Source organism: Chenopodium quinoa, unplaced genomic scaffold, assembly GCF_001683475.1.
Source record: "Chenopodium quinoa cultivar QQ74 unplaced genomic scaffold, ASM168347v1, whole genome shotgun sequence".
NCBI lineage: Eukaryota > Viridiplantae > Streptophyta > Magnoliopsida > Caryophyllales > Amaranthaceae > Chenopodium > Chenopodium quinoa.
Window position 1 is genome coordinate 1,608,844 of NW_018744878.1, and position 72,089 is coordinate 1,680,932.

At 36.7% G+C, this 72,089-nt stretch overlaps 1 protein-coding gene and 1 long non-coding RNA gene across 2 annotated transcripts; both read left to right on the plus strand.

Moving 5' to 3' along the window:
- Positions 1 to 11,737: 11,737 nt before the first annotated feature.
- LOC110705441 lies at positions 11,738 to 30,627 on the plus strand. Its single transcript, XR_002508075.1, has 4 exons — positions 11,738 to 12,297; positions 26,101 to 26,144; positions 27,982 to 28,281; positions 29,293 to 30,627. It is a non-coding gene; the product is annotated as an uncharacterized LOC110705441 (long non-coding RNA).
- Positions 30,628 to 42,940: 12,313 nt separating this feature from the next.
- On the plus strand, positions 42,941 to 58,606 carry LOC110705442 (probable beta-1,3-galactosyltransferase 12). Its single transcript, XM_021883310.1, has 7 exons — positions 42,941 to 43,552; positions 45,059 to 45,211; positions 45,303 to 45,385; positions 45,781 to 45,880; positions 45,977 to 46,090; positions 55,288 to 55,430; positions 58,033 to 58,606. Exons 1-7 carry the CDS (start codon positions 43,131 to 43,133, stop codon positions 58,128 to 58,130), a joined length of 1,113 nt encoding a protein of 370 aa, XP_021739002.1. The 5' UTR covers positions 42,941 to 43,130; the 3' UTR covers positions 58,131 to 58,606.
- The last annotated feature ends 13,483 nt before the right edge of the window (positions 58,607 to 72,089 follow it).

A 72,089-nucleotide genomic window follows, 5' to 3' on the forward strand; every position in this document is an offset into this window, starting at 1 on the left:
AAAAGCAGCAACGTCGACCGTGTATGAGGGATTTGCCGGTGTTCATCAAGGAGGGGGTCGGGGGAGAAAGGGGTCAAGGTGCAGCGCCTGTGCGTGGCAACGTGGGCAAAGGAAAAAGCAGTGAAATGAGGGGGTTTAGCCAGCGTTAGGGAGGGGATTTGGCCGGCGTTTAGGGAAGGGGGAGATCGGGTCGACAGTAGGTAGGGAGGAAGGGACTGGTGGTAGGGGCCTAGTGGGGTTTGTCGGGAATGGTGAAACGAGAGGGTGGGTGCTACAAGTTGGGGGGTGGTTGGTGGGAGGGGAGAGAGAGAAAGTGGTCAACCATGGGGAGGCTGGCCGGCAAGGGGAGGTTGTTAGTCGGCCATGGCTGGTAGTGGGGGTTGCTAAGCTAGTCACTGACAAAGGGGATCTACGGTGGTCGACGCAAGGTGTCTGACTGGTGTAGTGAAGGGAGGGGGGCTGACTGGTGTTTTGGGGGAGGGGTATTTTAAAAATAATTTTTAATAATTAACTTTAATTAAAAATTAAAAAGGACCAATTATATTTTGACATGTGGCATATTAACCTAAACAACTGGTTGCCTAAAGATCCATCGGGTCATGACTTGTTTTGAGATAATACTATGTAAAATTCGACTTATTTTTAGTTAATTAAAAGGTTAACTTATTTTGAGCTAATCGGACAAAGATTGACTTATTTTTGACAAATTTTCCTTTTTAATTTTGATTAATTTTTTTTAGATTTTAACCAATCACGTGGTGACATGTGTAAATTCAATTTTGTTTTAAAAAAAATTACCTACTCAACCGATTACATGATGCCTACTCCATATGCTCTGTTTTATGTATTTACCGTCCATATACTCGAAAGTGGAATGTGAAAGCGTGCCTAATCAGATCGTTTAACATTCAAAATAATGTGAGACACAGTTAAAAGTTATGGAAAATGACTTTAATTGACACTGTAATAACCAATTTTTCTGCCTATTTTTTTGTCATTAGGGTGGCCAATGCGCACGATGTGCGCACCATAGCTAGCAGTTTTCGGGAAGCTTTTTCGATTTAGCCTTACATCACAACTTTTATTGTTAGTAGCATTAATGATATGGAAACAAATATTTTTAGGGGTATAAATGTCCGTACACTATTCTTAATAATTTCAAAATTGAGCTAATTAATATTAATGGGGCAATTAAGTAAATAAACACTATTCATAAAGAGTTACCTCATACTTTTCTAAAGGTAGAGAATTCGTAGTTTTATGTTAATAACAAAAATTATTAGCTCTTATAATCTTCTTTTTTTATTTCCCCTATTGTCAGGTAGAGCCGATTCAATGTGTCAACACGTGATTGGTCATTGGGACTGCTGGAGGCAAACTCCTAGCAAAGCTGAGATTATTAGATAATAATGCTTAGTTGGGTTTCTTCTAGGTCAATCGCTCATAGTTAAAATTATTAAAATGAATTTTCCCTAATTATAATGCATGCCATAACTAGGCTTGTTCATTGGACTGGGGGCCCATTAAAAGTCCTGGTCCGGCCCATTTATAAGCAGGTCAAGCCCGTCCAATAATTAAATGGGTCGGGCCCTTAAAGGGCCAACCAAATGTGGATTCTTAACGGGCTAGGGCGGGCCCTTATAGGCCTTTAATTTTTTTTAAAAAAAAATTACTAGAATTTCATGCATACTTTTTTTTTATTTGAAAGAAATTTCATGAATACTTTCCCTACGTACATATAATTAGTTTTTTTATCATATTTGTTTTGTAATATTTATTTTTGTATTATGCTATATATTATTTTCAGGGCTAACTTTTGTATACATGCGGTGTACAGTAATATACTGTACATCAAGGGTCAATTTTATCAAATTTAGGGTCACTTTTACAATTTTTTGGGTAAATTTTATGAATAAAGCATAAATACTTTATAACTTTTATTTATGTCAGGGTAACTTTTATTCATATTAGAGTAACTTTTGCTCATTTTAGGGTAACTTTATAACGAATTTACAATATTTTATTGTACATCCGATTTATTTAAAAGTTTGTCTATTTTCAGTTATTTACTAAATGGGTCGGGCTGGGCAAGACCTAAAAGCCCAAGGCCTAGTCCGGCCCGTTTTAGAATGACTTTGGCCCTGCCCCAGCCCGACCCATTTAAGTGGGCCCGGCTCGGCCCGTGTCCGGCCCATTAAACAGGTCTAGCCATAACTAATCAATTACATAATACTAAAAGTGAATCTGATATGACACTTGTCACGTTGGATTAAAAATTTTCCCGCCACTTTTTTTTCTTTCCTTTTTTTTTTCTTTTTGTACAAAATCTTCATTAATATTAATTTAAATATCATATAATATTTAACTTTCAATTTGGCAACTATATACGAAATTTATTCTATATGCATATCTTTCATATTATTTATAATAGGTATTTTTCTATAATAAACAAACATATTAGAATAACGTACTACTTCCGTACTTCGTATCATTCTACATCGTATTTTTTTATTTAAAAGTTTTTTTGCTCCAGCAAGGATTGACTCTACACTTTAGCTTTTACTATATAGTTATTGATTTATTTATAATAATAACACTACAATTCAATAACTAGAAATATAAATATAAAACAAAAATAAAAAAAAAAAACCTTGATTATTAATTGTCATGAAAAATAAGTCAATTAAATTTGTATAAAACATTGTGCCAGTTATAGTATGCTATAAAATATTGTGCCGGTCAAAATATGCCACACAAAATATAAAATTCATTGTGCCAGTTATAGGAACATATAGGGTATATAATTACATTGCATGGGTTATAATTAACATAAATTTCATTCTCATATAAAACCTTATGATCATTAAATTTGTGTTTGTTTTAAATGTTTAATAATCAATAACTTTTGATAACAATATAATATAAAATTCAAGTTAATTTTTTTTAAAAGAAATTCAAGTGTTTATTTCAATTAAAAATATTGAATTTTGTTTTATAGAAATTATTGTTAAATTAACATTGTAATTTATAATTCGGTTAAGTAAAAACCATTTTTAAATGTTTAATAATCAATAACTTTTGATAACAAAATAATATAAAATTCAAGTTAATTTTTGTTTTTTTGGAAAAGAAATTCAAGTATTTGTTTCAATTAAAAATATTGATTTTTTTATATAAAAATTATTGTTAAATTAATATTGTAATTCATAATTCGGTTAAGTAAAAACCATGCATTGCACGGGACTTAAACTAGTTAATAATAAAAAAAAATCAACTTAAATAAGAATAAAACATGAATTGAACAGACTGAAACCCGACCTGGATATTCAAAAAATCTTCAATACGAACAAAATATACACAAAAAATCATGCTAAGAGCTTCAATTGAAGAAAAAAAATGATTAATGAGCTTAAGAGTATAAATTTTAACTCGAAAACAAAAATTATACCAAGAATTGGTTGATTATTGCAATTTGCATCTGAAGAACGAATGCATCTTCTCCTTGTAAACGTTCAACCACCTCTGGTTCTCGCCATTGAAGAAGAAATTAAGCGATCTTCTAGTTGTAGCGAGCAAAAATCATTTAAATAGAGGAAAAGTGGAGCTTCGAAGAGAGAAAATGTCTGAGGTGCAAAAAGCTAGTGACAAAAAAAAATAGAAAGAAGGTAATAAATAGTAAATGGGAAGTAACATGTAATAATCTTTCATCATGTGCTCTTGGCAAGTGAGAGTTGGTCCACAGACTTGGCTTATTTAAGAACTTTTAACAATAAGTCTTGTATAAGGCGCGCTTACGTTATCAATAACTATATACTAAAAGACACACCAGCAATGACACGTGTCATCTTCTGGTGTATCCTTAGTTTTATTTTTTAATTTTTTTTTGCTGAATTAAATTCTATTAAAGAAACAAATCTTAACAAAAATAATTCACTAATCTTATATAATATAATTACTTCAAATAAAAAAGATTTGACATATCTTTAACACAAATTTTTATATAGCTAAAAATTCTTAACATAATTTTCATCATTTTATATCTAACATATCTTACGTAATCCTTTATTTTGATAAAAATATGTCAACTATATTTTTAGATTTTTTTTGTTTATAAAAAACTAATTAGAATGATAGTTTAATAATGGTTACTGTAAATTACCGTGCATGGCACGGAAACTAACCTAGTTTTTATTGTAAGATATTCAATTTGACAGTAACTTCAACAGTTTTATAGTAACTTTTTTTTTGAGAAATTTTGTCTAGTAATCACAAACTTATATTTTTTCTCATTGGTAAAGTTCGAAACATTTAATTATCAATAGTAATCAATAATTACTATTATTAAGCGAATGGTAACTTTAGTTAAACAATTTGTTAATTTCTTAAACATGGTTTAGCTATTGGACTAGAAAAAGACACAACTATCCCCCATTTAATTACCCCCAACCAATTAATCAATTATGTCTAACCAATAATGAAAACAAAAAAGAAAAACCCAACCCCTTCCCCACCCACCCATCCACCGCCATCCCCCTCCATGCCGGCGTTTAGCTCCCCCAACCCCGGCTAACGACGTCCCCACTCCATAAACGACCCCCCTTCCCTTGTTCAGGTCCCCAAATCATTCTCCCATTTCAATTATTGTTCAAATTTTGACAATTATATACACTTTGCTGGAAATTAAGAAGTTTCATTAATTATCACTTTAATGTTAGTTGAAGACAAGTTTCCTTCAATGGAGAATGAAGATGCAGCAGCAAAGTGTTAATTGTTGGTGGTAATTAGTGTCGTATGAGCCTAATCGGTTGAATATATGGCGATCCGCAATGACGAACTTGCTAGTGGGAATCAGTACGGTTGAAGGTGTGGTGAGAATCGGCGCTCTTGCGACGTTGGTTGTCCTTGCGCGCACTAGCAATGGCGGCGATCTGATATCCAACCTCGACTGAGTCGACTCAGTAAGATGTAGACGGCGAAATATCCTTTATTTTATTTAGGGTTCAGGAACAGGGAGAGGGGGTGCTCGTTTTGGGATTGGGGTGTAGGTGGTGGGGTCTCTGGCGGGGAAAGGGGTTAAGACGCCGTCAGCCGGGCCGAATTGAGCACCAGCGAGGGGAGGGGGGCTAACGGTTGGGTGGTGGCTGGGTGGGTTATTGAGAGGGTTTTGGATTTTTTTTTTTTTAAATAATTTGAAGGGTACTAACGTAAACTCATTTTTACTTAACTAAGATTAACCCTAGTTTAATGTTTTATTATTGTTATTAATGTTACCATTTGCAATAATATTAATTATTGATTACTATTTATAATCAAAGGTTTCAGACATTACCACTAAGAATAAATAAAAGTTCGTGGTTACCAGGGATAATTTGCCCTTTTTTTTTAGAACAAGTTTTTATAGTAACTTTAATCCCTTTAAGGGTAACTTTTACTGTGTAATGAGTTTTATTGTATTTTAATGTGTACGTTCTAATGGATACATATTATGAAGGCTGGTATGATTAATCTATTCACGTAAGTGTTTTTCAAGGGGTAACATTTATGTTAGGCAAATGGAAACTTTAGTAGTATATAAGTTTAATTTAAAACTTTAAAGGTAACTTTCACCAGGTCTTAAATAACCTAATGAAAGTCCGCCTTAATCAAAAATTTGTGAACTTTTAATCTCTTAAAAAAAATAAGTTTAGATCAGAAAAAATAAGTTCAAATGAGAAACAATAAATTCATATCAGATTAGATCAGAAAAAAATAAGTTCAAATCAGAAAATATACGTTCAGATCAGAAAAAAATAAGTTCAGATCAGAAAATATACGTTCATATCACAAAAAAAAAGGTTTAGATCAAATCATCGTTTTATGAATAGTATTTTATCGCTATATATCTTTAATTCTGTAATGAAATAAATTATGAAAATTACATATTAATAAAATACACATTATTACGAATCTAACAAGGCCCTTTTAAAATTTAAGTTTGGTCAAATCAAATAATTAGAATATATCAGATCATATCATTCCAAATCAAATTAGATCAGATTAGATCAGATCAGTTGAGCAATAATGAGGTGAATTAAACAAGCCCTTAGTCACTTATCTATATCTATAATTATAACATAATAACCTTTAAAAGTCTGCATATTAGAAAATTTTCTACCAATTTTATCCCGAAATGTTTTATGTAGTAGTTTTGCCCTCAGTTTTTAACAATTTAATCCTGCTGAGACTGTGAGACGTGCCCTGACTCCCTCCCCAGTTTTCCTCCTGCCATCATGCATGCATCTTGTCTTCCTCTCTAACCTAAAAATTCAGCCCTCTTGCTTTCTCTTTTCTTTCCCTTTCCATTTTCGTGCTCATTCGCTTTCTTTAATGAATTCTCCATTGAAGAGGACTTGATCTTCCTCTTCCAATCCATCAAGGCAGAATCTGAAATATGCTTTTTTGTTATTTATTACGAAGTATATAATCGAAAATCAATTTCGCAATCCAGGGTTTATCGTGAAGAAGATGGTGTGAGAAGACCGTGCAACACCACACGGTGCACCTCTACACCGCGCTGCCAGTCTTCGCTACACATCCATTCTTCCTCAGACCCCTTGAACGAACGGACGGCGATTTGGGTCGAAGTTGCTTCAAAGGTAAGCTTTTTTTCAATTATTGATTATCAAATTCACAGTCTAAGGTTCTTAGTTTATTTTTCAGTTAGTCAATTTAGGGTTCTTCTAAGATGGATTATTAAACTATAGTCATAATAAATCACGTTATATAATAGGGTTTTAAAGAGGAATTTATGGATTTAATTTTAGGATCTAGTAGGTAATTTGCTTGATTAAATAACAGAATTTTAGGGATCGGAAGAGGTCACTACGACTCCCGCAATGTCACACAACCAAGACAATCAGCCGAAATTCAAACCAATTAAACCTAATTCTCACACAATCAAGATTACACAACCAAGACAACAATTAAGCAGTAGCAAAATGACAATAACACCAAGAATACTAGGAAGAAACGATAATCATCAACACACAAAGATTATACGTGGAAAACCCCTTCGATGTGAAGGATAAAAACCACGGGACTGTTTAAGGAGTCCACCCTAGCTTCTCTTATTGATAATTGAAGGTAAAATAAACCCAAATCAGTCTACACAAGGTTTACACACCCACCATTCCACCACCAACAACAAACAATAAGAGATTGAAATTAGAGAGTGAAAAGAGTAGAATTCACCCAAAAGACAACAGTTCTATCCAGAGACTTTTCTGACCAAAACAGAGCTCAAACTGACGATCCAAATTTCCAAAATGAAGCCCTTGATGTCAGGAATAAGCTGTCAAAATTTGAGCACGATCCAACGGTGAAAACTCGAGCAACAACCAGTTTTGTAAAGGTTGCCTAGAAAAATCCAAAGTTGGGAGCTCTTATAAAGAACCCTAACTCTCTCCCTATTTTGTGCGTGTGAATGCTCAGCTCTTAGCTGCTCTTTTACACCACATAACTGTCCTTATTATGAGGAAATACAAGTCGATCAGCCAGATTTACAACTTCAGCAAATCAGCGGGCAATTTCGTCCTTTTAATGTTATTATTGGGGGCAATTTTGTCAGCACAACCAAATTTAAGAAAGACAAAGCAATGACTTGGCAAACGTCTGGTTTAGTCAAACTAACGACAAAACAGTAAATGTCGTTTGCCTCCGTTACAGTCGAAAAACAAATTCGTACGACGAATTGAAGGGGATTCCCCCAATTTGAAATCCTAAATTGAAACCGCAAAGAATTGGAGCTGTTCCAGGAATCACATTCAAAGGGCTTTAGCAATTTATACTACAAAACCTTTTTCGATTGCAACGGAATGCGATTCGATTGAGATTTGGGCCAGTCGAAGCGACGGATTGAGAGGAATTGAAAAGCACGGCAAGAATGATGGAGTGAAGGCGTTTTCTTCCAATTTGCTTATTGGTACCTACTACTTGTTTAAGATTGGAAATTATTGATAAGATTAACATTGTGTTGTAGTGTTTTGATATTGAAGAATTATTATGCCAGACTAAATGGTTCATGAAAGCAAGTTTCTGTTTCCAGCAATGTTTAAGGAGAGAATTTGAAATTACCTGGGCAAATTGCAAAGCAATGGCGTCAGGAGTTTAAAGTAACGCGATCTAGATACTCTCGCTAAAGGTCTTCTCCGGTGCACGTTCTTTCATCTCCTCCAATGGGCACAATGAATACACAGTATGCAGATGAAGATCTAGAACTGATTTCTCCATTTTTTATTTTCTTAATAAATTTGTATACGACGTTAGTAACGCCTGTCCTAACGTCCATAAAACGACCGTTAACCTTTGCCAGATCATCAAACGTTAAGTAGAATATAAAATTGATTTGTTTGACAAGGGGGCCCACTAAAGCGACTGATTGACATTATTTCGTCAATCAGGTTGATTGCCTGGGGCGCCCTCCCCTAATTATTACCAAGGGTTACTACCATAAGCTTGCTCCACATTACAACTTAAATCTAAAAATTGGACTTACTTCAACTAGTAAAATGCAATAAAATGGACAGTAAATGGACCAAACGAAAATCATTTTACTATCAATTGGGCTGGATCCATAACAAGAATGTGTTAGCATTTTTTTGGATTTTGTGAATTGCTTATTTTTATCTGAGAATTCTGTTTTTTCGCAAATTCTTCTATGGACGCTAGTCCATCTAGAATAGCTGCACCACGCCTATACTTTTGAACATTTAGTAAAAAGATCTGAACAATTGCAAATTTTAAACATTTAGTAAAAAAAATCCGGACATCGCAAATTTTGAACATTTAGTAAAAATATCTGAACAATCGCAATGTACCACGCCTATATTTTTGAACATTTAATAAAAAAAATCTGAACAGTTGCAAATTTTGAACATTTAATAAAAAAATTTGAATATCACAAATTTTGAACATTTAGTAAAAATATCTGAACAATCACAATGTACCACGCTTATAATTTTGAACGTTTAGTAAAAAAAATCTGAACAATTGCAAATTTTGAACATTTAGTAAAAAATCTGAATACTGCACCACGACTATACTTTTGAACATTTAGTAAAAAAATCTGAACAATCGCGTGTGGTCCAACTATTCTAGCTGGAGCAAGGTGCACAATAGACTTATTGCTGTTTTTTACAATTATTTTAATTGATGAATTGGATTTTTCGTTGCTTGGAACTCTCATTCTCAGGGAAGTAAAATTGGGGCATCGTTTTCAGATTTTTTTGGAAAGCATAATTCTCAATTTCTGGATTGCTATGGCTCAAATTTAATCAAGGATGAAAGCTGAACGTAACATTGATTTAGTCAACAAATAATCACAGGATTGATCTGGGTGATAAGCTTTTGATTTTCCCTTTTTTTTGTTGTTTAATTATGTGAAATCGATGGAATTAGGGTTTCTCTATTGTAATTGGTTTTTTTTCTTTTAATCTCATTTTAAATGAATTTTATTCCTATTAATTTCTGCAATTAATTGATTTTCTCCTTTTTCATTGAGGAAATATAAGTTTATCAGGCTGATAAACTTTGTATGCAAATCAGGGGGTATTAATGCATTTCAGTTATTTAATTGGGGGTATTTTTGTATTTTCATCTCTTTCTTCCTCCACTCTCCATTCCCACCCACCTTCTTCCTCCAAACCAGTAAACCTGCACACCAACGATACCTCCGCCTGTGGCGGTTCAAAATGCCGCTGCGATGGTGATATGTTTAGTTTATATAGTGTTTTATCCCCGTCCCGTGGTCGTTATTAGTCGTGTTTTTGGCTCTTTCGGGCCACTTTTATTACTAATTTGTGTGTTCTAGTGTTTTCGTAGTTTTAGTTGTATTTTACAGGAACTTGCACTCTTGGAGCATTTTCTCGGGCCTTATTGGATCGACTACGGAAGCTAGAAGGACACGACCACTTTTGGAGCCCAAGATCGGTGAGAGCCAGTGATTAAGGGCTCGGTAATTGGGATCACGAGGCATTTGGACCATGTATTCGAGACCCGAGAGGAAATATGGATTGGGCCGAGAAATCTAGCCCAATCGAAGTCCAAGCCTCGAAGAAGAAGACCGGGCCCGATCGGGCAAGCATACGCCCGATCGGGCAGATGCGCGCAAGGGCACTCTCAAGGGAAAGGCGCGCCCGATCGGGTGAGCGTAGGCTCGATCGGGCGCGACACATCAGTATAAGCGTTGTGAAAAAGGCGGGCCCGATCGGGCGGCCCTTCGCCCGATTGGGCGCGTGTTTTCCTAGAGCCTGATTAGTTTATCTTTTTTTTAAAAAAAATTCAATATTAAATGTGACCAATGTTTTTTTTATTATTATAGTGTAGTTATATTTTTTTTTTAAATTCAATATTAAATGTGACCAATGCTTTTATTTTATTATAGTGTAGTTATTTTTTTTTTTTTTTTAAATATCAATATTAAATTTTTTTATTTGTCACTTTGAGTAGACATTAAAGGGAGTAAACTAAAAAATATATATGGTGGAAATATTTGATCCCATCACCAGTGACAAAATTTCAATAGTGAACTAAAGTTGAAATTAAAATGAATTTAGGTTTGCTTATTAATTGAATTATAAATAATAAAACAGTAATATTAGTTACCTCTTTAGTTTAGTTTAGTTTTAATTCGTGTTTTAGGAAAGGTTTAAATACGATTTGTACGGAATTATTAGTTACCTCTTTTCTTAGACTTTCTCTCTCTACTTAGTATTTCTCTCTCTCTTAAACTCTCTCAAAACCTTTGTTCTTAATTAATTCTACTTTTAATTCCAGATTTATTTTGGTAACGATTCATCTTCTCTTAATCTTAGTTATTTATTCTATTCCTTTAAACATGTCTTATTTTATTGCTTTGATTTGTTTAGTTTTTAATATGTGTGAGTAGTTTAATTTCTAGGGTTTATGGGGATCTAATAAATAATATGAAGGGGTAAATTATTGTTGTTGATTATCAATGCTAGATTAATTTCCTATTGATTGGTTTAATGCTCTGTGACTAGATTAGGCCTATCTTTTATGCATGAGTTTGACAATATTAATTCAAGAATCGAGAGATGAGAATTAATGTTTAGGTCTAGTTTCAATAGGCAAGTTAATTTATAAATGGTTAAGTCAAGATTCGAGAGATGAGATTTAATACCGGTAAATTAATTGTGTGATTGTAATACGTAGCGAGAGCCCTTTACAATCTGGTTAATTGATGCATTGATGATTGACTATTATTGATTATTGGTATTACATGATAATTTCTTATTGGATTGTTTTAATGTTTTACAATTGTGGCTTGTAAAAGTATAGCAATATTAAATTGATGAATCGAGCAGATGTTAATTTGATATTAGAGGCTATTTTCAATAAGAACTTAGATCTAGTAAATTGCGAGAGCCTGTTAGATCTATGTTGATTAATAAATTGCGAGAGCCTGTTAATCACGTTATTTATGCAATGTCAATGATTGATTACTATGTTTTACCCTGGAGTATTATTTATTGGTGAACCTATGCCCTAGATCCTTTCATATATTGTTTTCTTCCCAATCTCAACCTTAGTAGTTTAGTCTTTTACTTAATTATAAATATTGGTTACTTAAATAATTTAGATTATAATATTTAATTAGGAGTAAAAAGACTTGTTTCCCTGTGGAGATCGACCCTACTTCCCTATCTACCTTAGTTAGTGATTTAGGTAATTATTTTTTATTAGGGGATACGACTTTACCCCGTCAGATGGTAAGGCTTTCCTGTAAGGGGTTGATATGGCCCTAATTTACACCGTTTTCTACTAGGGTTTCTTTTTGTTACCGTCGCGAAGCGGCGTTGGGGTCGTTGTTGCGGAATAAGGAACATAAAGAGGAAGAAGGGAAGAAGAAGAGGGTCGCGAAGAGAATCATGGGGCTGTGATGGTGATGGACGCGAAGATGGTGGTGGTTGCGATGGGCTGTGATGGTGATGGCGGCTGAGAAGAAGATGGTGGTGGTGGGTGGTGGTTGTAATGGTGATGGACGCGAAGAAGATGATTCGTGGTTGATCGGTGATGGTGATAGTGATCTACTTTTTTTTCTTTTTTGATTTTTTTTTTTTTTTATAAAATGCACAATATTACAAAAATGCCACCTGATATACAAATATGTATATCAGGCTGATATGGTGGTTGTCTTTCAGGAAATTTGAATCAGCACAAGTTAATCCGCCAAGTGAAAATAAATTATTCTTGCTGCCCCATTTGCGAAAACCCGATACCCGTTCACGCAATTGAATGGTATGATTTATTATTGATTCTATTTGTATAATAATCCCTCTTTCCGGATTAGTTATTACGAAGTATTAGTTTAAATTTTACTGTTGGTGTTATTATTAATTCGGATGGAGGGAGTGTATATATATACTTTCGTACTTTGAATATTATTAATGTATACTATGATTTTGTTATATAAGTAAGTTCTTGCGTTGGTTATCTAAATTGGAAATTAATGAGGGGTGTTAGTGTTTCGGGTGAAAACAATGGGACCTTGCCGAAGGTCCGCTGAAATGGAGAAGGCTGGATTCGGTCCAAGCTATGTTGGGCCCAAGGTTTCCTGCACAGTAAACACACGTAAACTAGCCTCGGGGGTGTTGCCGAGGAAGGCCCCTCCGATGCTAAAGTCAGTACAATGTGTAAGAAGAGGACACTATGCAAGAGAGTTTGTTGCTTGAGGCTTTTATGGAATATATCAGAATATATGGATGAGCATATGAATCTATGAATGAATCAGAATCCGAATCCCTCCATGAATGAATCAATATGATGGCTTTTATACCTCATCATACATGGAGAGGTTGGGCCTTAGCCCAATTGGCTTGCTTTGTGGGCTGACCTTTGACTTTAGCACAATTGGAGAGTTGAACCTTGACCTTGGGCTTTTAATTGGATCATTTAGTGCTTAGGCCCAATTGGACTAAATTGGACCCAAACAACTTGCCCCCCAGACCCGATTTGGAAGGATGACGGGTCGGGTTTGATTTAATTCAGAAAAGGAGGGAAGTAAATGATTTAATTAATCCAAAAATTTGAATTTAAACCGTAATTAATGAGATAACAACGGTTAAGGCAGTTGATTGTGGAAGTTGGACGGATAATGGGCAGTTTAATCACAAGATCATGTGTTTAACGGTTACTTAGTGGAGTATTTAAGAGAAATTAAAACGCAGACTCCTCGTATCCCATACCTGGAGATATAAACAGAGGCGCGTCATCTCTCCTCACTTATTCACCAACACAAACCCAGAATTCTCGAGAGAGAAACCAAGAACCCGCATCAAAACTTCGCAAATTCCCCGAGCATTAAGCTTAGAAACTGAGACTTGCCACTACGAACTCGTAAATCGGCAACTTTCGCTTCAGATTAAGGTAAATTACTTTGATTTCAGTTTATTTTTCTTCGAATTCGAACTCCTTCCCCTTTTCTTTCGACTTTTTTCTTCGAAATAATCAATGGCAAGAGGAGTTAGAGGTAGAGCCCGTGCTCCAAGAAGAGCAAGGCCGATTCCCGATCCTAGGAACAGGATTGGGACCTGGAATGGACAAAGGCCAGAGTCTGACCCTGCTGAAGGGATTAGGGCGACTCCCCTTTCCTCGGCTCCTCCTCAGAGAACGGAGGAGCCGAGCGCTTCTGGACGGGATGATGAAGTTCCCGCTGTCCTTTGGGATATCCTCCCCGGGTTTTCAGAATGGGAGAATGCCGAAGTTGCTTCGGCCATGATAAAGAACCGCCCCTACCCATGGTGGGTGGAGAATGCCGATCAATATCGATTTGCCGAGCAAATTGAGTTGCATTACGGCATTTTTGAAGCTGATGGGTATTGGTGCCGAATGCCCTCGGCATCCGATAGAATCCATCGTCCACCCCCGGGGTATGTGGGGGTGTACACAAGACAGCTTCAGTATGGGCTGAGGTTCCCTTTGGACGTATTGGTCCGAGACTTGCTGATCCATTACAACATCTCTCTATGTCAGTTAACTCCCACCAGCATCCGAAGGGTGATGACATACTTATGGGTCTGCAAGTTCTTCAAGTATGTGCCGAACCTGCACTGCTTCAAAAAGCTCCATCGGCTAGTGCCAAATATTCAAAGTGGGCACGGAAGCCATGGTTCTGGGTGGTACCGGATTGAGTCCCGGCCCCAATACCTAACCATGTGGCCAAACGACTCTTCAGACAAGGACTGGAGAGGTCAATGGATTTGGGTTAGGGCACCCACAGATCCGGGCCACCCTTGCGTCTTCAGCGCTCCCCGGTACCTCGCTGAGCCTGATCCCGAAATGGGAAGTCTAGGTCCCCCCGCAGATAACGGGGTGGATCCGAACCTTGATCAGCAACATATCTTCGGCAAGCTGCCGAACCGGGGGGGGCAGTGGCCGAATGCAGCATATCCCGGAGACTTGGCTCCCCGATACGCATTACGTTTTCCAAGAGAACATGCTAGCAGCTGTTGGCCTCAGCCGAAAGTTTAAGGATGGTAAGCTTCTTCGGCTGGGGCCGAGGCTTTTTAACTATCTCTTTTTCTTCTCTCGCTTCGCTTTTTCATGCTGTGCCAACCTATCTGAACTAACCTTTCCCCTTTCCTTTTTTCAGAGCGGGACGAGACCAACGTTGGCATTAACTACGCTCGTCTTGGTGTCAACCGAGAACGAGTTGTAACTGAACGGGCCCCGTCTATCACTGAGCCGAGGCATAGGGAAGTTCATCTAGACTCTTCCCACTTCCAAATTGAGGCTGTTGCTCTGTATCAGAGGCAGAAGCCTTGGTGGAAGAAGAGAGACCCCTGGTTTCAGCTGCTGGACGAAGAAGCTGAAGCTGCCCGTACAGCCGAAGAGGTTGCACTGGTTCTCGAAGCTTGCGAAGGAGGAGAAGGGTCCTCCAGAGCTGCTGAAGCAGAAGCTGCAGCTAGAGCAGCTGAAGAAGACGAGGCTTTGCTGAAGACCTCGGTGAGTTTTCAGACAACTTTGTCTTTCTTTTTTCTTTTCTTTTTTTTTTTTTTCTTCTTTTTTTTTTTTTTTTCTTTTTACTCACATTCTTCCTCCCCCCTGTCTGTTACAGTCTGAAGAGAGTAACAGACATAGAGAAGGGAAAGCTCCTGTTCGTCCCGAAGACCAAATACAAGGAGAGTCTTCAGACTCAGATATGGACGAGCAACCCCTTCTGAAAAGGCGCCGAAGGATGGCCATCATCGGCCCTCATGACTTTCAGCGGAGGCCGATGACCATCGGCGTTGCAATAAGGGAACCCGAGGAAGGCAATGGATCGCCGAGGGTTCCCCGGCCACCACCCCAATCGCCTCAAAAGACCCCTCCGCCACCTCCTGAGATGGAGGTGGATCAAAGAACTCCCGAATCTAAGGGAGGGGTCCAAGAAGAAATTAAGGAGAGTGCTGCTGAGCACGAAAACAAGGATGCCGTGATGTCCAGTGCTGAGGGCTTCACGACAGACATCGCAAGAGAGGTTGAGGCTTTCGTCCTCACCCCTGAAGAAGAGGAGGTCATAGTAATTGACTCCTCTGAGAAGGATGATGCTGAGCCATCCAAAGCTAATCAAGCTCCATCGTCATCCTTCCCTTCCTTCCAGACTCTGCAATCTGGAGAAATGGGTTTCTCGGCCCCCCGAATTCCAATCCCAGACCACATCTGGGACCTCATATGGGGTCAGAACCGAGAAGGAGCTGCAGCCTACTTCGGCGATTTTGCTGGCATGTCCGAAGTAGATAGGGCAAGGATCTGGTCGCTGAAGGCCACTGCTGGGATGGGCGAATCCAGCAGATCAGTTCCTGACCCAGCCAGGTCTAACCAACTGCTGATGATGCAGGTAATTTTCCTTGTCTTCATTTCCTCTGAAATTCAGCTCTATATATTTTTTATTTATTATTTTTTTTTGTCTTCCTGTTTTCAGTTCGTGCACAATCAGACTCTCACTGTAGAGCTGATAGATACCCTACAAGATAGGGTAGACGCTGCTGTGCACGACAAGAAGGTAGCTGAAGAGGAATTAAAGCTTGCTAAGCTGAAGCAAGCAGCAGCTGAAGAGAAGCAGCAGAAGGGTGAGGAGTATGAGAAAAGAGCTGCTGAAGCCCTCAAAACCTTCTGCGACGCTATGGAGAAGGAAGTTTTTCCCCCACTGATGGAAGGGGAAAAATTCCTCCAGGAGCATATGGGAGTGGACGTCTCCAAATTCAAGGCTGCTGTTGAGAGCCGTATTCAGGAAGGAGCTGCTGCACAAGCTGAAGTGCAGCAACGTCTAGAGGCTCTTGAAGCCAGCCGAATGGCTGCTGAAGAGCTGCTCCAGGCCAAAGATGTCCAACTCTCAGAGGCTGCTGCTGCTGCCGAAGCTCAGAGAGCTAAACTCCATGAGGCTGAGGATCAACTGATGACCCAGAAAGTTGAAGTGGCCCAAGCTCAGACAAAGGCTTCCCAAGTTCAGCAGGAGCTGAATGAGCTGAAAGGTTCCTCCTCCAAGCTCGCTGATGAGCTGAAGAAATCCAAGGAAGACTTGGAGGAGACCCAGAAGAAGCTGGCTGATGCTGAGGCTCTACTCAAAGTCCGTGTCTATACCCAAGAAGAATATGAGATGGGTTTCAGAAACGGGTTCCGAGTATGCCGAAGAGTCTGCCTTCATGCTGAACCGAAGCTGGACTGGTCTAAATGTGCTGAATGGGTCCAGAATCCCGAAGACCCTCATATGAAGTATGCAACTCCAGTCGAAGCTGAAATCCTTAAGGCTGAGGAAGCCGAAGAGGAAGCTGAGAGAATGGAGTTGGAAGCTGAACAGAGGGAAAGGGAGGCTCGGCAGAGTGCAAAGCCCGCTTCTTCTGCTGCTGGGGCTGAGGCCACCATGGGGCTCAACGCTGATCAGTCTGATCCTCAGGCTGAAGCATAGGAACTCGGGCAGTCGTCTTCAGAATCTTGCGGTTCATCATGTGCTTAACTTTAGACTTGCCGCTTTCTGAATTTTTTGCCTTGTTTTTTGCTTCAGTTTGCCTTGTCGTACAACAGTTTATTTTTTTTGCTTATGTACGTATTTCGGCAGCTGTTATTTTCCGCTTGTGGGCGGCTGCCGATACAGTTTAATTGAACTTGTAGCTCAATTTCTGAGCATGAATTATTAATCTGATGCTCTTTTATTCAGTTGCTTTATTTTTGAATGCTTTACTGTTTCTGTTTCTTCAATTCCGCCGTACATACTTGCTCTGAGAGTGCTTCTTGCCCCCCAGAAATTGAATTATGACTTCAGCGGAATAAGCAATTTCTTCACTTCTTCAAAATGGGTATCCGAAACACAGGGCCAACTGAAGGCAATGCTTCTGGGATACAAGTCTTACTGAAGATTGACTTCATCTGAAAGTTGGATATCCGAAACACAGGGCCAACTGAAGGCAATGCTTTGGATATTAGCTTTCTGGGATACAAGGCTCAGTTAAGGCAATATCCCAGAATTGTCCATGGACTCATGTCTTTGGAGAACAAGTCTTACTGAAGTTTTACTTCAGCTGAAAGACCAGTGTTCTTTAAAAAGACGCATATCCGAAACACAGGGCCAACTGAAGGCAATGTTTCGAATAATGGCTTTCTGGGATACAAGGCTCAGTTAAGGCAATATCCCAGAATTGTCCATGGACTAATGTCTTTGGAGAACAAGTCTTACTGAAGTTTGACTTCAGCTGAAAGACCAGTGTTCTTTAAAAAGACGAGTTTTGTCAGCCATCTGAAACCCAGTTACCCGAAGGCGAAGGTTTCAGACGAGGCTGATATAAAAATTTTCAACTGTTGCTGTTATCCTTGATTTTCTTTCTATCTTTGAAAAATGGATACCCGAAACACAGGGCCAACTTAAGGCAATGTTTCGGATAATGGCTCTCTGGGATACAAGGCTCAGTTAAGGCAATATCCCAGAATTGTCCATGGACTCATGTCTTTGGAGAACAAGTCTTACTGAAGTTTGACTTCAGCTGAAAGACCAGTGTTCTTTAAAAAGACGAGTTTTGTCAGCAATCTGAAACCCAGTTACCCGAAGGCGAAGGTTTCAGACGAGGCTGAATAAAAAACCCTTAAAGAGTAGATAGAACAAAGAAAATTTTGAAAGGATAAAAAGTAGACATTTATATAAATGGCGGCTCCAAGGCCTTTCATTAGTTCAAAATGTACTTACAAAGATAGTTCTTCCCCGAAGGGTTCACACATGGTATTTTTTCAGTACATCGGCGTTCCAGTGATTTTTCAACTCAGTTCCATCCAACTGCCGAAGTCGGTATGTCCCTGGCTGAAGCTCATCATAAATTTCATAAGGTCCTTCCCATGCAGCTGAGAGTTTCCCATGGATTCGGCCTTTCTGAACTGCAGCAGCATTCCGAAGGACAAGGTCTCCAATTTTGAGAGGCCTTGCATGGACCCTTCGGTTATAAAATTTGCTGATTCTCTGCTTATAGGCGGCCATTCTATCTCGGGCTGAGTCTCTTACTTCGTCGAGGAAATCGAGGGATTCCCTCATCAGTCGCTCATTCTCAGCCGAGAAGTGGTGCACTCGAAGGCTCTCAGAGCCAATTTCCACTGGAAGGACGGCTTCGGCACCATACACCAGTTCAAAAGGTGAGTGGCCCGTCGCCTCTTTTTCAATTGTCCGAAGGGACCAAAGGGTTCCAGGGAGCTCCTCTAGCCATTTGGACTTTTGATCTTCCACCCTCTTCTTGAGGGCATTTAAGATCTGTTTATTTGCAGCTTCGGCTTGTCCGTTACTTTGCGGGTGGCATACCGCTGAATATGCCAGTCTGATGCCGAACTGATCTGTATACCGCTTCAGCGGTAAGTTATCAAATTGCCTCCCATGATCGAAGACAAATACTCTCGGGACGCCAAAGCGAGTGATGATATTCTGCCAGATAAATTTTCTGACAGTTTGCTCTGTAATGTTCGAGGCTGCTTCGGCCTCGATCCATTTACTGAAGTAGTCGACACCAACTATCAGCCATTTTTTCTGGTACACAGCCTCTGGAAATGGTCCCAGTATATCCAGTCCCCATTGGGCAAACGGGAGTGGATTAAGGATCGGCTGAAGATCCCTTGCTGGCTGATGGATAACTGGAGCGTATTTTTGACATTTTTCGCATTTCCGAACCAGCTCCTTAGCATCTGCGATCATGGTGGGCCAGTAATATCCAGCCCTCAATGCCTTGTGGGCTAAGGTTCTTCCCCCAATGTGGTTCCCACAGATGCCGAGGTGAATCTCCCGTAGGATATAATCTGCATCTGTTGGTCCCACGCATTTCAGCAATGGGGCTGAGAAGGACTTTTTCAGAAGTTCCCCCCTGAAGACAATGAACCTAGAGCTGGTTCTCTTCATCTTGGAGGCCAAAGCTTTATCCTCAGGAGTTTCTCCCCGAAGCTTGAAAGCTAGGATGGGGTCCATCCAACTAGGCTCTGGGTCAGCGCAGCACACTTCAGGTGCTTCGTCGACACTTCTCTCCCGACGCACTTCTACATATACAGATCTGTTCAGCTCGGTAAAAGATGAACTAGCAAGTTTGGAGAGTGCATCGGCTTGAGTATTCTGACCCCTTGGGATCAGCTGAACCTCAAAAGTTTTCAGCTCTGCAATGACTGATTTGATCTTGGCAAGATAAGCTATCATGGAGGGCTCTTTGGCCTCGTAGCTGCCACTGATCTGATATGCAACTAGCTGAGAGTCTGTTTTTAAGCAGACATGATCGGCTTCCAAGGAGATGCACAACTTTAGGCCGGCGATTGCTGCCTCATACTCGGCTTCATTATTCGAGGCCTTAAAAGAAAACTTTAGTGCATACTCAAAGGATTTGCCTTCGGGAGAAGTTATCACTACTCCTGCCCCCGAACCGTTTTCGGTGGAAGACCCATCCGTAAACACGGTCCAGACTTTCTTTTCACTGTCTAGCGCTTCTTGGTATGAGCATTCGGCCAAGAAATCCGCTAGAGCTTGAGCCTTAATGGCAGCCCTCGGACGGTAGCTGATGCTGAATTCGGTGAGCTCAAAAGCCCACTTGGCTAGCCTACCAGATTTTTCAACCTTGCCGAGAACTTTTTCCAACGGTTGATCAGTTAAGACCACTATCTGATGGCAATCAAAATAGGGCCTCAGCTTCCGAGCAGCCACTACTACCGCGAAAGCAACTTTCTCGAGTAGAGGATAGCGAGTCTCGGCATCCGTCAGTGTATGACTGACGAAATAGATCGGTTGCTGACTCTTACTCTCTTCCTTCAGCAATACTGCGCTGATGGTGGCTGGGCTAACGGCCACATATAGGTATAAAGTTTCTCCTTCAGCTGGGCTAGCCAGCGTTGGGAGTTGAGCCAGATGCTCCCGAAGCTGTTTAAAGGCGTCTTTTTGCTCTTCCTCCCAAACGAGCTCTTTTGTTTTCGGGAGTTTCAGGGCTTTGAAGAAAGGTAACCCCTTATCCGAAGCTCTGGAAATGAACCTCGAGAGGGTTGCCATTCTTCCGGTGAGCCGCTGAACATCCCGCTTCGTTTTCGGCTCAGGAAGGTCGAGCGCCGCTTTGACTTTAGAGGGATTGGCATCAATCCCCCTTTTGCTGACCATGAACCCAAGTAATTTCCCTGACTTCACGCCGAAGACACACTTCTTCGGATTCAGCTTCATTTGATGCTTTCTCAAGGTGGCGAAAGTTTCAGCTAGGTCCTTTACATGGTCCTCTAGTTTTTTGCTTTTGACGATCGAATCGTCAACATAGACTTCCATGTTTCGGCCCTTTTGATCGGCGAAAACTTGATCCACCAGCCTTTGATAGGTTGCCCCGCATTTTTCAATCCGAAGGGCATCATTTTGTAATTGTACACCCCAGCGTTCGTGACGAATGCTGTCTTTACTCGATCGTCGGGGTGCATAAAGATCTGATGATACCCCGAGAATGCGTCCATGAAACTAAGCAAGGCATGGCCACTTGTCGAATCGACTAGCTGATCGATCCTCGGCAAGGGATAGAAATCCTTTGGACAAGCCTTATTTAGGTCCGTGAAGTCAACGCACATCCTCTAGGTACCATTGGGCTTCTGAACCATCACCACATTTGCCAACCATTCTGGATATTGGCAAGGTTCGATGAATCCTGCCTCCAATAATTTTTTGACCTCGGCTGTGATGTCTCGGTTCTTATTGGCGGAGTAATTCCGCTTCTTTTGCTTAACTGGTCGACACGTCAGGTCAACATTAAGCTTATGGGAGATGAGGTCTGAACTGAGTCACAACGGGTGTTCGGATCAAGGTCCATCCCAATTGCTACACATTTCTCACCGTCTCCTTCGGCCAACTCAACTGTTTCAGTCTGTTGGTCCATGTCCATTGCCGATGGACTGGACTCTTCAGAATCTGGCCTGCTGCCAATGTCAGCAGGTGTCCCCGTCTTTTTGTTCTTCGGCTGGCTCTCTGAGTCTTGCGGCTCAACTGAAAAGCTAGCCTTTTCCCTTTCGGGCCCTTTTTCTCTGGGCACAGATCCTTGGGCCGAAGCACTTAGGCCTTTTGGCTTTTTTGTGCTTGGCTCTCTTTCTTTCTCCTCCTCATCCTTGTCGTCATCTGGGCGACTACTGGATGGCTTGAGGTAGTTGCACCTTCGGGCGTCCTTTTGGTTGCCATGTATCCTTTCGGGGAAGCCGGCGTCTGAGACGTAAATCATCAGCTGATGATAAGTTGAGACGACCCCTTGGATCTCGTGAATTATGGGTCTCCCCAAAATCACGTTGTACACTGAAGGAGCGTCGATGACCAAAAATTCAATCATGACGTTCCGGGCTGCCTCATCGCAACCGATGGTGACAGGAAGTGTCACCTTCCCATCTGGATAAGTTGAAGCCCCATTGAACCCGGATACCGGATAGGGTACCGGCGTAAGGTGCTTGGGCTTCAGCTTAATTTGATTGTAGGCCTTTCGGAACAGAATGTTTGCTCCACTGCCACCGTCAACAAGGACCTTACTGACGTCGTGGTTGGCCACCGTGGCGATAATCACCAACGGATCCTCGTGAGGGAATGTAATCCCCCGGCAGTCGGCGGCTGTGAACGTCATGTTCGGCACCGGCGACTGGGGAGATTGAATGTCAGCGTTGTTCACCTGGTGAGTCAAAGCTCTAAGGTGGCGCTTGTGCTCCCTCCGAGAGTATATTCCTCCCGAGATAACATTGATCGGAGGGAATTTCCCCTCCGACTTTTTACTGTTTTTCCGGGGGAAGTCGAGGTCCTGCCGAGGGTCCTTTGCTGACCTCTCGGATTCTTTTTTCTCGCGGTGATCCGCGAAGTATTTTTTCAAGTATCCCTTCCGGACCATGTCCTCTATCTGGTCCTTCAGTTGGATACACTCCTCAGTGTTGTGTCCCGAAGACTCGTGGAACTCACACCACTGATTTTTATTTTTTCGCTGATACCACTCTGGGAGTGGTCTCGGCTTTCGGTAACTCTGCTCCTCCTTCGTCACACTGTAAATTTTGGCGCGTGGAAGAGAGAGCGGAGTGTAGGACTCGTATCTGCCTGTGTATGAGGCAAATCTTTCCTTCTTTGGGTCGTTGGCCAAAGATTGCTCCGGGGCCTTTGACTTTCCCTTTGCCTTATGGCCTTGGCCTTCAGATAAGGGTATTTGCCTCTGTTTCCCTCCCCCGAATTGAGGTTGGGTTTTCGCTTTGTTCCATTCTTCGGCTCGGATGAACTTATCCGAAGCACTAAGAGCTTCCTCCAAGGTCTGCGGGGTATGCATGACCATGAAGTCTAGGAACTTTCCTGGCTGAAGGCCATTCTGCATTGCGAAAACGGCTAGCCCCTGGTCCAGCTGGGAGACGCTTGATGACTCGTTACTGAAACGGGTCAGGTAGTCTCGGAGGCTTTCGGTTTCCCCCTGTTGCAGACTCATGAGCTCTGCGGTAGTCTTCTCTCGGCGGTTTGCCGTGGAAAACTTGCTCCTGAACTTGGAGGACAGATCATCCCACCCTGTTACGGAGTCTTGCCTTACTCCCTTGGAGATCCACGCTTGCGCGACCCCCTTGAGAGTGGTTGGGAAATATTTGCACCAAGTCGCCTCGGATCTGGGGCAAAGATGCATATGAGTCTCATACGAGGCCACGTGATCCTTCGGATCCGTGGTCCCGTCATATGTGATGTGCGACGGTATTTTAACCGTGGGTACGCGCTCTTCCAGTATCCATTGCTCGAATGGTGAACTAGCGGGTAGCATAACGGCCTTGCCCTTGTTCCTGGCCGAAGGGACCGCGCTCCGCCCTCTTAGAGAGGTAGGAGTGGTTTTCGTCCCTGGCTGGGAAGTCTGGGCCTCGGCTGCAGGGAACGAGAGGCGACTGCGCACGCTCGGTTCCTTGTCGCCGAGTCGGTCAAGGACGCTTCTGCGAACAGTCTCAGGTTCTCGGTGAGTAGATTCTGGCCGACAAGCTGAGCTGCTGCTCTTATGCGCTTCTGGTCTTGAGGATGAGGATCCTTTTAAAAATTGAGGGTTCTTTTTCCTCTGTTTTTCATTTTTCCAAGAATCCTCCTCCCACTCTTCCAGTTCCCGGAAGGAAGGAAGCTTCCCACCATCATGGTCTAACTTCCTCCGCTGATGCCGGGTATGCGGAGGAGTTCGATCACGAGGTGGTGGCATATTTTGTGCCCTCATCGCCTCCATGAGTACTGCCAGCGCTCTTGCCACCTCTTCCGAGCTGGGCCCCGTCAAAGGGGTCCTCGGCCGAGTGTGGGAATGAGGGCGCGCAGCCGATGGTTAGCTTTGGGACACTGAATATGTCCTATGATCGGACTCACCCCTGCTAGACCGAGAGTGGCCCGGCCTATAATGAGAGTCATGAATTACGGGAGATAGGGAATCCTCCTTGTATGATCCTCCCCCCGAGCCGGCACCCTTGGGAGAGTTCCGGTCCGGCGAGGGCGGTGGTGTAGGGGTTTTAGGCTTTTCGCCCGCTCCTTGACGGAGGCTTTTGCTCTTGCGGTTCTTAGCCATTGCTGCTAAGATAATTGCAAGATGATCTTGGTTAGGAATTTGGCTTAAAGATTTTTGAAAGTCTTCCCCACAGACGGCGCCAAATTGTTTCGGGTGAAAACAATGGGACCTTGCCGAAGGTCCGCTGAAATGGAGAAGGCTGGATTCGGTCCAAGCTATGTTGGGCCCAAGGTTTCCTGCACAGTAAACACACGTAAACTAGCCTCGGGGGTGTTGCCGAGGAAGGCCCCTCCGATGCTAAAGTCAGTACAATGTGTAAGAAGAGGACACTATGCAAGAGAGTTTGTTGCTTGAGGCTTTTATGGAATATATCAGAATATATGGATGAGCATATGAATCTATGAATGAATCAGAATCCGAATCCCTCCATGAATGAATCAATATGATGGCTTTTATACCTCATCATACATGGAGAGGTTGGGCCTTAGCCCAATTGGCTTGCTTTGTGGGCTGACCTTTGACTTTAGCACAATTGGAGAGTTGAACCTTGACCTTGGGCTTTTAATTGGATCATTTAGTGCTTAGGCCCAATTGGACTAAATTGGACCCAAACAGTTAGAAATTTAGTGAAATTTGAAGTGAGAATGAATGTGGTGCAGGCATGTGAACAACCACTTGTAGGATGATTAATTTACCAACGATATGGAATAAGCTCAGTAAATTGCACTTGACCCACCAATCCCACCTCAAATTTTGGGTATTTCTGTACTTTTTTATCAATTGAGTTGTTTTTTTTGCTTTGTGTGTGGTTTAATTCATGAAATTTATTAGAGCGGCCGAAAATGGCGTTGATCTGACTTTGTTGGGTAAGGATTTGACACGCTGCTTTCATAAGCTTGGTTCTTATGATATGTAAGGAGGGGATGTGCATGTATGGATATGTTGTGCTGAAACCTTGTATCGTAAGTTTATATCTGAATGCTTATCACCACAAGCCTCTTAGTCCGGTTTTTATCTTTCGTTGGGTTGAAAATGTTGAATGTTTTATATACCTACATTAGTTTCACGTTGGGCTTCTTACAATAATTATTTCAGCTCTCTTGGTACAACCTGACTTCAATATTGAACAGCTTAGTAGCTCGATAATTGTGTAGGACTAAAGGAGTTGCAGATAGAGCATATTAGAGCTATGGTTTAAAAATAATGTGTATGTGCTTGATGGAGCTGTTAAATATTGTTGGGTTGACATAATATTCATCGTTCAGTTGTAAAACAGTCTACTTTCGGAAAGAAAATTAATACCACATTGTACTCTCCTATGATGATTGAACATAGTTTAGGTAGTTTCTTTTTAAATTTGGATGGCATCATATGATTATCGTAATAACAGGGCATTATTCCGATCCAGTGAGCTGCACATATCCTAGCAAGTTAAGCTGTGGATACATCGGATGAATCTGCTAAGAGCCTTGATTGCTACGATCCTCCCCTAAAATTGACGTACAAGACAACGTTATTTGTATTTAATTTTCAACGTCAAGATAATTTGCAGATAGTTCAACCTGAATAGATGCAGAGAATGATATGGAAAAAGGGGGGTGGTTAGGGAGGGAAGTTAAAAAATCAGGGGTCTCTTCCACATTTTCATTAGTTACGCTGATAATTAGAGGTCAAATATTTAATTAGTTTTATGGATGCATTGGTCCTTCTTCTGTTATTAGTAAGAGAATTACACTTTATATCACTGAACAGTGTCAAACTGCAATCTGTAAAGCAAAACATTGTCATTTAAAGGACACAGTCACAAATGATTTACTTGCTATTGTGCTAGAAATCTAGAATATATGGTTGAATGATGGTCTTGGTCAGAAACTTCTGCTAGAAGGATGATTAATCAAGATTTGAGATGATTGTTTTATTAGTAACTTAGATTTTACAATGTTTAATTAATGTTTTGACACTGAGTTCTTGATTTGGGTTAAAAATCTCTGAAGAGTTTTTTGAAGAATGTTTGTCAGCAGTACTGGCACTTTGAGTTCAATTTTTTTTTTTTTCCCCCTTTTTCTGTTACTCTTTCATATGACTCTTTGTATTGGTCTCTAATGCAATGATTTTGATACAGGCAGTACAAGAGCTTAACATCAGAATGACTTTGTAGATCAGTTGGTGAGACATCAGCTCAATCTTCTATATTAGTGCTTTTCATTTGACTCGATATCTAGGAAGTAGAAAATCTGATAAGTTGTGTTTGTGATTTCATTACTTTTATCTTTTGAGGGTACTGTCTGTTTAAACGTAACTGCTGACTTGCCTTATTATGATTATTTTATCAAATGTACCTTGAGAATAGGCTCCTGCTCTGTTCAGGATTTATGGTTTCTTTTGTCAATCTCTTACCCCACTTATGGGATTACGGCGTTGATTGATTGATTGATTTTGTCAATCTCTTACTGCTATGTAGCCCCCTTTCTCATCCGCCCTCTTTCTGTTGGAACTTTCTTTCTACCATCTGAACTCTGTCAAGATCATATTTGATCCAACATGCTCGCTAATGTTGATGAATTCTGTTGCAGTCTTGCTTATACCAGTAACCTTACTAGATTTATGGTCCTATGCCTTTTTTTACCAGCTTCTTCTAGAATTACACTTACCAGTTTTATGGTCCTACGCCTTTTACCAGCTTCTTCTAGAATTACACTTACCAGTTTTATGGTCCTAGCCTTTTTTTTACCAGCTTCTTCTAGAATTACACTTTCTTAACAAGAGAAAAGTAGTGTTGAACAATATTGAGATTTACAAGCACTCTAAATATAAAACTCTTTATTCTTCTTCATCTTCTTCTTCTTCTTCCATTAACAATTCTATCAATTTATATTACTACTTTGCTTAACATCGCATGTTTACCTCATCCCTTAGTGATAATAACATGGAATTGTGGGAGAGAATAGAGATAGTGCTTTTTTTTTTTTTTTTAATCAAACTCGGCTTTTCCACAAAGTATGTGCGGTACACGATGCAACCTTTGTTGATGCGTGAATTGTTAGAAATTCTGTAATTTGTTTTGATTTTGGAAATCATTTACTTATAAATTGTTCTAATTCTTCAAAATGTAAGATCCATTTCCCTCTAATTTTTTAGGGTTTCATTAATTTTAACTCACAAGTTTTTGAATTTTTTTGGGTTTTGTTTGATTTCTTTTTGTTGAGCTTACTGAATCAGGTGCTTGAACTTTAAATTGAGTAATTTTCTTGTGAATGAATTGAAATTATACTAATCGTTTGTATTTAATTGAGCTGTCAAATGTTAGTATATTGAGTAAATATTCTGGTCATGGAGTTTTTTTTCCGATTTGATGCAATTGAGCTGTTGAATGCCAGATTTCACTCTTTTGGTTCAATATTAGTAAAGGAAAAGAAGAGAAAGGAAGGGAAGGGAAGGGAAAAGAAGGGAAAGGAAGGTGGTGTTATTTTTCAATATTTGGTTTATGAAAGGAAATGAATGGAAGAGAGAAATTAATAAAGGATACTTTTATTTTTCTCTTTCCAGTCGAATTCCTCCAATTTTGGGAGGAAAGGAAAGGTAAAAATTTGTAAAGGAACTTTCCTCCCACTTCCCTTCCTTTCCTTTGAATTCTCATGTTATTAATTCAACCAAATATGGGAATATGATTAAAACTCTTTCCTTTCTTTTCTTTTTCATCCAAATCCCTTCAACCAAAAAGGGCCTAAATTATCTTAATTTTGCTCAAACATTACTGGGTTTTGCATATGATTTGACTTTGTGTGAACATATGCTCAATAAAACAATCCAAGAGCATGGTCCTTGGGCTCACGCTTGGGTTGGTGAAGCTGGTGGTGCTTATAACAGTAAAGGCCATCTTGTTTCTGCTGCCTTTATTGACAGCTTTTGGTATTTTAACTATTTCGCTTGCCACATATTTTTCATGCATCTGACAAAAAACAAAGAAATAATCTCCTTGCTTTGTTCCACTTTTGATATATAGGTACTTAGATCAGCTTGGACTAACTGCCCACTTATGACATCAAAATTAATTGTCGGCAGACATTTATTAGTGCAAATTATGGCCTCCTGGTTACCTTTGTCCCTAACCCAAATTATTATAGGCAAGAGATTCTTCATACTTCCTCTTTGTTAAATTTGATCATGGTCCTACATATCAATTGCTCATCCATGTATTGCATTTATTCAGTGCACTTTTGTGGAATCGATTAATGGGAAAGGCCTTTCCTATTGATAAAGTTACTTCACCTGGCGCTCTTATGCCCATTGTACAAAAGGAAGGGTAAGCTTCGGTTTTTTGCATTATTCAGTATTATGTTTCTATATCTTGTGCTACATTATTGCTCCAGGTTGAGTTTGTTAATTTTTGATGGTTTAATGACCAAAACATTTAGAAGCTTATAAGTTATAACCTTATTTGCAGAAACTTAAAAGTAATTTTCCTGTGTTTTTTCTTATTTAATAATAAAATGCTACGGATCGGAGTACTTTTCATGTACATAACTACCTTTTAAATTATTGGCTCATATGCACAGCTTTCTGTAAGAAATGGGAGCTATGCTGCTTATTTCTGATATCAAGTTCCGTCTGTTACTGTGAACTTAGTTTCAGACCAATTCGAACACATGAATATATTTAATCAAGTGAAGCATATTGCGTTTTATGAGCCACAAATTTTTTATGGCATTGAATCAACGATCCTTTGCTGAAGCATAATATGAGCATCTGCCCTTACTTTTATATTCGTGTTTCTGCTTGTAGTATCTATGCTATGCATGATCCACTGTATTGGTTAAAAGATATTTTAGTCCCATCAAATTAATTAAGGTTGAAGTTATTGGTATTTCTTGATTTCAATTTCAACAAGCAAGTTTTTTTTTTTTTTTTTCTTATTAATTTTATAATCTTTATTTTCCCCGGCCAGTTCTCTTCCCTTGCTTTGTAATGTCTTCAATAAATTACTTGAAAGATTTCCCCAACCAAATAAAGCTTGATGCTTTGCCTATTCTCGTTTACTGTCTCACTCATAACCTTAACTGTTTCTGTGTTGGAATGTATAGAATAAGTTTAACATTCCTTTCTTCTTCTTTGTCTTCTTTCTCAACTCTTTCAATTCTCTCTATCCTTCCAGTCTTGGCAAAAAGTGTTATGGTTATAGTAAAGTTGAAGGAGTAATTTTATTTATTTTTTCTTAATGTATTTTATTTACAGTCTCTGATAGTATGATATAGCATGTTCTGGATGATAAGTCAGTTTATAGCCAACACTCTTAGTTTTTCCTCTCTCTTAACAGGCAGGTATAACCCTACTCTTGAAGTCTTTCTAAGCAAGAAGACCAGTTTTATTGTGAAACTGCAAAATGCAATGAACAAAGACTTGCTTATATCCGACGACATAACCTTCAAAGAAGTTCCTTTCACGCGTGGCCTTAAGAGGATGGTTTCTTGGGTTGGAAGTATAACTTCATCAATTGGACAATTGCATCGAGAGGAATACCATTTGACACCCAAAGAAGGGCACCTGCAGAGCCTAACTATGGTACTATATGGGAAACCTTTGCAGATATCAAAACAAGGAGACATTATTCCTGGGCTGGAACATGTGCTTGTTCATGTATATTCTCCTCTATATATCTCGTCTATTTCCTAAAGTCATTCCCAACTTTGATGATCCTGTGTGCAAGTGATGATTCTTTGTCGCTTAAAGAAGTGACCTGCCTTTAGTTTGCATTATTCAGATCTGAGCTGCTGTAATTATTGACTATCACATTTCTAGGGAATAATTAAAGTTGAAATTTACGATTTTATGATCTTGTGTATGTGAAGCATATTTTTTTATTGTCTCGTAACAAGTCTACTTGGTTTGAATGGTGTTTGTCTGTGAGGTTTGTGTTGTAGCACAGTTAGTGTTGGCAAGGGTGAGACTGAGAGTATGTTGTGTTTGTGGATCAGATTGACGTTGCTTTTACGCAGTCAGGTAGACGTGTGCCTGCTTTGTGGTGGGCTGCAATGTGTCAGCAGTAGCGAGCTGTGCTTGTGTTGTGGGGTGACAAGGGGGTGTGGTAGATGGTGCAGAAGCAGCAAGAGTGGATGTGTGTTGGCTGCAGGGCAACGAAAATGGCAAAAGGGCTAGACGGTGTAAAGGTTGTTATGTGAAGAAATCGGACTTGTTTATATGCTCTTTAAGAGTTGAAACTTGATAGTATTTAAAGTGAGGAAGGTAGAAACTCCTACGGGTGAAGCTTCAAAGGTCTATTTAGTAGTATTCTTTAAAGGCTTATATTTATTATTATTATTATTTTATTTTTTTTTGACAGATTAGCTTATTGTATTTAAATGAAGCCTTATTCAACTTCAACTCTATTGGTCAATCTATATCTCTTTTTAAGCTATCATGTTGCATCTAAAAGAACTAGACAACTCCTAAAAGTTAGAATTTATTATACACACCCGAGTGTATCGTACACCTAACTAACCTAAGGTTAGTTTTTGTTTTTCATTTGATGATAAAATAAAAAACAATCATCAAAATGAGAACAAATACTCATTGGTGTACGGTACAACAAAATGTATGTAACAACCTTTCCCTAAAAGTACCTTACATGTCGCCTTCTAAACAATAAGTAACTCATAAAAAAAATTATGCGACCCCTTCAAAGAAATTGGTTTATATAGAACCTATTGCTCATATTTTGGCTTTTAAGTGTTATTAGATTAGTAGAAATTAACAAATTTGGCTGACGTTTGTTTTCTAGAATTACCTTGTAGGAGCTTTCTAGCCTGCTTGTCATAGTTTGATATGGTTGTAAATATTGATTATCTTCTAAAATTAATAAAATATCCTCTAAAATTGGTAATTGACAAAATTCTTTTTCTTTGGAAGACAATTATTCAAATGGCCTTAAAATTTGGTAATTGCCAATATAATTGTTATTTGGAATATTAATTTATAATTTGACCTATATGGTAATTGACAAAAAATATACTCTTTGGATTTTGGAATATACTTGTAATTACTAGAATAGTCTCTAAAATTGGTAATTAGCAAAGTAATTATTCTTTGGAATATAATTAATATATAGTGTAAAAATTTGGTGATAACAAAATAAATAGTTTTTGAAATATAATTAATAAAACTAGTTTTTGGCCCGGACGATGTCCCGGGTCATTGTTTTTATGTTTTTTTTTTTTTTTTGACCAATGCTTTTATTTTATTATAGTGTAGTTTATCTTTTTTTTAAAAAAAATTCAATATTAAATGTGACCAATGTTTTTTTTATTATTATAGTGTAGTTATATTTTTTTTAAAATTCAATATTAAATGTGACCAATGCTTTTATTTTATTATAGTGTAGTTATCAATATTAAATTTTTTTATTTGTCACTTTGAGTAGACATTAAAGGGAGTAAACTAAAAAAAATATATGGTGGAAATATTTGATCCCATCACCAGTGACAAAATTTCAATAGTGAACTAAAGTTGAAATTAAAATGAATTTAGGTTTGCTTATTAATTGAATTATAAATAATAAAACAGTAATATATCGAGTACTTAATACAAAGTTGCGAAATAAGGAGCATTCCAGTCAAATTAGAAAGTTACAACGCATAGTTTAAATCATTTTATTAAGCACAATAAGTATTAAGAGGCATTGATAGTTTAATGGTAGATGTCGTTCTTAAGTTTAGTGGTTCAAATTATATTTCAATCATAAATTTGCATTGAATTTTGGTATTTAGTGTAGATTAATAGGTCTTGACATGTCATAGCTCATGTAGCGCCAATATTATTAAATGAAGGATATTGTTGCTGCTTCTTTAAATTGGGAGTTACATCAACTGGATGTTCATAATGTTTTTCTTAATGGTGATTTGGAGGAGGAAGTGTATATGCAACTTTCTCCAGGTTATAATTATCCTACTCCAGGGAAAGTTTGCAAGTTGCGAAAATCTTTATATGGTTTGAAACAGGCTCCTTGACAGTGGTTTTCAAAGTTGTCTAATGCTTTGAAATCGTATGGTTTCAAGCAATTGTATCCAGATTATTCATTGTTTAGTTATATTCAGGGACCAGTCTCTCTACGCGTACTTGTGTATGTTGATGATCTTATTATTGCTGGTTCTTCTCATGATGTGATTATTCATTTTAAATCGTATTTGAGTACATGTTTTCATATGAAAGATCTTGGTGTGTTGAAGTATTTTTTGGGCATTGAAGTTGCTCGTGGTCCGGAAGGTATATTTTTATCTCAACGTAAATATGCTTTAGATGTATTATCTGAGGCAGGTATGTTAGGCTGTAAGCCTATTGATACACCTATGGAGCAGAACCATCGTCTGGCATATGCCGAGGGGGATTCATTCTCTCAACCGGACCAGTATCGTCGCTTAGTTGGGCGACTTGTTTATTTATCTGTCACTCGTCCAGAGTTGAGTTATTCTGTTCATACTCTTGCACAGTTTTTAAGTAACCCGAAGGTGCAACATTGGGATGCCGCTATTAGGGTACTACGCTACATCAAAGGTAAACCTGGTCAAGGTATTTTGCTACGTCCTATGAAGGACTTATGTTTGACAGCCTTCTGTGATAGTGATTGGGCGGCGTGTCGATCCGCTCACTCGTCGGTCTTTGTCTGGGTATATGGTGTTTCTTGGTCGTTCCCCTGTTTCATGGAAGACTAAGAAACAACCTACAGTATCTCGTTCTTCTGCTGAAGCTGAGTATCGTTCTATGGCGGTTACAACTTGTGAATTGAAATGGTTGAAATCCTTGTTATTCTCTATTGGTATTTTGCATCCCAAGCCTATGAAATTGTATTGTGATAGTCAATCTGCTCTTCATATTGCTAAAAATCTTGTTTTTCATGACCGTATGTACTAAGCATATAGAGGTGGATTGTCACTTTATTCGTGATGAGTTGGTGTCCGGTAATCTTGCCACTGCTTATATTCCTACAGGTCATCAGTTGGCAGATATATTGACAAAGGCTCTTGGGAAACATCAGTTTGGTTTTTTGCTTTAACAAGTTGGGCATTCGTTACTTACATGCTCCAACTTGAGGGGGAGTGTTAGGATATAATTGTGTTAAGTTAGATATATTTTGTGAATATATTTTTATATCTCTTGGTAGGAGTTTTTTGGTAAGTTAGGTTAATGTTGTAACCTATATATACGTGATTAATGGTAAAGGCTCATCAAGCCGTTTTCTCCTAAATATTTTCTTGAGTTTAACAGATACCACATGGTGATACCATGTAATCCTATTTAGTTTTAATAATATTATAGATAGTCTTTAAATTTGGTAATTGGCGATATAACTATTTCTTAGAAATGATTAATAAAATGGCCTTTAAATTTGCAGTTGTTAATGTAATCGGATTTGTAATTCTTTCACCGTAAGCAATCAATTACCTGCAATGATCTACACGGTTAAAAAAAAAAAAACTTAGTAGACTTATTATTGTGTTCTAAATAGCTGTGTTTCATTATTTATAATTATAAAATAACCTTTAAATTTGGTTATTGGAAAAATGGTTATTCTTTAGTATAAAATTAAAATAGCTTTCAAATTTGGTAATTGGCAAAGTTATTATTGTTTGGAATATAATTAATAAAATAGCTTCTAAAATTAGTAATTGGAAAAATAATTGTATATAATTTTTTAGGGTCGAGCAAATTCTTTAGAGGTGAGTAAATTATTTTGGGGCAAGGTAATTTTATATGATTTTAATGGGCGTGAGCAAATTATTTAACAATGAGCATATTTTTTAGGGATGAGCAATTTATTTAGAGATGAGGTAATTGTATATAATATTTTAGGGGTGAGGAAATTCTTTATGGGTAAGCAATATCTTTATGAGTAAGGTAATTGTATATGTTTGTTTAGGGACAAATTATTTAGTGGTGAGCAAATTTTTTTAAGAGTAAACAAACTATTTAGGGGTGTGTAAATTTTTTTGAGTAAATACTTAACTCCACTAGGTGTCATTAGTGTGGAGATACTTTTAAATGATGTTTAGATCATTCATTTCAATGCATTGTCTAGTTTGTCTTGAAAAAATGATATCGTTATATTGTGCATCTGAGTATCATGCTCCAAAGTAATGTTGTTTTGACTATAATATTTTCTTATATAATATTTTATCATACTTGCATAACATTTTATATTGAGTTGTATGTTTACTACGAGTATATGTGTCTTATCATACTTGCATAATTCCTATTTTATATTGAGTTGTATGTTTACTACGATTATATGTGTTTTGTACGGAACTATGATGCGCATCACACTCGAGTGCACATAGTAATTTGCTTTCTTCACATATTATATTATCCACAATATTGTATTTTTTAAAAAAAAAATGTTGCAATTAATACTTAGCATCCAAATATAGTAATTGTTGCAATTTACTCCCTCCATCCCTTATTGATAATCCCTTACGGGCAATTTTCACGAGAATTAATAAACATAAATAAGAAGTAGTAAAAGTACATTGAAAAAGTAAATTTATATTGGGTATGCAAAAAAGTAGAGAGAGAAAGGAATAAAAGTATATGGAAAAGCAAAATTTACATGGGAAAGTTAAATTGACACAAATATTGTTGCAAATTGGAGTTTATTTTGATAAAATATTAATATTAATGGGACTATCATTTTGGGACTTAAAATTGGCCATAAGAGACTATCAATAAGGGATGGAGGGAGTATATTTAATAGAGGAAGTATATACAGGGTATATTTTTTTGGCGCAAAAGCAAAATTTATTAAGCTAATAACAACTTCAGTCATTAAATCATTACAAAGCTTTGTATTTCACGAGGTGCCTCCTCAATCCATAGTCTCATGGAGTAACAACAAAGGTGTTACTTAGTTTTACTAGATGGTACTCCCTCCGTCCCTTAATTAGATTCCTATTTCTCTCTAATTATGTGAGGAATAAATGCTAGAAGTAGGAATCTAATTAAGGGACGGAGGGAGTATAATGATATCAATACATGTTTAATGAAAAAACGTTATTTTTAATACGTCATTGCTCATTTATAATCTATAGTTATAGTTAATAATACTTACTCATGATCACTCCATCTTTCTAAAAAAGTTTTACATTATCAATGTATAGATTTAGACAATTTAATTGATTTAAAAAAAATAAGAGATAAGTGTGGATAATTAGAGTATTAAAAAATTATACTCATAAAATATTTTATTGAAAAATTACCAATGTGAGAGAAAAATAATTATTACGGAGTATGAAGTAAATTTAACAAAAAAAGAAAAAAAAAAGTAATTCTCGTTAATTGAGGAAGAGGTCATGAGGCTTCATAAAAAAAAAAAAAAAAAAAAAAAAAAAAAAAAAAGGGAATAGGTCATGAGATACAAAAAGATACGAGTATAATATTGAATCCCAAAAAGGCCAGATTTGGCTGACACTTGGCCCGAAATCACTCGGTTGAGCACCCTTTCTTTGTTTTCCTTGGTGACTGATTCTAGCTATAAAGTATGTAGGGCTATAGGATGTTAGGCTAGTTTTAGACTAAAATTTGCATTAATTTTTTTTTTTGTTTTATTTGGATACCAAAGTAGTCTTGCTACTCTCATGCTACAATCTGCACATACTTGTGAAACTTTTTCTTTCTTTCAAAAAAAAACTTATGAAACTTTTTCTCAATTTTAAATACTTGTAATCTATTTGTTGAAGATTAGTATACTTTATCTCATTTGATGATTTTGCTTTTTACCTATCCTGTCAAATACTAATTCGTTACTTCAAAATTAGAGAGCTATATTACAGTTTTCAATCTTTTTTTTTTTTCAATTCTCTTTTTGTTTCAATTTTTTTTTTTTAAGTTTATTTATTTACTATGTATTAATTTTGCTTATATGGGGACAATATATGTTTATTGGAGACTAGTGAGGGTGCACTTCGCGTGTAAGTTCATGCTTACTCGGTTATTAAACATTTAGCGATCATATATTGTGGTACATTTACTTTTGGTTTTTGTAAATAGGAATATATAAATGAGAAATTTATGAATATTTTTTAATGATTGAGGATCTAATAAGGGGAAAAAAGTGATGATTCGAAAACCAAAAATGTGTTTGCCGAATAATGTTGGTAGCCCGTATAAGACTTAGATTTCTAACTCGGAAGTATAATGGGAAAGCAATATAAGTAAGCCATCTTGAATAGTTGCATTTCTCCAGCGTAACATACTAACATTCCATTGTGTTACCATATTTTTTTGGTGGCTTGTATTAAACTTAAATTGCTAACCCGTATAACGAGAAGCCAATGTTAATAGCCCAGCTTAAATAGTAAATTCTTGTGCTTATTGTGTGTATCTTATGGGCCCTATTTTTGGTCCCATTTACCGATCTAAGTATTTTAAAGATAAAATTGGATAACATAACACATTGACACATTGTACATCAAAAAGAAGTAATTATTAATGAATTTGAACGTGTAAAATTTAGCTTGGGACTAATAAAGGAAACCTATAATAAGGTTGAGGAAACTCTTTTTTTTTTTTTTTTTGAATATTTTTGCACATTAAAAGTTTTTTTTTTTTTTTTTTTTTTTTTTGGTATTGCACCAATAAGTAACCCCTCAAATACATTTTGAGATTTGGTATCACAAAAGACCCTACTGTCATCTTTGATACCTTTTTTTGGAAGGCATTTTCACTTTCATTTTTGATACCTATACAAAATTTATTTTTATTTTACTACCTATTAAATTCTAAAATTATAGCTTTTGGTACCACTTAGCGGTTTTCGTTAATTTTTTTTCTCGTTTTGCGCGTCGAAAAATTGTTCCGTTAAGATTTTGGGGGGTCATTTTAGTCCTTCAAGGTTCAAATTTAGCTCAGTTTGGGGGTCATGTAAATGTCTCATTTTGGGAGGTCAGAATCGACATTATTGGACACGCAAATCGAGACATGTACCAAAAACTATACTTGTAGAATTTTTTGATAGGTACATGTACCAAGAGACATGCACCTTACCCGAACAATTTTCGAGGGCTAAAATGATCTCCAAAACTTTAACGAAATATTTTTCGACACGCAAAACGAGAAAAAGTCACTAACGGAACCCTAACGTAATCCATTTGGTGGTACCAAAAACTATACTTGTAGAATTTGATAGGTAGCAAAATAAATTTAAACAGGTACCAAAAATTAAAGTAGGGTCTTTTAGTGATACCAAAAGTCAAATTATCCATTTAATTATGACAATTTCTTTTTACATTTGTGTATATGATTGTGTTTATTTCACGGGCTAAGTTTTCGGGCCCAATTGTTGATCCTAGTATGTTAAAGATGAAATTTGATAATAACATAACACAATTTACATTTTTTACTTTACAAAGCAAAGTGCTAATTTAATGAGTAATTATGTGCAAAAATAATTGTGAGACTAATAAAGGGAAATAAAATTAAGATTATAGAAACCGATGCAAAAATAAGTGAAGGTAATCAGAATGTAAGTTCAATAAATCAAAATATATATTAATTAATACTTGTAAGTTTAATTATGATATGTTGTTTAAAAGCGTCTAACAATTTTAGACTTAAATCAAACCCATATTGGGCATATTCCACTTCGGCTCATGAACTTGTACTTATATATATATATATATATATATATATATATATATATATATATATATATATATATATATATATACGGGGAGGTTCCGCTGAAAACAGGGCTTATGGTGAAAATTAAAAACAGAAAATCTCAACCATCCATTGTTACTAACAAGATCTAACGGTTTAAAAAAAAATAAAATAACGTAGAGTCACTATATATAAAAATAACGTAACTGTATACAAAAATAGGGTAACTATATCAATTTTTACAACATTTGTCACTATATACAAAAATAGGGTAACTATACCAATTTTGATCCTATTCATAGAAGTCACTATATACAAAAGTAGGGTAACTATATCAATTTTGACCACATTTACATATAGGTCGTTATATACAAAGATAAAATAACTATATTAATTATAGCTTGCAATATTGCTGAAAATCCAGCAAGATTGATATATACAAAAATAAGGTGACTGAAACAAAATTTACAACATTTCCATAATACTAAGGTCATTATATACGAAAATAAGGTAACTATATATAAACTTCGGGTAATTAAATCAATTTGACACCATTTACCCAGAGGTCACTAAATATAAAAATAAAGGGTATTAAAAAAGTCTATGTAGGATTCGAACCTACATCCCGTGATTACACGGTGCTCGACCAATTGAGCTAATAGGCTTTCAACATGCCAAAAACTAGAGGCTTAAAACCAACACAGATTTTAAATTTATGTTTGAGATTTTACAATAACCTTTCACACACACACAAAAAAAAGAAAAAAAAAATTACAAAATTTATAACTAGTTAACTACTGCAAATTAGTTTTCCATATACTTCGTTCAAAGTTTTATGGAATACATTGTATGTTGAAGGCTTTCCCAGAATATTGTCAGTGTCAACTTTCAATTTCCTTCTTTCTTCTCTGAAAATTTGGGGAATTACAGAATTAGGCAAGTAGTAGAAGCAACATCTTCATTCTGCTTCATTGCTGAGACGAAAACTGAAAGATGAAGTTTCAAGCTCTGCGTCTTAATGGCGGTACCTCTCTTTTTCCCATAATTTCCTACGGCCGATTTAGAGGGAACGATTAAGCCCCAAACCTAGACCACCACCACCACCGAAACCCCCAAACCCAGACCACCGACACCACCGAAACCCCAAACCCAGACCACCACCACCACCGACACCACCAAAACCCCCAAATCTAGACCAACACAACCACCGACACCCACCAAAAATACCGAATCCACCCACAAACCAAGCGAAACCACCCAAAACCCACCGAAAATCACCGAAACCACCAACACCACCACAACCATCAACACCACCAAAACCCCCAAACCTAGACCACCACCACCACCGACACCACCAATTTGCTAATAATATCAAACAATTGACATTCTATAGCTAAATAATCCAGTATATAAAAATTAAAAAAAAAAACAGCAAAAATGCAAAAATTAAAGCCTAAATTCGCAATTTATTATCAAAATTCAGTTACAATACAACAAAATTGCATATAATTCACGACAATTACACATAGAATCAGAAGGAAAACAACAATTGAAGATCAAATCAAGTTCAAACCTAAAAAACACGATTAAAAAACCAAAAACCAAAAAAAAAAAAACATAATCAGATCGAACCTCCAAAAATACCTAAGCCGCTTCAACGGAGAATTCAGAGTATGCTTCCGCCGCGTTTAGAGAGAGAACGAAGAGAGAGAAACACACAGTAGAGAGAGAAAACAGAGAACTTGGTTGAAGAGAGAGAAAGTAGGAAAGAGAACAGAGAGGAGAGAGAAAATAACGTGTGAATTAAAAGATTAAAGATGTCTGAAAATAAGGGGAAAAAATCTCAGCCATAAGATATGATGTACGGCCCAGATTAACTGTTTTCAGTTTTTACTTTACCACTTGTTTTCACATGATCCAACTCCTATATATATATATATATATATATATATATATATATATATATATTTTAAATAATGGCTATATTATATCATACGGAGTCTTTATTAAATTTGATATACACAAATTGATGATATACTCAAAATTATTATACATTGACAAATGAAATTATTTACTTATTTATTTAATTATAATGTTCTTCCATCAAATAACGATTATGCTTGTGTTTATCTTATTATGCATTATAAATATTGAAAACAAATACTCGCAATATCTACAAATAAGAGTGTTGCTTTATTAACACCGTATTAAAAAGCAACCACCCTCAAGACCCTTACTCCTAAATTTTCCCCCTCTTAACATTCAAGGATCATAACCATCAAAATTCAATAAACAATCTCAACCATTGGTACGTTTGACTCTATGGTATACTTGTATTAAATATCATGACTTCATGAACGGTTATATTTAATATAATGACTTTATGAACGGTTATACTGTGATTGAATATATTAACAATAAACGGTATAGATTAAAAATAGTTATTATGACTATAATTTTAGAGTGGTTATTGTAAAATTATCCTAACTTTCAATATTGTGGTCCATTGTAGGTTTTATTGTGAATTTTATAAATTATATGTATAGACACCCTTACATTCTTGTTTAATAAATTATAAACAAAGTGCTTCAAAAAAAAAAAAAAATTATAAACAAAGGAAAATGGTCAATGTTAAAAAGTTAAAAAGTACATATATATTAATACTGGTCAGTCCCCCAGGAGGCGTTTGGCAGGATACGAACACAGGAGACCACATTGCAGGCACTGCAATACTGTCATATGGAAATGCAGTCTAAAGATATATATTTATCAGCATTGGCGGATCCAGGATTTTCATTTCGGGGGGACAAAATGCTTAACAAAAAGTAAAAACAAAAAAAAAACTCAAACACACAAATTGGTTAATACTTAGTAACATACATCACCCCCCGAATAACTATCAACTTCATTCTTGAACAAGTAACATACAAAACAAAATGCGGCATCTTTTTCAATACTACACTCAAGCTAATCCCATTTCTTGAACCAATGAACACTAAAGCGACGTAAACCAAACACTTGTCTTTGAGGAAAGTCATGTGTTTTTGGTTGGCAAGGTTTTTTTAAGAATATAACCCCTCCTAACTGCATTTCGTTCATTTGGGGGGTAATCCATTATGTTTATTCTTTTTCCCGGATCATGAGGAAGAAGTTCAACATCGTATACCAAATTTTCCTCCAATGGTACATTACAAGTACTTGAACCACCCATTTCAAATCATCTTCTTGACTTTGAGGGGAGCTTAATGAAGGGGAGTTATTGGACTCATTTTCATGGAATTTCTTTCTTTTAAACATGAATTGTCGAAGATCGGGTTGTTTTCTAGTAGGCTTGGATTTGTTTGAATTAGGTGAATCATTTGACATTTCCTAATTAAATTGAAAAATATATATCAATTTCCACAATTCACATCATTGCATACTAATAAAACCTAAGATTAAAATTGCAATTAAAATAAAAATTCAACAAAGATTGCAATTAAAATTAACAATGATTCAACAAAAAACTGGAAATTAGGGTTAACAATTGGGGATTTCAAATTGGGAATTTCGAATTAGGGTTAGCAAGACATACCATTGATGGATTTGATGAAGCGAAGACGGCCGAGGCTCGAAGGTCAGACGATGAGGGCGTACCGGCGTAGGCAGCGCGCAGGCGGCGCACGCAGCTAGTGAAGTGGCTTCCGAACTGCCGATTTGCCGAAGTGGTGCTGTGGTGACTGGCAGACTGGTGAGGAACTGAGGAGCAGCGACGCACGCAGGGCGGTGGTTGCCTGGTTGGTGGAGCAGCGACGCACGCCTCGACGGTCGATCTCAGTGGACTAGTGGAGGCAATGGCGAATTGGAGGAGTGAAGAATGTAGACTGAGTGCTGTTCTTCGTTCTGTCGCGTTTTGCTTTTTTTTTTTTCACTTTTTTTTAAATTTTTTTTTTTTTAAAAATGGGGGGACAGCTGTCCCCCCATGTCACTTAATTGGGTCCGCCACTGTTTACCAACACAATAGGATTACTATCATCTATGCGTCTCATTTCGGGTAAACAGTTTGGGTTTGGGTTGAATCAGTTTCAGGTTATAACGGATCGATTTATAACGGATTGAAATAATTAGTGGGTCGGTTTGGGTTGATTTTGAAAATCATCGGGTCAGTTTGGTTTGGTTTTTTTTTTGTTATTGTGGTTTCTATTCGGATCGGGTCCTAATCGGGTAGGGTTGTAGTTGGTTCGGGTCATAATCAGTTTGGGTTGAACCGGATCGGTTTGATAACGGATGTAGCCAGTTTAAAGTGGGTTTCGGTTCAAAACAGTTTAGGTTTTAATCGGGTCGGGTTGTAATCGGTTCGGGTCATAATCAGTTTGGGTTAAACCGAGTCGGTTTGAAAATGGGTTTCGGTTCAAAACAGATCGGGTGAAATCGGGGGTCCGGTCATTATCGGTTCAGGTCATAATCGGTTTAGATTGAACTTGGTCGGTTTGAAAATGGGTTTACCAAATTTGAAGCGGGTTTCAGTCCAAATCATATTGGGTTAAATCCGAGTCGGATCATTATCGAGTCAAGTTAGTCAGATAATGGGTAGGAACGAGTTATGTTATAATCAAGTTAAGTCATAAATAAGTTTGGGTTTATCGAGTAGTGGTTGAAACGGATCAGATCATAAACATATTGGGTTACGGGTTGTAAACGACTCAGTCATAACGGGTTACTGGTCGTAAACGGTTCGGTCTCAATGGGTTATAGGTCGTAAACAGTTCGGTCTCAACGGGTTACGGGTTGGAAACGGTTCGGTCATAACGGGTTACGGTTTGGACCGGTTCAGGTTTACGCCGGGTTTAAACGGTTTTCGGTTTAGAATGGGTCGGGTTACCATCGGGTTCAGACGTAATCGGTTCGGATTGTTTTCAGTTTTGGGTTGTAACGGTTTGGCTTGACAACGGGTCGGGTTAGTAATGGTTCGCACAAATTCGGTTCGGTTCAGTTTCGGGTTTAAAAAAATTGGGTCAGATCGGTTTTCGATTTCCAAAAAACAGGTTTTTAACGGTTCAGTTCCTTTTCGGATCCGTTCGAAACAGTCGGTTTTAACGGTTCGAGTCAGAAACTGACAACTCTAGGTGTAGGTAATAACAATTAGTCGCCCCGGTTGCCCTGGGTCAGATACGGACTTGAGTACTTTATAACAAATTAGATCATTTCTCCTGTTTTTAGACCCATGCAACACGTGACAATAAATCTTATTACTTTAAACGTTATACGGCCGTAAAAAAAAAAAGTAAAACAAGTACAGTAATAAAATAGAGTAACTTTTATATATATTCGATATACACTGATACGGAGGGAGTATACTGTATATTCTTACACTGGACAAAACTACAATCGACAGTATCGACACACTACAGAGTGTACAGTAAAGCAGCAAGAACACACTTGACTACAACTAGACCACCATTGACACCCTTCTCCTCAGATCATCATCTTCTTCCCTCAGATCTCTCCCAAATTCTCTCTCCTCCCTCGAAAATGCCGCGAACTTCATCCCCACTCATACCAACTTCCGACAACCAACCATACTCCAAATCCGAAAAGACCAAAAAGCCCTTCATCCCTTCTTCCCATTCTTCCCGCCCTCCAATACCCTTTATCGTCTTTTCCATTGTTTGCCTTCTTGTCGGAATCTCCGGCACCATTTTCTCTCTCCTCACTTTCACTCGCTCTCAATCGCCGCCAATTTTCCGGTGTGGTCGGGTGCAGGATTCATTTCGTGGGCATTACTTATCGACGGCTCAAAATCATCGATCTTCCAAGATCAGTGATGGCGGGAATGCTCTTGATCGTCCTAAGTTTTTAGGGTTTGTTGGAATTTTGACTGGGTTTGATTCGTTTGATCGAAGAGAGGGTTTGAGGAGTACTTGGTTTCCTTCTGATCCTGAAGGTCTTTTAAGGTTCGCCGCATTTTTAATATTTATGTTAGGGAGTATAATTTTTTACTATTTTTAGCTGATTTATGTTTTAATGCAATTAGAATTGCGTATTTTTTTGATGGGTATTGTTAGATTTTGTTGCGGAATTTGTGTGATTCATGATGCATCTAAAATGCGTGATCATAGGGGATTATGATGCATCATTGCGTTGGAACATTGATTACGGGATTCGATCTCGGGTTTTGGTTAACTGGGTTTCCACACTTAGCTAGTTGACATACGATTTCAATGCAATTATGATTGCGTGATTTTTGTTGGGTTTTGTTTGATTTTGTTGCGGAATTTGTGTGATTTATATTTTTATAATGCATCTAAATTGTGTGATCATAGGGGATTTATGATGCATTTGGAACATTGATTACATGATTCGATCTCAAGTTTTGGTTAATCGTGTTCTCCCCACTATATTTTAACCAACTAAGTTAGTTGACATACAATCGTTGGTACACTGTAACTTTACATGTAATGGAGTGTTATTATAAACTAAGCTATTATTATGAGATCCCTAGAATATATTTTTTGGTGAGGTCATTGTTGCATTATTCACTATTGTTTTTGGGATCCTAAGAAGGGTAAAGAGAGGATAAGAGAAGCAGGTGATTTCATATTGGCAGTGGCTTTTTCAATCAGGGAACTATTTATCCTACATCTGGGGGAAATTTTGAGTCATTGCCACATGCTCGTGTGTAGAGCACGTAAGGAGCCAAAGGAGGAGGTGTGAGATTGTATGAACACTGTATTGACTCGGTGGTTTTAGTAGGATAAAAGTGTCAGTATCTTGTTTCGGTGGTTTTAAGGGTCCTATATATCTCCATTATCATTATGTTTTGATGCTTTGGATATGATCTGGTCTTATGTTTTGATCCGACAAAATAAATTATGTCATGCAATTAGAACTAAACATAGCCTGGATGTGTTAGTAGAGTTAGGTGAGGAGAATTAAGGAATGCTTTGAAACTTTCAACCTAAACAATTCATTTTTTCTTAGAAACAATATTGAAAGTATAAAAGATATATGTAGACAAGTTTGAAGCAGAATATTGTCACGCTGTGGTTGAAATAGTTCAGAAAGGGTATGCTCAAGAAATGAAATAAAAAGTAGGGTAATATCATTTTAAAAGACTAGAAAAAATTAGTTTTATAAACTCTCTAGGAAAGATGAAAACTGAGGGGATAAAATTTATAACCGGCATTATGTGTAGACAAATCAGAAGCAGAATTCCAGAAAGTGCTATGTGGAGTGTGGACTGTCACAAGGTTTTCGTCCTGTTGTCCCTATTTCCCTGCTGACTAATACTTTCTAGAAAGAGATTGGATTTATGCATGGTACCCTACTGTTTTTTTTCTCTTTCTTTGAGATGACCTGGTGCAAGTCCAGGGATTGTTTGAGATGCTAAACTCTTCACCTCGAAATTCATATTGTGTACTCCTGTGTGTTATGTTCACTGTTGACTTTTCCTTCTATAGGTTGGAGCATTCTACTGGTTTAGCCTTCAGATTTGTGATTGGACGGTCAAAAGATGCTAAAAAGATGGCTGCCCTCAACCAAGAGGTGGATAAGTATAAAGATTTTTTGCGTATAGATGTTGATGAAGATCATGCTAGCCCTCCACACAAAACGTAAGTCGTAGGCTATGTGGTTTGACAATATCTTTAACCCAAGCAACACCTCAACTCCTATTTCATTGTGTCTAATTCTCTTCCTTTGCAGCCTGGCATTTTTCATAGCAGCATTTGAACTTTTTGAAGCTGATTATTATGTCAAAGCCGGTGATGACATATATTTACGTCCAGGTATGTAATTTTGTACATTTGTAATTTACAGAGACGCTAAGTCCGAAAAGGTAATAATATCCTTTGCAGTTTTGCACTTCCATTTTAATACTAAAAATAAAACTATCAATGTTCGCACAACTTCATTTCAGCTAATATCGTTCCAATTCGAGATATAATGAAATTGACATATGTACTTAATTGTTTAATTATTGATTTAAAAATTTGGACTGAAGGGTTGAATGACTTGAATCTATACTAGTCCAAAATTCTCAAAAATTGAGTCAAAATGAAGTCCTCAAATTTTAGAGTCTAATCTACTCTAGATCTTTTATGGACTCGACTTGGAATTCCATCTAAGTAACATACTTCTTACAGACTGTGTACAATATAACTCTCCATCTTGACTTTGTCAGACAGGCTTGCCACACTTTTAGCCAAGGAGAGAACTGAAACTAGAACTTATATTGGCTGCATGAAGAAAGGACCTGTCATCACTGACCCTAAAATGAAATGGTAAGAGAAAATCACGTTCTATCATGTCATTAAATGTTAGATTAGACTTGAAATTCATAAACTGCTTCTTTTGTGTATCTTGAATTTGATTTTTAGGTATGAAAGTCAAGGACACCTTATTGGAAATGAATACTTTTTGCATGCTTATGCTCCTTTGTATATTCTATCCGCTGAGGTAGTTTCTTCATTGGCTTCTGCCAAGAACAACAGGTGTGGCTCCCCTTCTCGCTTTTTACCTTGCATCCTTTTAAATTTTAAGAGTCACTCAATCTTCTATTTTTCACTTGCTGAATGATGTTGCGTATTGGTTTGCCTGATTGGGAAAATACTTCTCGGTGGCTTTGATTTAATTTCCCCCTCTTTAACCATATTTGGCATGTATACTCATGGTTTACATGAAGCAATGCAAAGATCCCTCACATTGCAAATGGCTAGTTGTGAACATGAATAGTTGGTACTTAGGTATGATCGAGTTGTTGAACATTGGATAAATGGTACAGAAATTCTTAAGAGGCTTTTGAGATTTAGCTTGTAATTTTAATGGTGAAAGACTGAATATCGATAATTTATGTTATGGACTGGACTCTAGGTATGAGCAGTATCTATAATGTTATACGTATTGTGACAATAGAGAAAGAATACAGTGAGAGGCATAAAGAAAATTTGAAATGGAGAGTAACTAAGTACCATCAAGGTGCTTTCCCCAAAGCCACTAATTCTTGTGTTGAGTTTTTCACTTACACTATGTTTGGATGACATTAGTGAAGGGAAAAGGAGGGGAAGGAAAAAGAGGTTGAGGGGAGGAAAAAAGTTAATTTTGATTTTCCTTTCAAATCTCTCCAACAATGGAGGGTTTGGTTTATTAAAACTTCCAGTTCCTTCCCGTCCTCTGCTTGCATTAGATATCCAAACAAAGGATGATGCATCCTTCCTTTTCTCTTCTCTTCCTTTCCCTCCATTTCTTTCTGTCCAACATAGTGTTATGTTTTACAAAATTTGCCCATATGTTTCTTTTTTTGCACCAGTTTATCTGAACAAGTTTATTTTCCTTTTTTTTTTTAAAAAAAAACCAGAATATGTCTGCAAGAGTACTGAAGGTGTCCTTAGATACAACTCAAAAACCTCATCTCACTTCGATAACACAAGATGAATAAAGCCATCTCTGCCCTACTTGGCCCCACAATTTCTCATCCATGTCTAAGTTAGGATCTTCAGATAATGAATCTCATTCTTAGGGTTTTGTCTCTCCCTAATTAAAACCATGTTCGTCTCATTTATCCGACTATTGGGTTGGAGTATAATGAGAAGTTCTTCTTTCCATTGGTCATGAGGTTTTGAAGGCTTGCAGTTACTCAATTTTAATGCTGACCAGCATCTCACTGATTGTCCTAGGTTTTTGCTCTCGTCAGATAATAAAATATATATACACCACCTGGTTAGAGTGACAATCTGTGCCTTGGCTTTATCTGTTTAGACATGACTTATTTTACCCACTCTTATACTGCAATATTTTTGTCGCAGCAATACCTGGTTGTGGACTTAATTTTTTGTAGAAGGGACAATCTTTGCCTTAGACCCTTAGTTAGGTTACATCTGATTGATTTGGATCTTAATGCCTACATAATAAACGACCATCAAATGACTCATTTGCCTAAAACAAGCAAACCAGTGCTTTGCTCAAAGTGTCCTAGCTGTGAAGCTTACATAAGGGTGTTCAACGAGCAACCTCCCAATGAAAGTCTCGATGTGCCAATCTTGTTAGGAGTGTCTTATTGGGATGAGAAGTAGCGAAAGGTAACCATGGCTCTTCATCCAAGGTTGAACACTGATTCTTGTCCTCATTTGTCCGAGTCCTGGACTAAATCTCGGATAATAATTGAAGAATTTCCCTATTTCCTTATTATCCTTCCTCTATACAGAATTAAGGAAATTTTGAAAGGGTGAATGGGCAACGACAACTTCTAGGCTATGTTACATGGACTCGTTAACGGGTGTCGGACACGGACACATGTCCATGTGTCCGATCCGGCAACCAAAATTTGATAGGGGCTAGATAGGTCGTGAAACTACTACCCTAATCAAATTAATCATTTATATTCCTAAACTACCATAATATAAGTATAGGGGCATGTAAAGGGTCGAACCACTAAGGAAGCTCACTCGTCCAACATCAATATCACTAATGCAAGAGTAAAAAGGGGAATGTTTTTGTTGGTTTTTGGATAAAAAGCACTAAAACTATAAACAAGCAAAGATAAAGATGATTAAATAAAAAAAGAATGACGCTAGGGGTACGGGGGTATCAAACATGATTAGAGAGAGGAGAACAACGATGGTTATCAAGATGAACATGCCAAAGAATACAAGGTTCTACCTAAACAATTCATTCTCATGCAATAGTCTAGGCAAATCAATGAAATAGGTCTTTACTAATTTGGATCATTCTTATGCATCCTATTAGTTACAATCAAATCAAGAGAATAAAGAAGCACAATCCATAAAACTCTACTTTAACAACTCATTCTCATGCAATCGTTAGAATAGAGATGATCTTAATCTAGTTCAAATCACTTTCATGCATTTAAACTAGAGAAAATCAAATAAAGTGCCATAATAATCTCAAGCTATCAAAAATCATGTCTTTCATCAATTTATGGCATGAGTTCAATCCAATTATCATCTTTCATCCAATATCAACACATATTTTCCACCCCCTTCCCCTAGCTAAGAAATTAGCCTAGAGAAAGGAGGATTAAACATAATATCAAAACTAGAAATAAACTCAAGAAACACAAAACAAAACATGATTAAGAACAATGAAAACAATAATAACTATATGAACTAATAAGATTAATGAAAATGAGCAACAAAAAGGCAAATAAATAAAGCTAAAAGAAAGGATTAGAGATTACTAAAGAGAGGATTAATGAAAGATGAAAGCTTGAAGTGTTGCTTGATTGAAGATTAAACTTGATCAAAGTTGAATACAATAAAGGAAACTTGAGTAATAAAAGATGATTACAAACTTGAATAAGGGGGCTATTTATATGCATCACAAAAGACGGAAATAAAACACCAAGGAGAGTTCTCTAGCAAGCAGCCGCGCCATCTCCAATCTGGGTAAGGAGCTGCTTAACCCAGCATCCCGCGCCCGCGACATCAGTAGAAGAGGCCGCGGTATGGAATCAGGGTAAAAAGGAATCCTCGATATGCCGCGCCCGCGGCTCCAGGTGCCACGCCCGCGGGTCAAGGAGGAGAGACCTCTTCCAGGGCGCGGCACGACATCTACCGAAAGTCAAGTAAATCTTCAACATAAAGCTCCGCGCCCGCGACCCTTGACTCCGCGCCCGCGGCTCCTGCATGGCCATTACACCTTCCTTAAGCATCTCATTTCCCTTCCATAGCTCGACATGCATCCATAGGTTCATCCAAAAGGGCCAACAACCTACAAAACAACGAAGAAACACTAAGAAAACCAAAGAAAAGGGGGAGAAAGGAAAGGAAACACGAGAAAGGATAAAAGAAAGCAAAACTAAGGTAGAATGCTTAGAAAAGGCTCAAACAAGTGCAAATGAGGGGAGAATCCTTAGAGAAAAAGGATAAAATAGTGGCATAAATGCCACTCATCAAAATCCCCCACACTTGGCTCTTGCTTGTCCTCAAGCAAGGAAAACTAAAACAAAGAGACAAACACAACAAACATAACATGACAAGGTTTATGAAAACCAATCAAGTCTCAAAGTAGGAAATGCTCCATTTGGACTCAAACGTAGAGACATGCATTAAAGAATACTTACCTTTCTCAATTTAAAGAGGGAAAACACGTTCTAAGATGCTCATGGTTGAAAGAGACAAACTTAAGCTAAGCATAGAGAACTAATGATTTCATTTTCCGCCCCAGCCCCAACCAAGATGGTCCACGTTCTCTCCACTAGCTTCAAATCATCCCTAAGTTAGCTCCTCATGATTCCTCAAGGGAACCGGAAAAAGAAATTTTATGCGGAATCATAAGGTCATCTCGACATCTCAACTATGCATACTCTTTCCATAGGGTTGAAATCTATCTCCCTCCATCGGTCTTTGACCTCGCTCCTCTAAAGTCCAAGGGTCTTAACTAGGGTTGTAATATCATGGCTAGGGGTTAAAGTTGGGAATCAATTTGAAAATTTTGGTGGCAATTCCTAAGTGAAGCAAAAGAGTGGCCATCTCTCAAGAACAACCTAAGAATTAAACCTAATCTCAAACTACAACCTTCAACACAAACCTCATAACATTACTTTTTTTTTTTTTTTTTTTTTTTTGAAACTTCATTTGGTCTTCTTGAAATTCATATTTCTTCCAAACCTTTTTGCTTATTCTTTTCATGTTAACTTTCAAAACCTTGCTTGAACCAATTTACACATCTTTCTTGCTCATATCCAAAACTCTCAAAACTCAAACCTCACAGGCCAATGCTTCACTAACTACAAGGGTCGGTAGAACATAGGCTGATAGGTTTGTAACATGGTTAAGTCAAGAAAGAGAAATAAAGCTCAAATTGGTTAGCAAGTAAGTTGATGCATAATTGAAAACCAGATTTGTAACAAAACACAAAGAAAACAAAGAAAAATGAGAAGTGCCCTTTTCCTCCTCTAGAGTAGTTTGGTCGCGATCTTCGGAGCTAGAGGCCAACACAAAGATTAAGATATGTATAGTTAAGGATCCTAAATGTCGCTCATAAGAATGATAAAGGCTAGAACAAATGAAGCTTACAAGGGATAGGAAATAAGCAAATACCAACTAAAGGGATTCCTATCCACTATAGAGAGCTACCCCATCTTACCACTTTCCCGTGAACTAGGGGTTCAAATGTCCTCAAAAGTTCTAAACCGTGCTACCTTAGCTTAAAATTTGTCTAACTCAACCCTAAGCATTCTCAAACCGTGTAAACCCTCATCAACTAGGAAGATAAGCATTCAAAGACACATCATCATGAGAGGCACACCAATCCAAATGAATGAGCAAATTCCAAATCAAAATCATTTCAACTTGTCATAATCATGTTTGTCACACAAAAGGGAAAGCAACACAAAAGAAAGAGGAAGAAAATTAAAAGGTTCACAAATGAGGCATATAATCCAAGTAAATCCCAATCGTCATACAAGTGATCGTTGATAACAACATCAACGATATCAGGTTCCTTAGAACCAAATTCAAGCAACCTCGAACCATTCAACTTCTTCCTAAGCTTAAGCCTAAACTAAGCACCCAAAGAAAAAGGTTAAAAAAAAGGGAAAAGGAAAGATGTCACCCAAATGTCTCTTAAAGAAAAATAAAGCAACCAAACCATTTACCAAAACGCCGCTTCCATCGTTCTTCAAAGCTACAAAAGAGAGAGAAAGAAAAAGCAAAAAAACACTAAACAAAGAAAAAGGGTTAGCAAAACGGGAAAGAAAAACAAAAAGCTAACAAACTTGGCCCATGGACATAACCAACTACCTACATCATAATCAAAGACATCATCATCATCATCTCATCATCATCAAAGACACTAACAAACAACAAGAAGCTAAAACAATCTAAAAGCTAACCAACCCGACGCATAATAACAATATCCAATATAAGCTTCTCAAACGTTCCCACGAGTCCTTGGTGCCTTCCCCCACACTTACTAAAAAACTTCTCCCTTTTGATTCAAACACCCCCCACACTAGATAAGAGCATCGTCCTCGATGCTTCACATGCAAATAAAAACATAAGGGAGGGACCAAAAGGGGGGGGGGACATGCATACCAAGGGGGTTTACTAGTGGCCACTAGGGCCGGCACCATCATCATCCTTTGGGGGGCCATAGGGCTCCCACCCTCCGGTGTAACCGGGGGGCCACTCATAGTGACCTTTGAAAAGGTCAAGTTGGGAGGGAGTTAACTGGTCAAAAGGCTCGGGTTGCATACAAAGAGCGGGGTGATCGAGGTGAACGTAGGGGTAGTTTGGGTCACCCCTATAGTCAATCCCACCCGAGACCCGGTAGTCATAGTGACCGGACTCGTCAGGAAACTCACGCCTAGACTCATCGAGGTTCTCGACACCCGACCAATAGGGGTACGTAGGGAGGTTGTCACCACCCCATGAAGCCACGGGCCCTTGTTGGGCCGGTGCATAAGGGTAGTTAACCGGAGGAGTGACCTCCCCCCTACGTACACTCGCATCGTAAAGGGCGTTAGTTTGAAAAGCATTATGTTGGTGAGAGGCAAACATACCTTGCATGCAAAGTTGCATGTTCTCCATTTGAGCTCTCATCCTTTCCATATCTTGTTGAAAATCGGGTTGTTGTTGTTGTTGTTGTTATCGTCGTCTTCTTCTTCCATGTTGTGGTTGCTTTGTATAATTTGTGGGTGGATTTGTTGAATTGGATTGAGGAGTTGTAAGTGTTGTTTGTTGAGAAGTAAAGATAAAGGTTGGAACAAGTTCTAAGTAGAGGAAGAGTGGAAAGGAGCCACGAGCTTCATCCTCCCAAACTCCTCAAAATGTTGAACCACCACCACCTTTGCCTCCAACCAAATTCTCAAATAGAAACCACAAAAACAAATTTGACGCCCTTCAATCAAGAAAATTCCTTCCTACTAAACACTACCATCAACCCACAACAACCAAACTAGGCATTGATGAAGATTGTTGGTTCTTTTTCAACAATCTAGGACTGAGCACCTTTGTCTCCAAGACCTACAACACATATCGAGAGCCTACCTTGGAGTTTCTCGCCTCCTTTGAGAAACACACTTCCAACAACAACAACATGGAAGAACACAACAACAACAACCCGATTTTCAACAAGATATGGCAAGGATGAGAGCCCAAATGGAGAACATGCAACTTTGCATGCAAGGTATGTTTGCCTCTCACCAACATAATGCTTTTCAAACTAACGCCCTTTACGATGCGAGTGTATGTAGGGGGGAGGTCACTCCTCCGGTTAACTACCCTTATGCACCGGCCCAACAAGGGCCCGTGGCTTCATGGGGTGGTGACAACCTCCCTACGTACCCCTATTAGTCGGGTATCGAGAACCCCGACGAGCCTAGGCGTTAGTTTCCTTGCGAGTCCGGTCACTATGACTACCGGGTCTCGGGTGGGAAGTGACTATAGGGGTGACCCAAACTACCCCTACGTTCACCCCGCTCTTTGTATGCAACCCGAGCCTTTTGACCAGTTAACCCCCTCCCAACTTGGCTTTTTCAAAGGTCACTATGGGTGGCCTCCCGATTACACCGGAGGGTGGGACCCCTATGGCCCCCCTAAGGATGATGATGGTGCCGACCCTAGTGGCCACTAGTTCCCCCCTTGGTATGCATGTTCCCCCCCTTTTGGTGCCTTCCTAATGTTTTTATTTGCATGTGAAGCATCGAGGACGATGCTCTTATCTAGTGTGGGGGGGGGGTGTTTGAATCAAAAGGTAGTAGTTTTGAGTAAGTGTGGGGGAAGGCACCAAGGACTCGTGGGAACGTTTGAGAAGCTTATGTTGGGTATTGTTGTTATGCGTCGGGTTAGTTAGCTTTTGGATTGTTTTAGCTTCTTGTTGTTTGTTAGTGTCTTTGATGATGATGATGTCTTTGATTATGATTTAGGTAGTTGGTTATGTCCATGGGCCAAATTTGTTAGCTTTTACTTTTTCTTTCCCGTTTTGCTAACCCTTTTTCTTTGTTTAGTGTTTGTTTTTGCTTTTTCTTTCTCTCTCTTTTGTAGCTTTGAAGAACGGTGGAAGCAACATTTGGAGCTTTGGCGCTTTGGTAAATGGTTTGGTTGCTTTATTTTTCTTTAAGAGACATTTGGGTGAGTTCTTTCCTTTTCCTTTTTTTTTTATCCTTTTTCTTTGGGTGCTTAGTTTAGGTTTAAGCTTAGGAAGAAGTTGAATGGTTCGAGGTTGCTTGAATTTGGTTCTAAGGAACCTGGGATCGTTGATGTTGTTATCAACGATCACTTGTATTACGATTGAGATTTGCTTGGATTATATGCCTCGTTTGTGAACCTTTTAATTTTCTTCCTCTTTCTTTTGTGTTGTTTTCCCTTTTGTGTGACAAACAAGACTATGACAAGTTGAAATGATTTTGATTTGGAATTTGCTCATTCAGTTGGATTGGTGTGCCTTTCATGATGATGTGTCTTTGAATGCTTATCTTCCTAGTTGATGAGGGTTTACACGGTTTGAGAATGCTTAGGGTTGAGTTAGACACATTTTAAGCTAAGGTAGCACGGTTTAGAACTTTTGAGGACATTTGAACCCCTAGTTCACGAGAAAGTGGTAAGATGGGGTTGCTCTCCACAATGGATGTGAATCCCTTTAGTTGGTATTTGCTTATTTCCTATCCCTTGTGAGCTTCATTTGTTCTAGCCTTCATCATTCTTGTGAGCGGCATTTAGGATCCTTAACTATGCATATCTTAATCTTTGTGTTGGCCTCTAGCTCCGAAGATCGTGATCAAACTACACTAGAGGAGGAACAGGGCACTTCTTCTCATTTTTCTTTGTTTTCTTTGTGTTTCGTTACAAATTTGGTTTTCAATTTTGCATCAACTTACTTGCTAACCAATTTGAGCCTTATTTCCCTTTCTTGACTTAACCATGTTACAAACCTATCGGCCTATGTTCTACCGACCCTTGTAGTTAGTGAAGCATTGGCTTGTGAGGTTTGAGTTTTGAGAGTGTTGGATATGAGCAAGAACGATGTGTAAATTGGTTCAAGTAAGGTTTTGAAAGTTGAACATGAAAAGAATATGCAAAAAGGTTTGGAAGAAAGATGCATTTCAAGAAGACCAAGTGAAGTTTAAAAAAAAAAAAAAAGTAATGTTATGAGGTTTGTATTGAAGGTTGTAGTTTGAGATTAGGTTCAATTCTTAGGTTGTTCTAAAAAACTCCAAAGACGATAATAAAAATTGGCTAATCGAAGTATGTTGGTGGGCACTAAGGGTAAGGGGAGTAATATGAGGATGATTTTATTCAGGACTTGGTGACCTGGTCCCCTTTTTTTGATCATATTGTATAAAACTCAGGGGCTGCCCAAGTGACTTATTTTTGGACTTTGTGATCCAATCCTCTTCATTGATCATACTGAATTAAACTTTGAGTTATTTTTTTTTTTTTGTTTTTTTTGTGGTAAGCTTGTGCAGCTATATGTATATTGCTTCATTCTCAGAGCTAGTATTTAATATTCTAAAGATTATAGTCTTAGTTGTGAAGATTTTGATGCAAAAAAATGAGAATTGATTAACTAATTTTGTCCCTTTATATTGCATGGTTCTTTTAAGACTCCCTTTTTATTAAATTGTGCGGCATGCCATTATTTGTTACTTGCTATACCAAGTCTAAACTTTGAACACCTTGCCATTTTGTTTTCAGTCTTGTTTTGTTCATAAAATGCTTTTCCTGTGCAGTTTGAGAATTTTTAGTAATGAAGATGTAACCATTGGCTCATGGATGCTTGCCATGAATGTTCATCATGAAGATAATCGGGCTATGTGTGATCCTCATTGCACGCCAACATCGATTGGTGTGTGGGACATCCCAAAATGTTCTGGTGCGTATCGTCTTTCTCTCTTCTATTTCTTGCTGTCCGATCAAATCATGCTTTAACTGTTATTATTAATTGATTGATTTCTCTTTGTGATAGCCCATTACTTCCTGCTTTTTAGCCTCTAGGCAGTAGAGCTATTTACAAAATTTGCAAGATGCTGTTATGGTGTGGGTACTATGTGCTGGTTACTTAATGCTTCGATACTTTTAACATCATTTAGGAATTAAAGATTTGGAAGCAAAAAATGTCCTTTAGGAAGCTTAAAGACTAGGCTGAAGCCATGAACTTTTGGTTGTGCATAAGAGACTTGCAGCACTATACAGACAATAGACAAACCAGTATGTCCCATCAGTAACTGATTGCTTCCTTGTGGCTTTATCTGATTGTAAATTTACTAAAATAATGGCTGACATTCTTACCCTACCTGTTAATATCTAGCCTCATCATTGAGAAGTTGACTAGCTTTGAACACATGGATTTCAAGTTGCTAAGCATCGATCTAAGGAGATGGGCAATTTAGGTAGTGGCATAATGATTTTACTATCAGTGGCTTGAGGAAAAATATAGTTAGTTAGGGTAGAAGCTCTGTAAATAGAACATATTAGAGAGAAAATCATGTTGCATATTGATGAGATTTTCTATTAATTTGTTAGATGTTTTGGGAGAGAACGAGCCACTAGAATGGTTAACTATCGTCTATTGTTGCTGATTTCCAGAAAATTATCGTTGAACATCTTCTTCTCTTACGGTGTGTTTGGATTGAAGGAAATGGAGGGAAAGGAAGGAAAGGGAAATGGAGAGATGAAATATCTTTCATTCGGATAACAAATGAGGAAGGAAGGGAATTGGAGGGGAGAGAAATGGAGGGATTAAATTGCAAGAAATTTATCCCTCCAACAAGGGAGAGATTTGGAAGGAAAACTCACCATTCTTCCTTCCCCTTCCCTCCTCTTCTCCTCCCTCCCCTTCTTTTCCTTCCCCTTTATTTATCCAAACACAGTGTTAATCTCCGTGTTTCTTGAATTTCACTTAGCGCAAATGTTTGATGCTAGTGCGAACGAGGGTTCTAAGGAGGTCAGGTATATGCTGCCTTGCCCTATCGTTTAGAGGCTTACAGGTTTGAACCTCTGACATCTTTGAAGCCATAAAGCTTTGCTCTTGCCAATTTGGATCTATATTTTTGACAGCATACTTCCTTTTCTTGCCACAGCACAGTTGTTTGGACATATACTACTATCTTTTTTTTACCTCAACCTACATTAATGGAGAAACTCATTGTGTGAACTTATAAAGATACAAGGCCATAGTTACTTACCAATGACTTGTTTAATTTGATCCAAAGTCCAAACAAGAGATGCCAGGGTAAGAGGAAATAGTTGAGAAATGGTCAACTGTTTCAAAAGGAGTAACAGATAGTTTTGAATTCTAAGCTGAATCTCCTCAAACCTTTTAGCATATAATTAAAGTCCTTTTCTTTGTTGCTTTCTTCTTGGGTTCTAGTGTGGATATGGGCTGTGCGGTAGAAACTCTGCAATTAATTACCAGGCTATATATGCTTATTTCTATGAAGAGGTTCTTTGAAAAGCTGGCTTTTATCAGCATTTTCTTGTTTCACACGGATACAAGTCCAAGTGAAGAATTGTCCCTTTTTGAAAATTTCATGGTTTTGTTCCGAATTGTCAAGTCTTTTTTTTTGCTAGATTCTATCTTCTAAAGAGACTCACAAACGATTGAAATTACGATTAAGACACCTTTTTCAGTGATGCAGATGCTTTGTTTTCATGTTGATTGATCTTTTATGGCAGTGAACCCTGTAGGTACTGTAGTTTTCTAACTCCCTCCCTGAAAAGTGCTATTGAAATCCATCAGGAAGCCTGTAGAGATATATTTGTCATGTCAGCAGGTTTCTGGAAAGTAGGAAACTGTCTGAGATTAGTTTGTAGGATTTCATGTTGTAAAGGAAGTACTCAGATACTCAGTTAATGAGTTAATACTTGTGGTACTGCGTAATATCATTGTTGAAGTATCTCGTACCAAAACCTTGTTTTCTTCAGTAAGTTGTGGCATGGGATTCATCATCATCAACAACAAAGCCTTGGTCCCAAAATGAATTTTAGCATTTTGAAGCATTGGCAACGGAAAAGAACTGATTGTATATCTGTTACTTGCTTGAAGCCTAACCTTTTTTTCCCCTGAAGATAAACCTTTTCTTTAGATTTTACTGCTGATTATTCAAGCTATGCACATCTATTTTGTGCTTTAGTGGATATTATTATGAGTCCAACTTCGAACGTGTTGCACATTGTAGTTCCATTAAGACGTTAGCTTTTGGGATTGGGGCATTTTGCATGCGTGAAGAGTGAGAAAAGAGGAAACAGATCGTACATTTTCTTTGACACTGACGAACTTTTCCTGAAAATAAGTAAATGAGTAATAATAATAATAATAGTAGGATTCTCTACTAATCATCCCATATACTTTTGTATTTAATTTTCCTGAAGTACTACTTTTGAGCTCATGAATGATGCTGATCTGTCTCGAATAGCACTTTTGTATTAGTGCTCTTTTAAAATACTAATGATAAAAGTTGGGATTTGCTGAACAGGCTTATGCAATCCGCCCGCAAGACTAAAGGAACTTCATGATACTAACATGTGTTCTAAGAGTCCAACGCTTCCACCAGAGGAGGATGATGATAGATAAGTGTTCTCTTGCACTTCATATGTTCTATTAACCTTTTCATTTCAAGCACGGCTTTGTTCCTGTTACTCGAAATGCAATTGGAATCGATATAAATCTCAAGGTTGAGTATATTTACAGAAGGAATAAGCCCTTGAAGTCCTAAAATTTGTTGTAATGTACACTAGGCATTCTTTTCCCAGGTGATCATTGTATTTAGGGTATAGTTAACTATCACAGAGGTGTAGAACTACTCTTTACAGGTATTAGGAGGAAACTATGTTGTGTGTTAATATTCAATTAAAACATGTGCTCTTTTTGACAACTGAGAGATTTACCTTTCAGTTTGCTGTAACTAATCCCACTTCAAATATTCAGCCTCGTTGTTGCTGATATGTATTCCTTTAGTTGGTGGGAACTCACAGACCGAATTAAAGACAATTGGCTCGATCTTTAGGTTGAAAAATATAATTTCCTATGTCATGTCCAGTTCAAAACTCCATGGAAATGGTTTTGAGCCAGACCAATTTTTTTTAGTAAAACCTTGTGTAAATTTTTTGAATTTTTTATTAAAATATATTGAATTTTTTTTCCATATTATGTAACTGTTTTACTTTGTATTTAGCTTTCAAATAAGGTGCTGAACAGTTAATTTCATTTCTCTTTTATATGATTGTATCTATCCATATTATTATTGGGGAAAAAAAAGTATAGAAAAATTTCTAAAATTGGCCAAAGTTTGTCCAAATTTAGGCCAGTTTTAGTGGTCCAATCCAGATTCAATCCACGCATATATCTGGTCCGGTCTCTGGTGTAGTTTTATCAAATTTATCGATCTGGTCCATGACTGTTTGGTTTGGTTCAACCGGTTAACCACCCTAGTACATAGTAAAGAACTTACTAAAAAGGATCTAGGTTTTTATTATAATTATTATATTTTCCGTAATTATTTATTTTTATAAGATTTTTCTTACATGTATATATATTTGAGATGCGTGTGTATATTGATATATATACATATACATAATTGGACCACTTCCTGTCACTGAGTTGTTTGGATTCCAGGGGATGAAGTGAAGGTTGAGCCTTGAGTATACAGAAACATTTAACATTGCGGTATTATTGTTGAGGATTGTGCAATCGAGCTCTTCTTATATAATGTGTGGTCTTAATTTGGCCAACACCCTTTTTTGGTGGTATAAACAAACAACAAATTGCATGTTTTTGCCAGTAAATAACGCCAATTTTTATTTATTGGACGTATTTTTGCATGTATTCATACCATACATATCTTTAATTTCAAATTGCATAAAATATTTGAATATATCTTATATTATAATTTTTTTTATTATTATAATAATTGGACTACTAGTTGATACATCAATGATGATGATGATTATAGTCATCGTTATTTCTACATCTTACACCACTTTGTTACTCATTTAATTCTCTTTGTCCCAATTTCTCAGAGTTTTCTAGATTTACTTAATTCATAATATCTCAAAATACTCATTGATTTTTCTTTTTTGTTATTTTGGATTTTAACTTTTACTTTGGTACCAAAATATAAGTGTAAGAGTCATTTTTTTGTATTATTTTGATAGCTATGACATATATACACTTTTTTTTTTTCCCATTCTTTTCAATACTTATATTTGCAAATAATCTTGTCCCATGTTTTAATTCTCCCTTACTTCCGAAAAACACACAAAGTAATAATATACGTATATTCTTTTTGTCGTGATTTATTTCTTTAAAAATAATTTTTAAATTTTTTTTATGTTTTTTCGAAGTGTTTTAAAAAGAAATTCGCTATTCACTCTTGAAATTACTCTTCCTTTTTCATTTTCTCTTCGTTTCATGTTTAACTATGTTTCATTCTCTTTGGTTTTTTGCGCTATCTCTTGCTTTTCTTCTCTCTCTCAAAATGCCTTATATAGTCGGTGGTCTAGAGGATCACATACTACAAGGAGAAGAAATGGATGTTTTGGGTTGTAGTGATTTAGTGAAAATGGATGTTTTAACTATTTAGATGTAACATTTATATTGCATAAGTGAATTAAATATTGTGAAACTTTTAAAGAAAGTTCATACCCTAGAAGATCTAATGAATAACGTGAAAAATAACTTTAAAATTAGAATAATGAAAATTTCCAAGATATAAGAATTGTTTTGATGTACATCTGTTAACTGAATTGTACTCCGTATTACGTACATGATTACTTGTTGGAAGATAAATTTACATCTTTTCCCAAAGAATATACCTCACCTTTAAATAACTAATGTGTTTTTAATCTCTTTAAAAGTTCTTTTTAATACTATGATGACTATATGTCTCTTAATTATCGTGTTCCAGCTTATTTCCTAGCAAACTAGTAGAAATTGTTTTATACACCCGGGTGGCTGGGTGCACGGTGGATACAAGAGTATTTTTTGCCATTTTGATGATTATTGCTCATTTTATCATCGAATGAACAAACAAATACCCTTGGGTGTACAGTACATTGTACACCCGGGTGTATATAACAATCTTTCGCAAACTAGAGCTTTTCTTAAGTTCTTTATGGCAAAAGCTAATGAATGTCACGAGAACATTGGGTAAGCTAACTAAAAGTAGAAATATTAAATTAAAATAAATATTATTTACACTGATCGACGAGTGATTTTGACATGTATTCCCAAATTAATACTGCTTTAAGAAGTATTTTAAATGCTTATCTAATACCGTCCCTGTTATCAAGATCCTTTGTTTTAATTTATGCAAAGGAAATCAAATTTTTAGCCAATTTATGAGGGTAAGAGATATATTGGTTCCAAAAAAAAAAAAGGTTGGGAGATATAAATGCTTGCCATATGTAGCTACATTAGATTAAGAAATTCATAAATTGCAGAGTTCTGATTTGTGTTTGTAGGAGGAAGACAGAGTTGAACACCTTTTGAATCACAATCTAGTCCGAGATAGATCCTGATCCAATGGTGTTAACGAAGGTCTCAGGACATTGGATAAAAAGACTTAAAATAGAAATATTGTTTTAGAATAAACATTAATTACACCGAATAACGCGTGTTTTTGACATGCGTTTTTAAATTGATATCATTTTAGAATTATATTAGATTGTTATCTTTGAGTAAGATCCTTAACTTTCTTATTAAGTGCTTGTTCAAATCAAAATGATCTAACTTGAGTCTTTTAATTTGATCAAAGTGTTTTGCTTTTCGACTAATCTCTAGCTTGCAGCCTGCTTATATCTAACTCTAGAATGATTTAGGAGGCGTTTGGTTCGCAAACTGGTATGTAGTTGGAATTAAGAACAAAATCATAGTAATATGGGTTTATTTGAAGCTTGATTTTTAATACCACATGTTTGGTATGATTATGGAATAAAGTTTTTTTTTCCCTTCCTTTATTTGATTTGATACCCAAAAGTAGAGGTGGGCTTCGGCCGTGCCTCGCCATGCCTAGTGGTGGCTCATGTCGTGCTGTGCTTGCATTTTGGCGGGCCGTGTCGTGCCGGGCCGCCATTTGACAAACCCCAACCCACGACACGACACGGCCTACGTGTCTGGCATGCCGTGCCAGGCCGATCACCGTACCGCCCATATATTTTTTTAAAAAAAAATCGATATTTTTTTTGAACAACTTCTAAAATGGATATATTATTTAATTAATTTTTTAAATTTATTCTTATGCTTATGCTATTCTATTATTCTATTACGAAGTATTATTATTGTTTTTTTTTTATTATTCTTATTTTTATTCTTATAGTTCTTTATTATTTATGTTATTCTTATTATTAATTTATTTGAAGCAATGCATGAGTAGTTGTTTTGCATGGGCTGTGTCGTGTCGGACCGTGTCGCGTGCCGTGCCGGGCCGTTCCACTTGTCGTGTTGCAGGCCTAAGTACCGTGCCGCCCGCGGGCCGGCCTGGTCCATGCTTAGCTCTACCCAAAAGTATATGAATGAGCCAATCCACCTTCTCCCTAGGTTTCTAAACTCATAAAATCTGTACAACAAATGTAAGGTACGAGTTTAAACAATTCTAAACGCATACCTAATACCTAAAGTATGTGAACCAAACACTCCCTTAAGAGTTTATGATTGTCAAAAGCGATACTTACAAAGAGTGATTTAAGATTATTTATTAGTTTGTGTTACTCGTACAGTCGTACTTAGGATAAATTAATTGTTGTCGTACTTAGGAGAAATTAATTAATAAAGCTACAAACAAAATAGAGGTGGAAGACTTATCTCATTATATGAAATCATCATGCGTTAATGATGAAATGTATGATTAGAGAGTACAAATCTGGCATGACCAATGAATTATACAAATGTCAGATAAGGTTTCGTTGCTAGAATTGAGGACAACAAACAATCATCCTAAGTTTATTGTCCTTATTATACATAATTTATAATTCTCAATTTATAGTTTATTTTTTTGTGTGTTCGTGTGTTTTCTATAATGATTGAATTTACACATTTCCACGTTGACATATTTTAACAAGTTATATGCATCACTAGAATTAATTCTGGTTATCTAAGATAATAATAATAATAATAATTTATTTTTTATGTGATCCAAAATTTTGCTACAATAATCAGAATGAAATTTGTCTTAGCACATGGAAGATCACATTTGGAGGTCACTTTAGGAGACCATTTGGGAGTGATGAATCAACTTGATTTGATTGTCTATAATTTCAAACCACTTGGTTTTATATAACGGCCAAATTTGGTCTTTTAAGTAAGTATTCATTAGTAATAACAACACTTATCTCCTTTGAATGAAAGAAATTTTTTGTGGTAGATTATAGGATAATTCCAAATAATCATTTTTCGATCTAGATACCTTCTATTTATATCGTTCGATGTTCTTGTTAAAGTGATAAAATAAATATCTTTTATGTAAAAATGATATAAATAAAGGCACGAGTCAATCTTATTAAGACTCTTAGAAGTACAAAATATTTAGGGGTCGTTTGGTTCGCACGGGGTAATCGGAATGGAATGAACAAAGGGAAAGGCAAGGAATGAAATGAAATTACCTAAAATTTGGGGTGTTGTTTGTTTAAAAATCAAAGGGAATGAGACCCACTAGTCCCACTACCACACCACCACCAACCAAACCACCACCAAACCACTCTCCATCGTTTCCACCACCGAACCACCACCAAACCACTCGCCGAACCTCCCTCAACATTCGCCTCCCTTCTCCGGCCATCCCCACCCCTCGCAATCAGCCCCGAAAAAACCCTAGATCGAATTGAACTTCATTGCTCAATCAAAACAGGGGCGGTGATGAAGGATTTCGAGGGATAGGGGAAGTGTGACAGCCTCCGACGAGGGTTAAGAGAATTCCGACGAGGGTTGAGCTAGTTCCGACGAGTGGCGGAGGATGTTTTTGCGACTAGGGGAATTTTTTGCGGGGGAGGGGATAGGCGGCGACGGTCGTGGAAGGTCCGACGAGGGTCGGGGAGGGGCGGCGAGGGTCAGGTGGTGATGTGGTGGTGTGGTGGTTGGGTTTTCCGGGGGTGTAGGTAGGTAGGAAGGTGGTGGTGTGTGGTGGTAGGGAATGAGTATGGAAATACCTAGGGGGGGTGGGGAATGAACTTAGAAGGATTTGTGGGAATGAAATGGGGTAAAGGGAATGAAAGAAAGTGCTTAACAAACAACAACAAAGGGAATCGGGACAATTGATTCCCATTCCCTTTCCTGATTACCCCCAACCAAACGACCCCTTAGTTTATTTACTCTTTATTATTGACAGGTTATTATATTCTTTTTCCACTATAATTACTAGCAAGTAGCAACTAATACAACTTAAATTGTTTAAAGTCTTGAGTGTTTTGTGTACTGTAACTTACAAACAAATATGCCCTCATTAATATTATGCAAATCTTTAAGCTAAGTTATTGTCTAACTCTTCAATTGTAGTTATCTAATCGATTTATAATACACCTTGGTGTATAGTGTACCTTTACATAAAAACAATATAGTGATATACAACAATTTATGCATGAATGCCCCACGATGATTCAAAATGTGCGTAAGGAGCATGTCATACACACGCCTTTGTTGTACTAGTCGAATTTAAATATTTTCCATAATTTATTACATTCTAAAAGTTGTGTATGTTTGGTCACCTGTGCAATTATTATTGAATATAATCTTAACACTTCGTATATTTTTTTGATATTAAGGACTAATTATATCTTGAAATAGGCGATCAAGTTTATTTGTTTATGTTTGGCTCATTATTAGAATAATTTTGTTCATATTTCTCCATTTCTATATAGTTATAACATTTCAGTGTTATGTTTGCTAATGCATAATTTTGATCATAGGTATAGTTTTCGAATTTTCATTACCTCAATATTTAAAAGTTTATATGGTTAAAAAAAAAAATTGGAATCCAAAAAAAAATTGTGTGCTTGATATTGCTCTTTAAGTCTTTATACATTACGGAGTACGAGTATATAAAAAATATAGTGGTAAAAAAAGTTAATTTATAACTTTTTTTACATAAGATATTTATAATTTGTGATTTGCAAAAGTAGAATATTACATCGAAAAAGAAATACAGAATACTTGGGTTGGATTTACTTAAGATCTTAGACGCCTAACTAAAGTATTGCATAATCAACAAATTGTTGGCTCACTTTTCCTAAAAAAAAAAAAAAAAAAATGATGGTTGACCACTTGATTAGCTCTCTAGCTAACATCTTATATGTAATGACAACACTCCCTTCAAGTTATCTAATTAAGTAATTAGCCCATTTTAGTTTTGCCTAAAAACATTATCGATATATTAGTAATAGTACGCATAACTAGTTCTCCATTTAACCGTACTGTAATATTGTTGTGTGTACTGTGCCATTAACTATTGTGTCCTCTAGTTGGATTTCCTTCTATTCGAACAGATTATTCGTTTCAAAGAAAGTATTTCATATAATTCGTTACAAATTATGAATTTATGAAGTAGATGATAGCATTAAGTTATTATTGAGATTGCTTTGGAGTCCTTTGTTTTTGTCCATTACTCTATTCTTTTTTTTTTTTTTTTTTTTGATTGATTCATCATATACTAATACATGTGTTTGATCATTAATATAGTTATTAATGTGCCGGTCTTATTAGGACATTTTGTTTTGAAATAGAGGAAGTACGTTAAGCTGCCTTTATTTTGTTTTGGTTTTTAGAGAGCCACAAAAGGTGGGGTGAGAATCGATTCCAGTCTCATGGAACCGGAAGATAAGCTCTAACCACTTGAGCTATCTGTCACTCTCATATTGTATATATTATTATGAATATATTGCATGGTCAAACTGAGCATGTGTATAATGCAATAGTCAGTCTGAAATAATCAAAAAAGAATCGAAGGGATGAGCGTGTTCTATTTACCTGATTTCTACTTATCTTAACTTATCTAAATAAAGGAGTAAAACTTAGTTGTTATTTGAACTTGAAAACCCTTATCAGAACTATTTTTCTTGATATGAACTTATTTAAACTTATCTGAACTTATTAAAACTAAAATAAATGAAAATAAGAACAAAACAGACACTAAAGTTTTCTCTTTTCCTATAGTTTGAAGAAACAAGGGGTCCTGGGGTTGCATACCACTACATTCACCAGATTCGATCAAAGACCCAATTTCTCCGATCCCATGGCTAGCAATCTTCATGTTGCATTGGTTCTCTGCTACTCTTACATTGCACGCCATGGACGGTCAATGGATGAGGCCGTGTTCGTTTGTTAGAACAGTGGCAAAGCGTGCCATGTCAACTTCATGCTTTGCCCATCCAAATTTACGGCCTTGAATTGGCATGACTCCCAAGGAGTCACAACCCAACAAGTACAATACCAAGGTGTGCCATGCATATTAGCTTCATGCATGAGCCAAGTCGTTTCGTGCCAGGCTATGTCTTGTCTCATGCTAACTCGACCTAGTGTCATCCCTATTTGAAGAACATCTGATCCAATCTCTAATCTAGCTATTCCTTTTCCATGGGATCAATGTACTGCCTCCGATTTTTATTATTTATAAATTTGGAATATTTTATATCTCACAAAATTGTAAATAATAAAAATCGGAGGTAATACATTATTTTTGGTTTGAAATTAAATGAACCACAAGGGCAATACAGATTACAAATGGGGTATATATAAAGAGATCTTTTGAACATGCAATCGCTCACACACAGTCTCTCGCTCTTAACCCCTAAGACTAGACCTCATTGACAGGATCATAATTGTACAAGAAATAACCAATGAATCAACTTCAAAATTTGAAATAATCATATAACTTATATCCTAACTTATATAACTATAATATAGTATCACATGATATATAGTTAACATTAATGTTATTATTACTATTATTGATCTCAAAATTTGTCACGAAGCATTTGTTTGTTTCCAAAAAGTGAGGTGGAACTGAAAGAGAAGGGTAGAGTGATAGAGGTAAAAGAGAGTAAAAGGGGACCAAGAAAATGGGTTGTCAATGTCTTTCCTGCCTGTACCAGATGGCTCTTCGCCATTCTTTGGACCAATTACAACATACCCTTCGTGTCACTTAATTCCATATTTATCAGCTTTATTTTTTCTAATCATTTTATCATTATAACTTCTGATTTCTGTTAGTCTGATTTCCTGATCTACCACCGTTACTGCAAAATAAGATCAAATTGTGATTTTATATGTGACTTGAAATAGGAATTTCCTTCTTTTGGTCATGCATTAAGTAGGCTTAGTAAATACCAATCTAGTAAGTACCTATCTATTATCTCTGTTTCTTATTATGTCCAATAAAAGAATATTTTATATTCATATCTCACAAAATCGTTGCAAAAAATAAGAAACGGAGGCAGTATTATTCTTTGTCGAGACCAACTAATTTACCAAACAATTAACGTCACGACACGAGCTAACGATTGTCAAGTAGCACCTGGCATGTATGAAAGTAAGGATCTGCTATGTTCATCTTATTTTCACTTATTTCAGTTTTAATAAGTTCAAATAAGCTTAATTAAGTTTAGATAAATTCAGATTAGAAAAAGTAAATGATAAGGGTTGTCTAAGTTTAAATTACAACTAAAATAAGTTTTAATAAGGTCTAATAATTTCAGATAAGATCGGATAAGTAAAAATCATATGAACATCCCCTTGCTTAATTAAAGTATTAAATGGTTTTACCCTAATTGAATTAGTAATAATATCAGTAATAATATCAGTGTCATTTGTGACTCTATCTAAACCAAAATAAGATCATATTTAATTTGTCATCTCGGTCTCTCTCTCTTTTTTCTTTTAATCTAGAGCAATTAACCTAGCTGGGTTCACTGAAGAGAAACAAAATTTATACTTCTTCCATCCCACATTGTTAGTTCAAACGAGTCTTGCTGTCTTAGCTTTCACAGTCTCTAAGCAAGATGCATTGACCTATAATATCTTTTAATACAATTTTTTTTATAAAGGGTTGATATTTCAAAGATGAAAATTAATTGACACTGAGGATCACACATCATGCCTATGTTTTTTTTTTTTTTTTCAAAAAAAAAAAATATTTCATATTTTTATTAAGTTTAATTTAATTTAACAAAGTATAATCCAGTAAACTAATATGAAATGGAGGGAATACAAAAATGTCGAACTTTAAAGATGGGAGAGAAGACGATGCCAATGCTTGACCCAAATAAACAATGGCCTCATTTGTTCCCAATAATGGTGATCAAAAGAAGCTATGAAATCCTTATTACTAAAATGGGACAAGTCCATATCATCGATCATCATATATCAAGACTAAAAATTGCAATTTGTCCAGGAATCTATACATGGGTTCTTTTCAAGGAGTTAACGACACACATATTAAAGTAAGTATTTAAGTTACTTCCATTCTACGACCATTATTTTTCTCTACGTAATCTCCATATTAGAAGTATCAAATTCGATCATGCGGTTGTACCATGGAAATTGTTCACAAGGATAGTCATACCCTATTTAAATAATATTTAGTAAAAATAAGTTAAGTTTAACAAAATAATAATTTTAGTTTAGTAAAAAATAAATTTTAATCAATAAAAATCAATCATTTTAAAGAAAAAATCGGTAATATATAATAAATTCTTAAACGGTAAAAAAAAATTAATTTCACTAAATATGTAAGCTCAACAAAAAATAATTTTATTTATTTTCAGTCATAATATTCAGTTCAGTAATAATAAGTTATAGAGAATAGGTCTCGTTTCTCCCCCAAAATCTGAAAGCTTACTTTTCCTACTAGATCAATTTGCAAGTTGAAAATCAATTTTTTGTCTATACGCAAACATATTGGCGTTGGAATTAGATATTTTGCAATTTGAACTCATTTTGGACATTTTTTTAAAAAAATTTGGACATATTTGATCTCTTGAATATAACATAATTTACCTTGCCAAAATTTGTTATTTCATATTTACACAAAATCGATGAATGTATAACAAGAGTGATCTATTTTCACCTTCTTTATCAGTTTTCACTAATCGATGTTTTAATTAAGGTAATTCTTTCAGAAACAAACTTTAATTGAACGTTTGGAAACACTACTATTGGCTAATAAATGTGAGAGTAAGGCTGTGAAGGATAGCTCAAGTGGTTAGAGCTCCCCTCCCGATTCCAAGAGATCTTGGGATTGATTCTCATCACCCGCCCTTGTGGCTCTTTAAGCACCAAAAAAAAATAAGGCTAATAAATGGTTTTTGTCCACCTATTTTTTTTTTTTTTTTTGGGGGGGGGGGTTTATGGGGCTCACCGTTTATATTACCTCTATTTTACATGCATGTGATATGCTCATTATTTTACTTATTTTCACTAATTCCTCCCCCCCCCCCCACCATATCTCCTTTTGATTTACAATAATTATTAATCTTAACCCCAATCTAATCCATATAGCATATACTCCCTCCATTCCTGAAAGTTCGACTCATTACTTTGCAATTGCATGGTCTCCAATGAACATCTTTGACTATGAATAACTCCGGCGGTGTATAAGTGAAAATTATAAAAAGTTGATAGTTGAATTATTTATAATAAGGGGAATCTGATAAGTAGATCTCACATTCTAATAATTTATTTAATTATATAGCTTATAAAATATGGTCAAAGTAATTTTATTTTGACCAGTATCACATGAATTACAGTGAGCCGAACTTTTAGAAACGAAGGTAGTATATAATTTTATTGCATTATTTACTAACCCTTGAAATGAGAAAGTACAGGTGTACCAAATTTATAGAGATTAAATCAAAAACCCTAAATCATTTGAGACATAAACCTTCAACTAAGAACACTCAACACCCTAATTAAAGACACATACCTTAATTCCTTTCAAAAAATACATACTCATTGACACGAATAAAAAACTAGCTTCTATGAAAATATGTATTGGAAATAGTTTAGAAGATTCTCTTAGATTGTGAATAATTGCAAGATTTTCAACTAGAAATATTATAATGTGATGGAGGAAAAAAAATTTGAATTTAAGATCGTATATGTTGTTTTACTTTAAACTTTTTGAGTTTAAATTACTACGCATATATTTTTACACTATGTTTTATAGGTTTGAAATGTGTGTTCATTACCTTGTCATTATGTCCTTCTAGGCCGCGAATCTCACTTGTTTTAGGTTAATTGGAATGTCATTTCAAAACGAATGCACATTTCATTGCACACCTTAGTCCCTAAACCAAGTGTTGTGATTTATATTGTACTCATAGATGATTAATGATAATTTTAGAAAAAGTTGTACATTGAAAGCATAAAACTCAACTATCAAATCTAAAAAAAATCAGAGGGCGTATATCAATATATATAAGAGTATGTATGTATGTATATATATAAGATATTTGATAAATTAAAGCATGGACGATCATATATAAACAATATGAGGACATAATTTTTTATTTTCATGCCATGATCTATGGTCCCAAAAAAGTCCCAGTGCATTAATGGTATTTTATAATATACATATATACCCTGTAGTATAATTTTTTCCTGCAAAAATTAAACAAGTGGGAAGACATGTGAACAATTTAAAGGAAAGGGGGTAAAAAAAAAAACAGCCCAAAATACAGCAAAGAGAACCAATAGATGGCCTTTCAATTTCTTGAGGATTGTGGTAAGGTTGAATTATTGGAACAAAAGATTTGGCAAGCTCAGAAAGAGTGTGACTGCCCTCTCTAATTTTCATATATACTTTGTCATTAAGTTTGGTGATCATATTTTTATTGGGGTCCGTCATAATATATCTTGGATGGTGACATTATTATAATCTAAACTTTTGCTGCTGTTTGTATATGATCATGCACATATATACATATGGTATTGAGTATTTTAATTGTATATACTAAGGTGCAAAAGCAAGACTTGGTTCAGTTGGTACAGTTAAATTTGTAAAATATTAGGCATGAGGATCAAGTTTGTTAGACACGTATGTACTCGTGCAAGTATGTATCACCTTATTGTTTATCTTTTACGTGGTTATCACTTATTAGGCGGTTAAATTTCCGGCCATATGCTAGGTGTGGGTGTGTCCTTTCCATTTGAACTAATCTTAACTAAATTTGTTAAAACAGATCTAATCAACTCTGATTTAACCTTATATCTACATCTGATTATACTGAATTTACCTTAAAACTTATCTTTTTAAGGTGAAGATAATGCACTTGTTTATATCTAGTTTAATAAATTAGTTAATTAATTTTTTAAAAAATGATAAAGGTGATGAAGATATTATTAAATCTTCCATCTCTTTTATGTCATCTTAGGGCTAAGATCTAAGAATGAGCAAAGTTTAGCTCATATCTACCTCAAACAATTTATAATACTACTACATTTGACACCAATAATATTAGGCATTTTGACCGTTTTAAATTCCTTTGTGACTATTTATATTATTATACTTTTCATAAGATAAAAGGCTATACATGTACGTTTTATAGTGTGAAAATTTGAAATAAAGGAATAAATCATCTTATTCAAAATTTTTCTTTCTATATTTTTAAGGGAGTTACAAGACCAATAACATAGACATGATTTGATCTCTAGTGTATCATGCACATGAATAACTAAGTTAACGTCGATCGGATAAATTAGAGATATTGACATGATTTAAACAGATTTTGCTTTTACACTAGTTAATAATTCTAATGAAACAAGAATAAAGTTAAGTGTGTGATGCAAAAAGTCATTTGGGTTCGTATAGTGCATACATTATTGGTAGGTTTCTTAATGACTATTTATATTATTATGCTTTTCATATGATAAAAGGCAAACATATTTGTAGGTTTCATGGTGTGAAACAAAGGAATAAAGCATCTTATTCAAAAAAATATATATTTTATTTTTTAGGAGTCACAAAAACTATAACATAGACATGATTTGATCTCTAGTGTATCATGCACTTAGATAACTAAGCTAACGTCTTTCGCTTTAATTCAAGTTTAAAAATTCTAGTGAAACAAGACTAGAGTTAAGTGTGTGATGCAAAAAGTCGTTCGGGTTCATATATTACATACATTATCTATATCCTACTATTTGAGGAACCAAATGGTGATGATAAAAAAAACTCCCGTGAGAAGAAGGACAAAGGAATGTAAGACAGTAGTCCATAGTATGTATGTAAAGCTAAATAATAATAATCTGTTTGTACTCTTTGTTTCCTGTGGTTGTCGGAGTGAAAATGCAAGTCAATAGCAGAAAATGTGATGATTTAGCTACAATTGCTTGGGTGTTTGGAGCTTCTTCACCTTTGATTTTCGAGGAAAAATTGCCAAACTGAGCATTTTTGGAAAACAATTTCCCAAACAAGACGCGTGGCAAAACTATTTACCAAACTAAGCTTTCAGGGTAAAACGCCAACCAGGGTGGCGTTTTACCCTGGGCAATTTTTTTTTTAATTTTTAGTCAAAGGTAAAACGCCATCAAGGGTGGCGTTTTACTGCT

Coding starts and splice junctions, on each gene's coding strand:
- LOC110705442 (XM_021883310.1), top strand. CDS start 43,131: ATGCCGCGAACTTCATCCCCACTCATACCAACTTCCGACAACCAACCA. Junction 45,212..45,302: donor GCTAGCCCTCCACACAAAAC/GTAAGTCGTAGG, acceptor CTTCCTTTGCAG/CCTGGCATTTTTCATAGCAG. Junction 46,091..55,287: donor GCTTCTGCCAAGAACAACAG/GTGTGGCTCCCC, acceptor TTTCCTGTGCAG/TTTGAGAATTTTTAGTAATG.